This window comes from Dermacentor silvarum, chromosome 7 (assembly GCF_013339745.2).
Source record: "Dermacentor silvarum isolate Dsil-2018 chromosome 7, BIME_Dsil_1.4, whole genome shotgun sequence".
NCBI classification, from domain to species: domain Eukaryota; kingdom Metazoa; phylum Arthropoda; class Arachnida; order Ixodida; family Ixodidae; genus Dermacentor; species Dermacentor silvarum.
In genome coordinates, this window is record NC_051160.1 from 158443906 (window position 1) to 158515994 (window position 72089).

The following is a 72089-nucleotide window of genomic DNA, read 5'->3' on the forward strand; positions in this document are numbered from 1 at the left end:
TGCTGGGAATGCAAACATGCGTAAATTAGAACCAGTGACTATAGAGAGGGTAGGTGCAGGCCACCGAATCTAGATTAGCGCGCTTCCGGGAGAAACCGATTAGGGCAGGGATAGCGAAAGACAATTGAAACATATGGGACACAGTGAAGGAGAGGCACCTTGTGGTGATTATGGGCGGAATGATTGAAATACTACAAGAATGGGGGGACAGGGATAGTGAAGCAAATACCGAAAGGGTTTACCAGTCTACGGAATGTTTCAAAGGAAGTGAAAATCGCAGTGTGCACGGTGCCATGGGTTGAAAGGCAGGGGAATGCAATTTAAAGACAGCGCTTCACGTAAACAGAGAAACTTGGACGGTAGCTAAGGCAATGCATTTTACGGTCATTGACATCAACCGAGCAGTGCACCGAGGAGGCCGCGAAGGCGCTTTTGTGCGTGACGGGATACATTTTAGCGATACAGTAACAACACCGGTTGGACGTTGATTCGCGGCACGGGCAGTAGCTTTTTTAGGCGGGCCCTGGGCAATCAGTAACGAAGATGAAGTATTGAATACTTCAACACAGGAGTAAATGGAAGAATTAGACTACAAGGAGTTGGGAAAAGACGCACAAAGGATAAGAATAGAAAAGGTAAAGTTTGTTACATAAACATGCAGGCTGCTCACAAGCAGGAAAAATGGCTGCAAATTCAAACACTTCAATAATGAAGTGTAGGCATTGAACGAAACACATCTACGAAATTTGCAGAAGCCGCCTGCGGTTAACAATTCTGTACGAAAGGCGTGCAACAGAATGACTAGGTGAAGGAAAGGTGGAGATGTAGGCCAGCTAATTAGGCGAAGCATGGAGTGGCAAGGCGCATTTATGGATTAGCGGCACATCGGAAGGCAAAAATACATGGCTTGGTGCAGCTTACCAATGAACAGGTAGTGATAGGAGTGATAAAAATAAAGAACTTATTGGTTGCATTAGAAGCGTTGTTAATAAGTAGAATCAATTGGCCCAGATGGTATTAGTAGAAGATGTGAATGCACACATGCGATTTAGACGAACACACTGATTACAACGAATCTCTAGTGATGGATCTGTGTGAGTAGCAGAACCTTATAGAAGATAACAGGGAGAATAAGTGTCACGGACTGGTAACGTGGCAATGTGGAAATAGGCAGTCATGTATTGACTACGCCTTAGTCTCAGAAAGGGTCTACGAACGACTAGACAAAATGATGATAGACCAACATGGAAAAAAAAGGCCGGGTAGGGATTATAAACGTTTAACCTTAAAATTTGGAAGAGATACTACCGGGAAACACGAACCAATGGCGCCAAAATTTCCCAAAATGAATGAAAAGCAAATAACGGAGATCGCAAAATACATTGTGAAGAAAATGGAGGGGTTTCCTACAATAGTCTGGAGAATATAGAGAACTGGTAGGAGTAATGCAGTAGGAGATAAGAGAGACATGGCAAAAAATGTTGGATTGGAAAGGGGAACCAGGTAAGTGGTAGAACAAGGAAATAAAACAAGCTATAGAAGATCGTAAGCAGGCGTCAAGGGATCATCGAGAAGCCCAAAAGTTGGGATCACACGAAGAAGAGGTGCTCCTTAGATGGAACAAATACCGACAAAGGAAAAGGGTGCCAATAGCTCGTGCAAGAGAAAATTAAATGCAAAAGTGATAGTTGGGTGCATAACATTCCCAAAAGAGATAAAGACACACCAAAAAAATACTGGAACCATGTAAGAGCACTCGGAGCTCCAGCTAAAAATTCGCAAAAAGCTATAAGGGATAAAGACGGTAACATCTTCGAAGGAAACGATGCGCTGCATGTGGTACATCAGAGACGTTATTAAGGATAACTTCGGTACGAAATAAAGCGTCCTTCAGAGTCAAACAGATCCAGCAACAGAGAACCCTGACATATCAAAATTTAGCATAGAAAACGTTCACTGGAAAAAAAGCAGATGTCCCCAATAACACAGCCGCAGGGCCCATTGAAATCTCAATGCAGCTGATCAAAAACCTCGGTCTAATAAGCAAGGGATTAAAACGAAGTAAATTCCGGTTGCATGGCTTGACAGCAAGATGAACCTCATCTACAAAGGCAAAGGTGATAAAGACAAGACGAGCTCGTACACGGCAGTTACAATAACGTTGGTAATATATAGAATGGCAATGCAAGCTATAAGATTAGAACTGTTCAAGTGGGTGGAGAAAACTTAAGTACTGGGTGAACCGCGGAAGAGGTTGAGACCAGGCAGACACTTAGAGGATATATGTTTGTACTAACTCAGTGCATATATATTTTAGTTTCTCAAAACACACCTTAATTGATAACATTTCTAGGTATTAGAGTTGCCTACAACAGCGTAGACAGGGAATTGTTATGAATATTCTGAAGCATGAAGGCATGGATGACGATTTCGTGGAGCTGCTGAGGAAAGTTGTCTTAAGATGAATAGTGTCAGCCCAGGATCCTTCATTTCTGGCACGGCCGTCAGGCCTTTTGTACGGCCAAGATAGACTATATCACACAGACGCGATAATTTGCAGACTCGACAAGCAGCTGAGCAATGATAATGGTAATAGTCCAGAATGTATGGAATTTCTAACGCGCCTAAGCACACATCGACCGTCCTACACGCCAGTGTGTCGTCTTTGCCGTGGCAGTGGTTGTCGTGAGCTTTCCGTTCGGCAGCTGGACGTCGAGCACCTCTCCAGGTCGTTTTACCGGACAGCCACTCGGTAGCATTAGAAGCGTACCGCCGGCCGGCAGAACACCAGACCGCTACAGTACAGGTCAATGGCTAGCCAACCACTGTCGCCGCGAGCACATCGGATCGCCTAGTCTGCAGGCCGCAAGCACCGCTGGCCACCAGGCCCTCAAATGAAATATGGTGCCAGGCCGCTACTACAGCAGGCCGGCGGTCGCTGGGTGAGCAGCAAGCGCGGAGCATGACATCGGCCTCACCAGGTCCGCATGGCCGTGGGACACCCGGTCGACTCGAACCGACGGCGCAGCAATCAATTCCCTCGAGCCGCACGCAAATATCGCCCTCGTGGCCACGCGTTTTTTCTTCGCCTAGTCGCGGCCACGCAATCTACATCACAGATATATAGAGAGACAACCCAGTACAACTTGTATCGGAATGCCGAAAATGTAATGAAGTGGTGGAAATTCACCAAGGACTGAAGCAAGGATGCACTGTGTCTCCATTGTTGTTCAGGATTTATTTTAAGGGCATAGAAACACGACTGGAAAACAGCGAATTAGGGCTTCATTTGTCCTACATTCGTGATGGACAAATGGTGCAACAGAAGGTCCTTGGACTGATGTACTCGGGGGACATAGTTCTACCAGCAGACAATACAAGAAATTTACCGACACTTGCGAATATCTGTGGAAACGTAGCGACAAATTTAGGCTTTAAGTTTAGCAAAGAAAATCGGAAATTATGATCATAGAGGCGAGTAATTAGATGTTCGTACCCATAGTGAAGCAATATAAGTACCTCTGCGTAAACGTAAATGAAGGAAAGGCTTACTCAAGCACCCACCAAGATAATCTGAAAATACAGGGAAGCAGAATTAAGCAATAGTGAAGCATCGAGCACTTTGGGGCCGCAATAAAGATGACGTGGTGCGTGGAATCTGGAAAGGGGTAATGGTACCAGCGCTAACGTTCACAAATGTCATTCTGTGCTTAAAATTAGATATCGTATCGGGGTTGGAAGTAAACCAAAGATTGGTAGGCCGGTTGGCTTTGGGAGCCCGCAGTAAAACCACAATTAAATGAGGCTGTGCAGAAAGACAGCGTCATTTGACAGCATGATAGCCGTTCCCTTGTTGTGCGGGAAAGTGTACATCGGCCAAACCGAACGGTGCATTAACGATCGGCTCAGGGAGCATGCGCTAAAAGCTAAGAAAGAAAGATGACAAGTATGCACATTTGGTTGCCCATATCACCACGTGTGGTTTCGAGGCGCGATGTTATGATACCACTATCTGAGGCAGATTTGCAAACTACACGGCTCGAGTAGACCTAGAAGCATTTTTATCCACAAGAATTCAGCTGTTTGTATAAGCTAAGCGTCTATTTATTTACACAATGCCGAACTAAACTGCTTGAACTCTGTTGTCTGAGGCAGATAGTAGTATTGTTCACTTTTTTAGATTTGTTTGTATCACCTCGCATGGGGAAGGGTTCTTGACACTTCTGCACGTGGTTTACCTTATAAATCAGAGGGTGTGTCGATTGTAATAAACAGTTGGTAATAGCGCTCGTCCGCGTCTGTCGTGCCTTCTTCGCGTGTATGTGCACTTATTTGTGCTATATCGGAAAGTAACTATTTTATACCAACTAGTCCAACAGGCGGTCCTTCTGCAGGATGACAGTGTTTGGGCATATTTTGATGTCAGAAAAGTTAGAATTCGGAAGTCAGAATTAGTTTCAAACAAATACTCCGGAACATGGATCAAAATCGGCTAAAGCGTGGCTAAAGTGCAAAAAAGGGCGGCTGAAGTGCACAAGTATCTTTCCAAGAAAGCGTGGCCACAAAATGGAGGATGAGCTCAATAAAGTTGGCAACCAAGTACAAGTAAAATTCAATTCTGGGGTTTTACGAGCCAAAATCACGATTTGATTATGAGGCACGCCGTAGTGAGGGACTCGGGATTAATTTTCACCATGAGGGGATCTTTAACGCACCCCCAATGCACGGGACAGGGGCGTTTTTGCAATTCGCCCCCATCGAAATGCAGCCACCGCAGCCGGAATTTCATCCCGTGACGTCGTGATTAGCAGCCCAATACCATGGCTGCTAAGCCACCACAGCGGTTGGCAACCAAGTACAGGGTAATTGAAAGTGTAAATAGACAACCAGGAGTCATCAAAAAGATGGATATTCTTCAGATATATCTTGTTTCTTTTTTTTTCTAAACAATAAAATCGTATTGTGTACATTAGGTTCGATTTTATTTCCTGACGTAATAGTTCAGCGGAAACCCGCTAGGTGGAGAGAAGTAACTAAAGGTAAAATGAGACATCAACCCAAATGTAGCAATTGCTACAAAGGAAACCCAATCGCGTTCCTCGAAAGAAAGCCTCGCAGCTGAAGAAAAATTCGTCCTGGTCCGGGACTCGAACCCGGGACCACCGCCTTTCCCGGGCAGCCGCTCTACTATCTGAGCTAACCAGGCGGCTAGCAGATGGCAGGGCGAAGTCGAATTTGTCAACAACTCGAAGCAAAGGCAAGTGTTTGACGTAATAGTTCAGCGGAAACCTGCTAGGTGGAGAGAATTAACTAAAGGTAAAATCAGACATCCACCCAAATGTAGCAATTGCTACAAAGGAAACCCAATCGGGTTCCTCGAAAGAAAGCCTCGCAGCTCATGAAAAAATTGTCCTGGTCCGGGACTCGAACCCGGGACCACCGCCTTTCCGGGGCCGCCGCTCTACCAACTGAGCTAACCAGGCGGCTAGCAGATGGCAGGGCGAAGTCGAATTTGTCAACAACTCGAAGCAAAGGCAAGTGTTTGACGTAATAGTTCAGCGGAAACCCGCTAGGTGGAGAGAATTAACTAAAGGTAAAATGAGACATCCACCCAAATGTAGCAATTGCTACAAAGGAAACCTAATCGGGTTCCTCGAAAGAAATCCTCGCAGCTGAAGAAAAAAAGTTGCAGTGGCTTAGCTCGGCTATGCCAGGATATACGTAGCGTTAGCAAAGGTTCAGCTGATTATTCTTAGCTTTCCTGGTTGTCTCCTACGCTCAACCGCTAATTGCCAGGCAACTACTTCGGGATCCGATGAGTCAAGCTTCTCCGTTCTTCTGCGCTGTTGAGCAGAATTTGCGCTCTCCTTCTCCATGGCTATACCACACTGGCAAACGCCAGTCAGAAGCGCAGCGGCTCCAGCGCAGTGTCAGACGGCGACTGCACAGCGAGCGCGCGCCGGCGCCAGTGCGTCTACCACGGCTACGACGTCACTCCTCTGGAATGCGCAGACCGGCGGCGGTGAGTCGCGCGCGGCGGCGGCGGAGTGCGCGAGAGGTGCCTGCTCCGGTGGCTCCGGTGCGCAAGCCGTGTGACATCACTGATCCTTGCGCATGCGCAGCACGGCTCTTGATGTGCCGTGCGAAACGGGCTTGGCTAGGCCAGTGTAGCTAACGCTACAAAATCGTCCTGGTCCGGGACTTGAACCCGGGACCACCGCCTTTCCGGGGCAGCCGCTCTACCATCTGAGCTGACCAGGCGGCTAGCAGATGGCAGGGCGAAGTCGAAGTTGTCAACAACTCGAAGCAAAGGCAAGTGTTTGACGTAATAGTTCAGCGGAAACCCGCTAGGTGGAGAGGAATAACTAAAGGTAAAATGAGACATCCACACAAATGTAGCAATTGCTACAAAGGAAACCCAATCGGGTTCCTCGAAAGAAATCCTCGCAGCTGAAAAAAAAATCGTGCTGGTCCAGGACTTGAACCCGGGACCACCGCCTTTCCGGGGCAGCCGCTCTACCATCTGAGCTAACCAGGCGGCTAGCAGATGGCAGGGCGAGGTCGAAATTGTCAACAACTCGAAGCAAAGGCAAGTGTTTGACGTAATAGTTCAGCGGAAACCCGCTAGGTGGAGAGAAATAACTAAAGGTAAAATGAGACATCAACCCAAATGTAGCCATTGCTACAAAGGAAACCCAATCAGGTTCCTCAAAAGAAATCCTCGCAGCTGAAGAAAAAATCGTCCTGGTCCGGGACTCGAACCCGGGACCACCGCCTTTTCGGGGCAGCCGCTCTACCATCTGAGCTAACCAGGCGGCTAGCAGATGGCAGGGCGAAGTCGAATTTGTCAACAACTCGAAGCAAAGGCGAGTGTTTGACGTAATATTTCAGCGGAAACCCGCTAGGTGGAGAGAAGTAACTGAAGGTAAAATGAGACATCCACCCAAATGTAGCAATTGCTACAAGGGAAACCCAATCGGGTTCATCGAAAGAAAGCCTCGCAGCTGAAGAAAAAATCGTCCTGGTCCGGGACTCGAACCCGGGACCACCGCCTTTCCGGGGCAGCCGCTCTACCATCTGAGCTAACCAGGTGGCTAGCAGACGGCAGGGCGAAGTCGAATTCGTCAACAACTCGAAGCAAAGGCAAGTATTTGACGTTAGTTCAGCGGAAACCCGCTAGGTGGAGAGAATTAACTAAAGGTAAAATGAGACATCAACCCAAATGTAGCAATTGCTACAAAGGAAACCCAATCGCGTTCCTCGAAAGAAAGCCTCGCAGCTGAAGAAAAATTCGTCCTGGTCCGGGACTCGAACCCGGGACCACCGCCTTTCCGGGAGAGCCGCTCTACCATCTGAGCTAACCAGGCGGCTAGCAGCAGATGGCAGGGCGAAGTCGAATTTGTCAACTCGAAGCAAAGGCAAGTTTTTGACGTAATAGTTCAGCGGAAATCCGCTAGGTGGAGAGAAGTAACTAAAGGTAAAATGAGACATCCACCCAAATGTAGCAATTGCTGCAAGGGAAACCCAATCGGGTTCCTCGAAAGAAAGCCTAAGTTAATTATTTCATCGTTCACGCGAATTAACAACCTTTCTGTTGATTTTCCCTTCTGAAAACCGTACTCTCGGGTTGATATTGCGTTTATTTTCTCAAGGAAAGAAACTAAACGTGTTTTATAGCTTTTTCCGCGACCTTGGAGAAAACAGACAAAAGAGAGATGGGACAATAATTCGTAAATAAACTGCGATCACTCCGCGGTCCTCCCTCCATGAAAACGGGGGGTGACTACTTCAGGACCTAAATAAAATATACTACCTACCTACCTACTTACTTCTTTTGTGCACAACAGATACTGGTGCTGTCTTCAGCTTATCAAGAAAAAGTTCCTAAGTTCCATTTGGTATCAAATATGTGAAAGCAGCGGCGCCACTATATCGCAAACGTATTTGAGTGTGTGTGATTTAACACCGTCTATTCCCGCCGCGCAGTTATTGCGTAATTTCAAAGTTAATTGCGCTATTTAAATAAGTGATGTAGGTGAAAAAAATAATGTTCTTACTGACTTTTCTCGAAGAAACTGTGATACGCACACCTCATCTACGCTTGTGTCACCGTCACCAATAGTGAGAAAGTGTTCGTTAAATTTATTTGATAAGGAAAGACCCGAGTATGTCATATCTCCAACTTTTATTCCATGCGCAGTTTTTTGTTTGTTTTGGACTTAAGGTTATTGAGCGCTTGCCATACTGTGTCTGGGGTCAGTCTGTTAGCATATATTTTGACGAAGTAGTCCTCTTTCTCTTTTTAAGTTTTTTTATATCACATGATAGTTTATTACGGACTGGTCGAAAAAGGTTTAGATTCTTTACGTCTTTAAACATTATGAACTTCATCAATACTTCTTTTTGGGCGAGTTGGTACATCTTGAAACTTTCGGTAACAGCGCAAACAGACGACCACAAGAAGGGAGACACGTACACACAAGCGCCCACTAACAGCTGGTTTTATTGGCAAGGAGAGCAAACCTTATATATGCCCGAGTGAAGCAAGGGAAAGGGGAAAAACATAACAAGGGTAAACTCGTGTCAACAACGCAAGCGCAATGCAGCCAACCAAGCGCAACAAGACGAAAACAATTATGTTTATTTCCAATCTGAACCCCCGATAGCCGCATCCAGAAGATAAAATTCAGCATCAAAGAGAGCAAGGGAAGGGGTGCTGAAGCACTTGCTACCGAACTTCCTGATGTGGTAGGCTTCCAGACTGATGAGCGCGGTCTTGTCACTACTCTTTCCTAAAATCGTCGTCTCCTTTAACCGGGCCTCACAGTCAGTACACTTGCTAACGTGCGACACGATATGCGCGTATTTGCCATCTCGTTTTTTTTTTCAGTTTTAGAGCGTGTTCCTCTAAACGGTCATTGACACAGCGACCAGTTTCGCCGACGTAAAACATCCCACATGACATGGGAATGCAATACACCACTCCAGTGGAACATTTAACGAACTGCGGTTGATGGTTCTTGCATCCACGTTTACCGGTGTTGCAGGTACGTGGGCACAACTTTCCCACCTAATTTGGGGCAGAAAAACAAAATGGCACGCCGTGCCTACTTGCAACCTTCATAAGATTGTGGGAGAGTTTATGGATGTAAAGGACCACCTCAGGTCAGTTTGCCTTCCGGTGAGTTTGCCTTCCGGTCAGTTTGCCTTCCAGCCGTTGTACTTCCCGATCCACGCTTGTATTTTTGAAGGAAGGTTTCAGAAACGGCAGTGAAGACCGAGACGGGGAACCCTGCAGCCAAAAGACGGCTTACCTGATTATTAAAACTGGGCTTCATCCAATGTGGGCACGATTTCTGGCGAGCCCATTCCATACACATCACCGCTTTTCCTCTCTTAATTGCCTTGGAATGTGCCGAATCATGGGGCAGCAGCTCCTTCTTAGCCCGTGCGTAGTATCCCCAGCAAACGTGTCCATCACCAAACGTGATTTTAAGGTTTAAAAACTGTAAAATTGAAGAGTCCGGAAGTTCATGGGGAAAACGCAACCAACGTCCATGTTTGCTAAAGAAATATAAATCTTCGCCTACAATAGGGGAGTAGGTGGAGGCGGACTGCTTTTTTAAAAGCACTAAAAAATTGTCAACGTACCTAAAGGTTTTTAAAACCGGCCCCCCATTAAACACCTGTTCTATAGTGTGTCTTCCATTTTGGCCAGAAAAATATCACAAAGAATAGGGGCTACGCAAGACCCTATGCAGATGCCATCGCGCTGCAAAAACGGCTGATCGTCAAATACAATAAAAGTAGAGTTCAAGTAAAACTGCAATAAAGACAGAAAATTATCAACGGACACAGCGGCGGTGTTCTGGAAGGATACGTCACCGTCATTTTAAATGCACTCTTTGACGCACACTAACAGTTGCGAAACAAGTTGCGAAATAAAGTTGCTTTGATTGATTTATTGATTGATATTGGTTGATTGGTAGAACGAAGTAAAGTAGATGTGGATGTTCGCACTTCTTGCCATTCACAAGTATTTAGAAATAAAGAAAGTCAAATGAACGGCAAGCAATTCTTCTCTCTGTTCAGATATTTTTTTTTTCATTTCTGCTTTTGTGAATTGTAAATTGAGCGAAGCACAGGAAGGGGGGAGGGGGGGGGGGTTGACTTCGTGTGCCTGTCGAACTTGCCTCCGCTCACCCTTGCCACTCTCTCAGCGGTATCACAAGTCGGATCGCGTTCGGTAATCTGATTCGGTTGTAGTGCCAAGTATGAAGACATGAAAGATAAGACAGAGAAGCTTGATCAGGCCTGCAAGGAATGGAAGACGCAGAAAACCAGGTCAACCAAGCATTCAATGAAGATGGCTGAATCGGGGTATCACATATCTTTTGCGGCTCTGTAGTGATCTAACACCGGGATTTCCAGTTCTGCGAAGTTTTTCAGGTTTCCTAATGACAACAAGGAAATTCACAGAAGAATAAAATTGGGTTGGAATGCATACGGCAGGCATTGCCAAATCCTGACTGGGAGCTTACCACTGTCGTTGAAAAGAAAAGCGTACAGTCATTGCATTCTACGGGTGCTAACATATGGGGCAGAAACTTGGAGGTTAACAAAGAAGCTCGAGTACAAGTTAAGGACCCTACAAAGAGCGATGGAACGAAAAATCTTGGGAGTAACGTTAAGAGACAGGAAGAGAGCGATGTGGATCAGACAACAAACGGGGATAGCCGATATTCTAGTTCAAATTAAGATGAAAAAAAGGAGCTGGGCAGGCCATGTAATGCGCAGGATGGATAACCGGTGGACCATTAGAGTTACAGAGTGGGTAACAAGAGATGCGTAGCGCAGTCGAGGACGGCAGAAAACTAGGTGGGCTGATGAAGTTAGGAAATTTACAGGCACCCGTAGGAATCAGCTAGCGCAAGACAGGGGTAATTGGAGGTCGCAGGGAGAGGCCTTCGTGCTGCAGTGGACATAAAATATAGGCTGACGATGATGATGAATGACAACAGGTGAGCGCAATTATTTCACTCTATTTTCTGAGCAGGTATTCATTTTCCAATAGTAAACTAGTTCTGTACAAGCCTGAATGGACTGTCATAAGAGCAATGTCGCTCGACTCATTCGCCATGACGGCAGCCCATCTGCTGCCGCTGAAATACTTGTAATGAAGAGCTTGAGTGCGCGTTGATGGGCTATAGATTTTTTTTTCACTCTTTACTTTGTCGACATGTACAGCCAAGGCGAAAGTAAGAAACAGAAACAGCAGTGATGTTTTATCAAATTTTGATGGCAACGACAGCAAAACTGCACGCACATAATTCCTTGTGGCGTTTTGATGTACCACTGCTTTACTTGCAATACTGTCAGTGAAATACATGTATGTACTCAACCTTCTATGAGACACAAAATAAGTGTGCCGTCATAACATACGTGATAAAGTCAAGTTCCGTGTGGCCGGCACGTGGTGGTTCATAATTTTCGCATTGGTTTGGGCCTTCTGAAATCTATGTTCGCTTATTATGTACAAATTTCAGTTGTGAATGAAAATTGCTTTTGCAGATTGACTATTCGCTAGTACGAAATGTGTGAATAAAAAAAAAAACGTTGAACTTTTACTTGCGTTGAGTTTTGGCTGACTGAGAAATCGGCCAGCTTTAGTTGACCTATCTATTTATTTAAAAAGCAGAAAATACTAACTGGACATCATTATACGCGGCGCCTACAATCTAGCCTTAGGACTGCCAAACAACACCAGCACTGAATTTCTACTCCAATTAGTACTCCATACCACCGTCGACGAATTAATCGAAGCACAGCGTCGGTCTCATCTGGAGCGTCTCACCCTCACAGAAATGGGCCGGAACATTCTAACTAAACTCGGCATCACGTACCACCGTCAGCATGGAGACAAATACCCTATTCCGCGCGGCGTACAGACTTGGTACATGCCGACCCTATCCCGAAAAACATGCACCCGGCCTACAACAAAGAACGTCGGAAGGGACCCGCCGTGGTTGCTCAGTGGCTATGGTGTTGGGCGGCTGAGCACGAGGTCGCGGGATCGAATCCCGGCCACGGCGGCCGCATTTCGATGGGGGCGAAATGCGAAAACACCCGTGTACTTAGATTTAGGTGCACGTTAAAGAACCCCAGGTGGTCCAAATTTCCGGAGTCCCCCACTACGGCGTGCCTCATAATCAGATCGTGGTTTTGGCACGTAAAACCCCATAATTCAATTTAAGAACGTCGGAAGGCAAGGGCTGCCTCCCTCATTAAAGCCTATGGCGACACCACGGGTGTCACCTTCGTCGACGCAGCTGAATATCAAGACGGGCACCGCTTCGCGGTGGCTACCACAGTAGGCGTCTCGCTCAAAGATGCCGCAAGCATCGTAACCCAAAACGCCGAGACAGCCGAGGAAGTGGCCACCGTCCTGGCCACCCTCGATCCGGACCACGGTGTAAGAAGATAGGTGCTCCGACGGCGCGTCCACGCTGGGGCGAGAGAGCGGCCACTTCGTGTGACCGGAAGTGAGCGCCGCCGCTAGGGGCAGCACGTACGTGTTCAGGAGGCCTTGGAGCAGCGGCACAAGAGTGGATAATTTACGACCTCCGTCAGCATTTAAACACCCATACCTAAAGATATGCAACTTTACGTTATTCAGGCGCCAAATCCTGGGCAGGTAGAAGGTTTCATGCCACTTACTGTCAAAATACCGTCATTTCCAACACGAGAGAGACGCGTCGTCTGCTCGAGCAGACGGCGCGCTGCGCTTACCGCTACTCGCCGCGTCGGAGTCAATCGGAATCTCGGCAGAAATATAAAGGGACGTTCCTCCAATCAACTAGTCGTTTTAAGCAGGCGAACGACATATATGCATCGAAATAAAGCACCTCTGCCACGCGTGCCCATAGAAGCGCCAGCAAAGCTAGTGAAAAAGTGACCCCTATAACAGGTGCTACCCCTTGCGGCAGCAGCGTGCGTAAAGTCACACTAAGTCACCGCTCCTCGCGCCGCCGTCGGATCACCTACCTTCTTACACCGTGATCCGGACTGCCACACCATCGTGAGCGATTCCCGCACGGCAATCAGCAATTACATCAAAGGTCGTGTTTAAAAAGAAGCACTACGCATCCTACACCAAGCCCCTCACTCACCTGAAAACCAAATCACTCTTATCTCGTTCCCAGCGCACGCCGGCGACGTACATCCGCACCTCACCAACCTCAACGAGGTCGCTCACTCCGTAGACGAGGCCTTGTCAACCGTGCCAGAGACAGCGCAGGTGCACCCGCGGAACGCGATTGCTTCACCAGCTACAACGACCTTACGAAATCATTCTATCTCAACAGAAGAACCTTCCCCTTCCCTAATCGCAAGCTAAACAGAGCACAGGCAAGCACCCTTCGCCTGTTACAAACACGTACCCCTCACTAACACGTTACCACAAGATGTACCCAGACACCTACCCTTGTAACACTTGCAAGATCTGTAAGACTCAGGCAGCATCGCTTCCCCGCATACTATGGGAATGTAAAGACCAATATCCGACAATTAATACTGCGACCCTCTCGTCGAAATGGCATGCCGCCCTGCGCAGCTCCCACCTCGACGACCAACTGTGGGCTACCAAGCGAGCCTGCGAGGCGGTCAAGACGCAAGACCTCGACGTCTCCCCGTGGGAGGCCTAGGCCCAGCCAACTAAACTGCTGGTTTAAATAAAAGTTTGTTCCTCCTCCTCCATATTTATAAATACTGCGGACAAGAAGTCCAAGCAGGGTGAGCAGAATACACAATATTATTTGCACTAAAAAACAGTACGAAACAAGTGTGTAACACGCTTTTCATACAATTTCTTTGTACTTAAGATGGGCGATTAGGAAAATTTAAACAACTTGGTTATAATACAACTCTAACTAATGCTAGAAATAACAATATGTTTTACACAAATTGCAAAAAGGTCACGGGCGCTGGGGATCACGGGCGCTGACTAGTTTATTCCAGTCAGCTATTGTTTGGGGAAAGAAAAGTGTCACCGAAAAGTGTCAGTCCTTCCGAATTGTCAGTTCATTCGGCTACATCACGAATATGTTTTCGCCAGCTCACTGGCGAAAACACTATCAGGATGTAGCCGGTGCTCATCATCCTCGACAGCTTTGCACCGAGTCAAAACGAAACAAGTATTTGTCGCAACCGCTGGGGAGAAAACCGCGGCCGCCATAGACGCGATTTTCAATGGCGACATTGCGGTGCTGAAGGCATGCGGCCGACGGACGCACCGAGTCAGAACGAAACTACTGTACGCTGCAACAACTGCGGACGAAACCGCGGTCGCTAACTACGCGATCATCGATGGCGACTACGCAGTCTCACTCGAGAAAACATGATAAGGATATATGCGCGATAGTGCAAAGCGTGTCGCAAAGAAGGCGCGCGCCGCGTCCGTGCTGCGAAGGAAGTCGCGAGGCCTCGATAGTCACTGCGACTCATTGAGATGACGAGAATTTCAGCTCTCGCTTTGCTTTTGTGCAAAGTAGCAACAGGAGTTGCTACTAAACAAAAGCGCGTTAATGTAGTAAGCATTTCCTTATTGTTTTCTGGATGCCCTCGATAATTCAACATTCGGTTAATTCGGACATTTTTTTCGGTGCCGTGAAATCAGTATTAACGACGTTTTACTGTAGTAAGAACAGCAACCAACTGGCCCGAGCAATAACCAAAGCCTACAGAATAACAAAACTGAAGGATAAATGTTTAAGTATAGCGCCTGTTTTGTTAATTGATAAGAAAATGACACCACCATCATCATAAGCCTATATTTATGTCCACTGCAGGACGAAGGTCGCTCCCTGCGATCTCCAATTACCCCTATCTTGCGCTAGAGCCCTGCACGGGCCGATTTTTTCAGCCCGGGCCCGTTTTTACGTTGGCGTGCCCGCCCGAGCCCGACCAAAAGTCTTATGGCGAGACCGGGCCCGGCCCGGGCCCAGAAATAATCTACGTTACCTGCCCGGCCCCGCCCGCCACCCCTTCACCTTAGGCCCGAGCCCGGCCGGCCCGGCTCGAAACCGGCCCGAACCCGGCCAGAGACCGAAAAAGACCACCGAGTGGCATTAAAAACTAGAATAAAGAAGAGAATGAAAGGAATTTATTCTTAAGGCATAAGTACATGTCATTATTGTCATATGCAATTATGAAAACTATTTGAGCGGTCTCAACGCAAATGCTAGCGCGCAAAGTATAGTACGAATGACCCTGCCGAGCAATATTAGCAGTTCAAATGGCGCGACCTTGATGTGGCCCAATCAACTTCTATGGCAGCGCCGCCACAGTATTATTGCAAGGTAAATACACCTGGGCCGCGATTTTGTAGCGATGCCTTATGACTTATTGTACACTGGTCTTATCATCCACCGCTCACGGCCGGCTGATCCCGTTGATAACGCGAGCGGACCGTCGCTCTGACCACTGACAAAGCGCGATAAGCGCGAAAAGGCATTAGTAGAGTGTTTTAGCTGAGCGCTTGCTGTCCGCTCCGCTCAGACCGGCATATGCTAGTAAATAGAGTGTTTTAGCTGAGCGCTTGCTGTCCGCCCCGCTCAGACCGGCATATGCTAGCAAATGCCACACAACCGCTTAACGGGAAGGCTATTGCGTTTGCGCACAACGTTTATACCGGCAGCGGAACGAAGACCGCATCCCTCGCTCCGCTGCAAAGCCGACTGAGCGGAGCGTGACAGTGTGTCTACTTGGCCACTACGTCGTTTTGCAGCCGAGTTGACAGCGCGTCCGTCGCGTCTCGGCAAGTCGCGCTTATCAAATGCGAAATCTACGCAGTTCCCTGCAGCATCTCCAGTGTGAAATCTGAGCAGACCGGAGCGTAAGAGAGAGAGAATAAACTTTATTAAAATATCGTGATCAGTTGTGGCTCGAAGGTGGAGCCCTTAGCGTAAGCGGCGCTCTGCTAAAACTGTCTAATGCCACACAACCGCTTAGCGGGAACGCTAGTGCGCTTGCGCACAACGCTCATACCGTCAGCAGAACGACGATCGCATCCCTCGCTCCGCTACAAAGCCGACTGAGCGGAGCGTGACAGCGTGTCTGCTTGGCCTCTTCATCGTTTTGCAGCCGAGTTGATAGCGCGTCGCTCGCGCCTCGGCAAGACGCGCTTATCAAATCCGAAATTTACGCATTTCCCTGCAGTATCTCAGGGCGTCAAATCTGAGCGGAGCGGAGCGTAAGCGGCGCTCTGCTAAAACTGTCTATTACCGGAAAGGCATCGCTACAAAATACCGGCCCTGGTAGCGAAGGTTTCATAGAAGCCCATACGTTTAAAACATGGCGGTTCATGGGCGGTTTATGGGGCTTCGCGCCATCTGTGTGAGGAGGGAACACATCCGGCGGAAGAAAAAATAATGTGACGTCATATCCGTTAAGCAGAAGTGACGTCATTTTGTTCTCAAAGGCGCTAAATTTGTTTTTCGGAGGCCTGCCATTGGGGCTGTATATTCAAATGCCCCGCCATACGACCTGATGGGCATTTCGAGCTTTCAGCGCGGAAACCGCTGCAGGAAAAGTTCAGCCGTATGTACGGGTGTCGAATTCGCATTCCTGAACAGAACATACTTTCTGTGGAGGCCGACGAACGCTTAGGGCGTAGAGTGCTCGTCCTTTCGTCGGACGCCAAGCCCGTCGGCCAGCACTGTCCCACGAAAACAACTAACGTAAACAATTATCTGGCGGTCGCCACTTACTACTTTTGACTGAACAGGTTAAGAAACAATGAAACTACCCGCCTCACCAAATTCAGGCAAACGTCGACAAGCAAAGCAGCATAACATGCGAGGGGGCGTATAGCAGGGGAACTTTACGAGCGCGCCTTTCTGCACACTTCAAGAGCGGCATTGCATTGCAAGTGATAGCGGCGTCCAGGCCCGCCGCTATCGGTGGGCGCCTTAGGGTGGGCACTGAAAAAAAAAACGTATTTATATTGATAATGATCTAGTAAAATAGAGTTCTCCTTTCGCCATGCGTATATAAATTGATTACGAATTTTATTTTCGTCGAGTGAACCTAACTGTGTCTCGCTTTATTTCAAAAACGCTTTTTTCTTTCCCAATGTTTGTTCCCTCCAAACATAGTCGCGCTTCAATCGCTGCTCCCATAACTACCCTTGCTGATGTCGGTGACAATTCGTTCTGAACTGCTTTTCGCACGAAGCTTCACGACCTATGGGATCGACCTTGATTTTTCCACGTCGGGCGCCTCAGTGCAAAGCATGCGCCGCCCCAGCCACTCGTCCCACTCAACCGTATTCTAGTACACTCTAGCCGAAGCGCAGCCACGACCGGTCGTGAGCGCCGCGCATGGATGGAGTAAATGGAGAAAGAGAGCTCGTTCCTCCATCGTGCAGCGTAATGCGCTGCTGCTAGGCGGCCGGTTGAGAACATGCGTGCAATCATGGATGGACGCAGTGCCATATTTTAGCCGCGTGACGAATTATCTTATCTTACCAGTCATCGTTTTACAAATTCGCCTTGGAAAAATCAACAAGTCGCAAACGCGCTTACACCGCGCGGAAAGCATTAATTACATTGATTCAGGTAAGGAATACAATGACATCCTTTTTGTTCAGACGACTTCGGTGTTTCTGCAATTTTACATTCTGTTCAAACAGCGCAAACTACGACGGAAGGAGAAAATGGAAGTACACAGGAGTTGCACTGCTAGCTTCCAGCTGCGCTGGGGCCACAGGTTCGTCAGAGTCGAGACGCGTGAGGATAACTCGCTGCACGCTACATGCACACCACCAGAAAATCTGAGCCCGGCCCGGGACCGGGTCAAATAGCACATGCCGGGCCCGAGCCTGGCCCGAGCCCGTGAAAAAACTGCCGTACCCGGCCCGACCCGGCCCACGGGCCGGGCCGGGCCTGGGCTTTCGGGCAAGTCCGAGCCCGTGCAGGGCTCTATTTTGCGCTAGCTGATTCCAACATGCGCCTTAACACTTGATCGGCAACTGTCAGTGGTGCTGCCAGTGGGGAGGGTGCCCATTGCGAAATACTTGGCGCTCGCGCTAACGCGCTTTCTAATGACACTTTTAGCGTAAAACGAAGAAAGCCTTGTGTTTTGCACACCCGCAAGCTAGGCATGCTATGGAGAAATGCCAACCGGATGCGCGAGTGCAATGCCTTAGACAACACAATGACAACAGAACGCGAAAAATTATTGACGCTTACACGATTCATAGAAGGGGGCCCTCTAGCGTCAGCGTGCCATCACTCAGTTTATCTGATAAAGAGCTCCATTATCTGGACAATTTGATCAACTGATCGAGTGACTTGGCTGTGCAATCCGAGTGTTTTGTTGGCTATTTGGCATCGTACGGAACATATATGTAACTGTTTCTCCCTTAGTAATTATGTTCTTTCAAATAAAACTTGTCAGTCTATGCCCATGTGTTTTATTTCTTTCCCCGCTGTTTAGCGCTGTTCCAAAAGTTTAATATGCATGAACAGGCTCAGTTTTCAACCTTTCTGAATACGAAGGAACGTCAGGTGAAGTTTTGTATGCCTAGGATGCGAAGTCCTCCGCGCGAGCATATATACTAGAGAGCGATGCTCAATCATCTCGACAGCAGAGCTGCCGCAAGGAAATCCGCGCAGAAAGTGTACGAATTGTTCATGGGCTTCATGTCTGTGGTTTAGGCGTATACCAATGAAAACGAGGCTTCGGAAATTCTATAAATAAGTGCAATTAAATGACTAACTAATCGCGCCTAAAAAGTATGAGTGACCAGGTAGCACGTGGCTCTCTTTTGTACGAAATGTACGATTAAATTTTCAAGTTACCTGAAGCACTCGGTATATGTCCTTCCCGGATTATGAGAAGGCGCTCGTTCGTGCAAGGAAGCGGCAGTTGGTGTCTATACAGCTTGTCTGTTGGCAAGTCCGCGAGCTTGCGCAAGTTTGGTTCATAATATAAGAGCGAAATAAAATAATCATCATCATCAGCAGCAGCAGCAGCAGCCTATATTTTTATGTCCACGGCAGGACGAAGGCCTCTCCCTGCGATCTCCAATTACCCCTGTCTTGCGCTAGCGTATTCCAACTTGCGCCTGCAAATTTCCTAACTTCATCATCCCATCTGGTTTTCTGCCGACCTCGACTGCGCTTCCCTTCTCTTGGTATTCATTCTGTAACCCTAATGGTCCACCGGTTATCCATCCTACGTATTACATGGCCTGCTCAGCTCCATTTCTTCCGCTTAATGTCAACTAGAATATCGGCTATCCCTGTTTGTTCTCTGCCACTCTCCACACCGCTCTCTTCCTGTTTCTTAACGTTAGTCCTAAGATTTTTAGTTCCATCGCTCTTTGTGTGGTCCTTAACTTGTTCTCGAGCTTCTTTGTTAACCTCCAAGTTTCTGCCCCATATGTTAGCACCGATAGAATGCAATGCTTGTACACTTTTCTTTTCAACGACAGTGGTAAGCTCCCAGTCAGGATTTGGTAATGCCTGCCGTATGCACTCCAACCCAATTTTATTCTTCTGTAAATTTCTTTCTCGTGATCAGGGTCCCCTGTGAGTAATTGACCTAGATAAACGTACTCCTTTACAGACTCTAGAGGCTGACTGGCGATCCTAATTCTTGTTCCCTTGCCAGGCTATTGAACATTATCTTTGTCTTCTGCATATTCATCTTCAACCCAATTCTTACACTTTCTCGATTAAGGTCCTCAATCATTTGTTGTAATTCGTCTCCATTGTTGCTGAATAGGACAATGACATAAATCATAGTGTCAATGTCAATAAAATCATAGTGACCGTAAAATCCCACACAGCGCTTGTGTCGCGTACTGTCTGCTCAAACTTTCCCGCCAAGTTGTGCTAGCCAACTCGCCCACCTAACGAAACCGAAAGTGTTAGTGCATGGGCATGACCTTTGAAAAATAGCACCGCAGCGGATGCGACAGCCAAATGTATAAGAATGGTTACCTAGATTGAGTAGACAACCAAATCAATTTACCCTCATACCGACGTTTATTAACGCACTACAATGAATACACAAGTAGACATGACTGGAGATGACTTCATGGTGAGTGGCCGGACTCGATGATCGTAGTTTTAATCGTCCACGTCGGAAGGGCTAGAAAGCCTCACGGTGTCGAGATCTGGGCCTTCACATACATCGTCGTCATCCGATAATGAAGAGGAGGCAGTGGACAGTGGAGAGGACGGAGGGGCTCTCGGGAAATTCCCGCGTCCACTCTGGCAGCCGGCCGCGTTTGCCGATGGCCCGTCAGAAAGCCTGGACGGGTGTGGAAGACTAGCATGGAGATTGCCTGGATACGGTGGTTGGCAATCCATCGGAGATGCTTCTGCGAGCGAAGCGATGGACCACTGCGTGGACAACCACCTAACGTGCGAGTACGGAAAGACAGGAGGCCAGGGCACCCACGGCGTGGATGGCGGTACCCAGTTCGGCCAGATAACTGTCTCCATCATCGAGCTGCTCGGCGGGGAAATGGTGGTGGTGCTGGGGGTGTAAGTGGAGACTTGGAATGTGGCGGAACGTTCGTCGTACCTACGATACGAGAGCAATGAAAGCAATAATTAGTGAAAAGGTGTTGCGGTTACGCTAGCAGACATATTTTATTGAGTAAAGGAAAGTTTTATTTGTCTATTCCCCCCGCTGATGCTCCTCGCCCATTACACAACAACGTCGGTCACTGTACATATATGTGTAAATGGCATGCGCCACTGGGTGGGTGGCCAAATAGACAGGCGGAACCGAAAAGTGAAGTCGGCATCAAGAGTAGCCGAGTGTGGAGAAATAAGTGAAGGGACCGGAAATTGATCTAAGCGCGCATTAAACGAGCAGCGTTAAATCACAGCGAACTAAAGAAGGGGCGACATTTTATTAAACATTGAAGAAAGCTTCGCTTATACAAACAATGTGACATTGTTTAAAAATTGCTCGCCTGCGCCGTAAGAAAATGTCGGCCTTGCTCGGGAGAAATTGCAATAAAACTGGTACCTTCATTATATTAGGCAATGTAGTAATTTATCACGCATTGTAGTTATGCTAAGAACGCTTCACCCCAACAGCGCGCTACCTTTAACTTGACGCATGCCGAATCGGTAGAATATAGTAACTCTAAGCTGAAGTGCTCTATAGTTGTAGCATTGGTTGGACAGCTGTGCTAGTTTTGATACTGGCAATGAGGGTCGCCAAATTCCTGGTAGCCAGAGAAAACTTAAACTGCTTATGCATATGGTTTATCTTTTCAAACTACAAAATATTGAACTAAAATCATGCAATGGCCCGTAGAAATAACATGTTGATGCGCTAACAGGCAGTACTCTAGCTGTTATCAGTAGGGCTGCCATAATGTTCGTCTCCTGCCGCTCTCTGCACACATGCACGCCTTTGCCGTCTACTGCCCGCTGCAGAATTTTGTTTCAGTACCGGCCAGTGCTGCGGCAGCGTGAGGAACACAGAAGGCCACAAGGCGCAGCTGTATGGTGCGCCAACGCGGGGAAGGGAGAGCAGAGCCGCTTTCTTCCGTTTCGCAGAAAACGAGAGAGAACCTAACCTGGATTGAAAGAGCTATGGGACCAAAGAAATGGTACATTTGTTCGTAGTGTCGCTCCTGAATCCAGAGAATGCCAGCTGACCAGCTGACGAATATTGTCGGCCGTTAGATCTTGTCGACTGCTCTTCATTTTCTTGAGGAACCGACAGCGAATAGCTTATCTTTGCTGAATAAGTTGGAATGCGTACGGCACGGGCGAGGCGGTTTGGTTGGAGAGAACTGTGCCGGCCTCTTGTTCTCATCTAGACATTGCAACCAGTTTGGCGCTTCTCGAGTGCGGAAACCGATTGAGAGCATTGCGCATGCGCGAAAAGCACGGCGAGCGCTGTCTTCTCCGCGTTGTCTGCCATGGCGCCATGTGACGCTACGAAGCAAACATTTTTCTGCGCACCAAGAAACGGCCTGCATCTCTTATCTATGAGATGTTCATCTGCAATTTTGGTGTTTGTTAACTAAGTGACCGAGCAGATTTCGTGGAGTACGAGCAAGTTCACCATCACAGCATGTCGCGCGACCGGGCTCTCCACGCTGTGCTTGGGAAGATGCTGATCTCGGCGCTAGCATCTCACGCTTAGTAAGCCTTGCGCTCCGAAGTTACCGCTAAGTTACCGCTAAGTTTGATTTACCCTATACAACCCGAATTCTAAAGCAAGAAATGCTGATGCACAGTTGTACAGCGTATTCAAAGCTAGTTATTATGAATCAGGCGTTCTGTAGAATTTGGAAGAAAGGAAGTAAATAAAAGGTTGAAAAAACTCATCCATCAGTGCCACATAGTAGGAAAGTGAATGAGAAATTAGTGGATACATAAGTTAGCAATAAGATAATGATCACAACTATTTTTATTCAGCTGTTTAGAGGAGTTGTATTACCGAACCTGCTACTTCAATATAGTACCAGAGTACAAGTTTTCTTGTTGAAGTGTTGTGCCATATCGTTAGCATTAATCACGCACGAAAAAATAATCAGATTTGAATTCCATAGAATTAAAGCCCTGATTTGCGAAACAGTGATGAAGTCTCTCGAGAAATTGGGTTGTGTGCGAGCATATCACTTATTAGCTCAATTTTTCCAGGCTACCGCCCCTACAGCCTTAGCGCAGATGACTCTGACACCCCTGAATCTTTTTCTCGTCGGTCAGCTTATAATAAATGCGCTGTGTTCATACTTTCCACCTGCCTTGCTCATTTATAATCTATTTTCATAAGTACTCACAAATACATGTGACAAGAAAGGTTTTGCGTTAGTAGAATTCTCCAACGCAAAGCAAAAGAACGCAACTTTCGCTATTGAGAAATTGCAAGAAAGTTTGTTATGTACTTATACGCCTATAGAATGTGCGATTGTTAATATGCGGAAGATACTCAGCTCAGGATTCTGGTTTTGTGTGTTCATTCCCTTCTGCAAAAGCTGATTATAAAAAATACAAAGCAATGCACATTTATCTGCCTCTTGTCTTGCCATGGCATAGGCAACAGGGGGAAATTCGCGCTCGTGACGCAATTATCATTTACGTATGGGGTATAGCATTACATGAATACCTTCTTCAGGAAGTGTCGCAGCAAGAAGTGGACCTGGAAAAGCACTAATGGAAAAACAATAAATGAAATAGATTTCATGCTCTCTCTGATTCCAGCATAGAGCAGGATGTAGAAGTGCTCGGTGGGCAAAGTGTAGTGACCATAGGCTAGTGAGGTCTCAATTCTCTCAATTTGAGGAGAAAGAGTAAGGTTAGTCAAGACGAAACAGGCCGACCTAGAGACGGTATCAGTAGAAGCAGACCAATTCAGGCTGATGGTCGCAAACAAATATGCAGCTTTAGAACACGAAGATGAAGATAGCATAGAGGTAATGAATGAAACCGTAACTACGCTGATCTCAGAAGCAGCAATTGAAGTGGGAGGTAAGGCACCAAGGCAACCAGTAGGTAAGCTCTCCCATGTAACAAAGGACCTAATAAAGAAACGACAAAGCATTAAAGTGTCAAACTCAAGAGAGAAGATAGAATATTCTGAACTGTCAAAACTGATCAACAAGAAGAAAGGGATATTCTAAGTTGTAACGTGGAAAAGATTGAGGAAGCCGCAAAATGTGGACGCAGAATGAAACCAGTCAAAAGAAAACTTGGCATAGCACAAGGCAAAGTGTGTGCACTGAAAGATAAGCAGGGTAATATCAGCAATTTCGATGACATAGTAAAAGCAGCGGAGGAATTCTATCGTGACCTGTACACTACGCACAGCAGCCAACCTACCTTCATTCGAAGTAGTGATGAACAGGATACAGAGGCTCCTTCTATAACTAGCGATGAAGTTAGAAGGGCCACGTGGGCAGCGGAAAAGCTGTTGGAAAAGATGGAATAAGAGTCAATTTAATCAATGATGGAGGAGATATCCTGCTTGAAAAGCTTTGTAGCCCTTTATACGCAGTGCCTCGCGACTTCAAGTGTACCAGTGAGCTGGAGGAACGCCAACATTATACTAATCCATAAGAAGGGAGACGTTAAAGAATCCAAGAATTATAGATCCATTCTATTGTTTTCAATAAAATATTCCCCTGGATAATTTCCAATAGAATCAGGGCAACACTTCACTTTAGTCAACCAAGAGAACAGGCTGGCTTCAGGAAGGGATATTCTGCGATGGATCATATCCACCGCATAAATCAGGTAATCGAAAAATCTGCGGAGTACAATCAACCTCTCTATATGGCTTTCATATATTATGAAAAGGCATTTGATTCAGTAGGTGTACCAGCAGTCATAGAGGCATTGCTTAATCAAGGGTACAGGAGGCATACGTGAATATCTTAGCAAACATCTACAAGGATTCCACAGCTACCTTGGTTCTCCACAAGAAAAGTAGAAAGTTACCAATCAAGAAAGGGGTCAGGCAAGGAGGCACAATCTCTCCAATGTTATTCACTGCATGCTTAGAAGAAGTATTGAAGCTCTTAGACGGGGAGGCTTGGGAGTGAGGATCAATGGCGGATATCTCAGCAACCTTCGATTTGCAGATGACATTGTCCTATTCAGCAACAATGGAGATGAAATATAACAAATGATTGAGTACCTTTACAGGGAAAGTCAAAGAGAGGCGGGTTGATTAATATGTAGAAGGCGAAGATATATATTCAATTGCCTGACAAGGAAACAAGAAGTAAGGATCACCAGTCAGCCTCTAGAGTCTGCAAAGGAGTACGTTTATCTAGGTGAATTATTCACAAGGGACCTTGATCATGAGAAGAAAATTTACAGAAAAATATAAATGGGTTGGTACGCATACGGCAGGCACTGCCAAATGTTGACTAGGAGCTTACCAGTGCTGTTAAAAAGAAACGTGTACAATAATTACATTCTACCGGTGCTAACATAGGCGCAGAAACGTGGATGTTAACAAAGAAGCTCGAGAACAACTTAAGGACCGCACAAAGAGCGATAGACCGAAAAATGTTAGGCCTGGCGTTAAGCGACAGGAAGAGAGCGGTGTGGATCAGATAGCAAACGGGGATAGCTGATATTTCTAATTGACATTAAGATAAAAAATGGAGCTGGGAAAGCCATGTAATGCGTAGGATGGATAACTGGAGGGCCATTAGAGTTACAGAATGGATACCAAGAGAAGGGAAGCGCAGTCGAGGACGGCAGAAAACTAGGTGGGGTGATGAAGTTGGGAAATTTGCAGGCGCAACTTGGAATCAGCTAGCGCAAACAGCGGTAATTGGAGATCGCATGGAGAGGCCTTCGTCCTGCAGTGGGCATAAATATAGGCTGATGATGATGATGATAACAGCATTACAGGTAACTTCACCGTTACCAACTACCCTTGGCCAATTCTATTGTGCGTCCACACGCACTGTCGAAGATATTCCAAAGCTAAGCAGTATGTTGAATGCTTCGCATGATTTCAAATTATATCCCCACCAGCACTCCGCATCTGAGCATTGTGAGACGCGTTGCATAAAGTCGACGAGAAACGACAGAGGAACATTGACCCGCACCTCATATGGTTACAACGGCTGCACATGCGCAGAGACTTCCGGTATGACTGAGGTCTCTTATCTTGATGCGTGTCAACAAGGCCGTGATCTCAGTGGCTGATACCTTGGCGTCAACGCGAGCTGAGAGTAAGCGAAGGCCGACTTTAGCTGTAAGATTTGCTGCCACGACGGCGAGGAAGCAGCCAGTGCCAGTTAGAATAGAAGTATGTAGCTTGGGCACTGTCATGTTCGTAAGCCGTCCCTGTAAAATGGCTGGCAAATACCTGCAGCCTGGCTAATCCTTGCGCATGCGCAGTCCTGTCAGGGTGTATTGCGTGGAGGGGTGGACAACGAAGCTATGCAAAAGATCACGGCGTCGCGCAATGCTTTTTTAGAGGAAGTTGCGTCACACATTGCCGCTGCCTTCGCGATTCTGCAAATCTTCCGCCTTGCGAACTGGGCCGAGTGTACAATTTACAGGCTCGCCCAGCTTAAGGTGAACACAAGAACGCGTGGCCACGCACCGTGGTGCGCCGGGGCTAAAAGCACGGCTGTGCACCGAAGCAAACTTGCGCAAGCGCATTGACGCCCAGATGAATGATTTCACGTCGTCGCCCGCTATGTATATGTGTATATATATTGTTACGGGGAGTATTTAATTAACCGTGAACGGCTAGCGCTTGCCTAGTCAAGACTGCACAGAGCGCACAGGTTCCAGCAGGTTTTCAGTCCGACAATATATATATATATATATATATATATATATATATATATATATATATATAGCGAACGCGTTCCCGCCATTGCCACGTTGACGCTGCTCTGCCCGGAACTCCGCCTCCTCAGCTCGCCGTTGTCGCATGCGTTCGATATCACGCGTTAGCTCGGCGTCTCGGTTGGCAGCATTCGCCCGCCATTGGCGCTTACGTTCCACTTCGCGATTTCAACGTGTAGGTTTCGTCGCAGCCGAAGCCGAAGTGCCGCTCGAGAAACTCCCGCCGAAAGCGGGCGTTGGCCCCGGCGAACGCGTTCCCGCCATTGTCCCATTGACGCTGTTCGGCCCGCAACGCCGCCTCCTCGGCTCGCCATTGTCGCATGCGTTCGATATCTCGAGTTAGCTCGGCGTCGTGGTTAGCAGCATCCGCCCGTCATTGGCGCTTGCGTTCCACTAAAACACAAACATGTAACCAATAATTGATAAACGCTTCAATACAGCGTCGGGATTAACCATTTGCTAAACACCGCGGCCGTACGTTTCAACTTCGCTGATTAACCATTTGTACGGAGTCCTTGGGCGTTTTTTTGTGCATATATTTATGTGTGTATATGTATGTGTATTCATGTTTTTTGCTTGTCTTATTAGCGGCAATCTCTTAAACTGCCGCTTTATTTCTATGCCACCATGTATTTTCATGCCTTGTATAGCCCCTCCTCCATGGGCCAAAACTGTTGGCCTGCAGTATTCTGAAATTTAAAAAAAATTTGTTGCAGTTTCACCCGAAAGGCGAAGCACCAATTGCGATAGCAAATTAGTAGAGAGCTATACGGAGTAAGGATAGTAGTTTTATCAGCTGTATAAACTTGGACATGCAGCAGCACCAGCAACACGCATAACTGTTGACGCCGTCGGCGTTTTGCCCGCATTCGCACCGAACGCGCGCGGCGTTTTTATATAGCAGGGAAGTAGTTTGGGCGTGTTGGTAGGTCATTGTAATTTTAACAATTGTTGATGTCAACAATTGAGCACGTTGACTCCTTGTTTCTCAAGGAGTCAACGTGCTCCTTCGTGGTGGACATGAGCGCACGGGAGTGCGGATCGGTCGGGTGGCCGCTACACTGCGGGATCGCAGGCTCTGTGTCCTGCCTGCGGACAAGGAGGGGCGATTCGTAGTGCTTACGCAGGCTGATTTCCGTGAAAAGGCCTCTGCGGCGGTACTTGCTGTGTTTAATCCTATTCAACGCGTTTCGCTGAAGAAAGTAAGGTCGCGAGCTAAGCAGATGTGTAAGGACCTTAATTTGGCAAACATTGTTAAGAAAATCAGTGGCACTGACGGAGACTGCCTAGAAATGTTTTTCACCGCCAAGACCCATAAGGATGACTGTCCTTTTCGTGTAATTGTCTCCGAATCTGGGACGTGGCAGAAGTGCGTCGCGGAATTCCTGCAAACGAACATGAGACTCCTCGACCTGGTGGATCCGTTACTTACCAAAGATTCTTCAACCGTAATCGACTTTCTAAATGTAGCTGACAGCGAGTGCTTTACTGCATTCTCTGTCGGCATAAAAGATTTTTACTATTCTTTGCCACAGGAAGGTTTGCTCTCTAGCGTAGAGGCGGCAATAGACGAGCACGGTGCTGTCCTTTTTTCTAACACTTGTGGTGTTAGTGGGGCAAGGTTTTTAGAGCTTTTATCATTTTATTTGAGGTCCACGTTCGTTGAATTTGACAATAACATTTACCTGCAAAAGCAGGGTGTTTGCATAGGCTCATGCATAGCCCCTGTATTAAGTGATTTGTTTTTAGCTCGTTACGCGTTGTGACAAAGCCATTTCCGCGCAGCTGGGGGACTTGGGCGTTGTTAAGGTTTTTAGACATGTGGATGATTTTCTGGTTTTTGTAGATAGATCACGTGTTGGATCCGGCGACCAGCTCTCTTGTAGACTGCTGTTTAGATTGTTCAAACCCTGCTGTTGATAGCATTCCTGCCACGTTCAATGAGTATTTTAGGCCACTCACGTTCACCACTGAATTTCCTGCGCAGGGCAATATCAAGTTTTTAGATTTGCGTTTGCATTTTAAAGCTGCACACGTGTGTTGGGTGTATGAGCCCAGAGCAAAGAAGCCACCCTTAAGGTACGGTTCTGCTCACTCAAAACTCATAAAAAGAAGTATTGTATGTTCTTTCTTGTCATGCGCTCTTTCCAAGTCTTGTACCCAAATGCTGGATGAAGGACTCAGTAAGCAGGTGGCTCGTTTGGAAGCAGCGAACTATCCGAGACACATCATTAACTCGGTTGCTGAAAGCCTGCATCGTCGAAGGAAGGCAACTTCACGCCTGAGTGAAGAGCAGAGAGCGGATGATGAAAGACGGAAGAAAGAACTAAGGGACAAACAAAACGTGGCTGTAATTCCTATTTTCATAGGGTTTCCCACAACCTAAAAAAAGTAGGGCAATGGTCAGGTGTAAACGTTGTCTTTACAGCACCTAACAAACTTTTGAGTTTGAGTGGGCTGAGCTGTCCTACGAGGAAGCGGAAGCCTGTTTGCGCTACTACACACAAGGAACCTTTTGTCACGTGCACTTGGAACGTAGTGTATAAGAGTCCACTTTCGTGTGGGGAGTACTACGTGGGCCAGATGGGCAGATGTTTAAACGTGCGGTTGGCGGAGCATAATAGAGTAAAGAGCACCGCAATAGATGGGCACCTGGCTGCCCACTGTAGAAAATGTGACGCGAAGGAACCATGCTACCCTCTCTTTAAACAAACTGTTGTCTATCGCCACAGGAATAAGATAACGAGGGAAATTGTCGAAGCAGCAGAGATAGCTAAAGGATGTGATGATTGTGTTAGCACGCCGTCTATTCTTTTATCCAACAAACAGCTTGCACTTTTGGCATAGTAGCTACATGGCTGTTTCTTTCCTTTTCTTCTTTCCTTCAGTGCGTCTTTTGCAGTGCCTTTCCCAGTGAGTATATATATGCTTACCAAGTGCAATAAAGAAATTGTTGAAAGTTAGCGCTCGTCCCGTGTACTTCCTCGTACTTGTGTCGTTTTAGCGATATGACTCCCAGTTTTTATGTAAATACGCATTTGGTGCCGCAGCGAAACGTCGCCTTCCCTCCCTCCTTCCCGTCACCCCCAGCCTTTCGCGCGACGGAAAAAGTTGCGTTTGCTCTCTATATATGGAAAGCAGGAAAGAGACGCTTAATTCTGCAGCCCTTCAGGGAGCACGGCGCAGAACGTGCATTTGCTCTCCGACGTGCGTTCGCTCCCCGTGAAAGCGCGCGTCCCTCTCGCCCTTTCACTCGCACATACAGCGTCCGGAGCGCGGCGACGATTTAATCGCCGTTGACGTCATAAGGAACCTCACGGCGACGGCAGAAATCTGCTTTGGAGTGTCCATATAATTGCTATCGCAATAAAAGAATTAATGAGATGTATGCAAAAATGCCAGAATGAAAAGCATATACAGGTGCCCCAGAGAGTAAACGGAGCGCACGAGCGGCGGCTGAACCAGGCGGTGGATAGTCGGGCTAGTTGCGGTATTGGCAATAAAGCGTCGCCATGACACTGGTAGCCAAAGGAAAATTCAGTAACCTTTGCATATGTGGCTCTATTTTTCAACCTACATAGCAGTAAAGTCATGCAATTATATGCAGAAATGAAATGTGTTGTTGGCTATTTTGTTTTTTTATTGCGATAGCAATTATATGGACACTCCAAAGCAGATTTCTGCCGTCGTCGTCGCCGTCGCCGTGAGGTTCCGTATGACGTCAATGGAGATGAAATCGTCTCCGCGCGCCGAACGCTGTATGTGCGCGTGAAAGGGCGCGAGGGACGCGCACTTTCACGGGGAGTGAACCCACGGCGGAGAACAAACACGCGTTCTGCGCCGTGCTCTCTTAAGGACTGCAGAAGTAGGCGTCTCTTTCCTCCTTTACAATCACCATATATGTAGAGCAAACGCGCCTTCTTCCGACGCGCGAAAGGCCGGTGGGGGGGGGGGGGGAGGGGGGTGAGGGAAGGGAGGCGACGCTTAGCTGCGGCACCAAGTGCCTACTTATATCAGAGGCTCCGGCAACAGTCACCAACGCCGCAGGCATTTTGTGCGAACGCTGGCAAAACGCCGACGGCGTCGACAACAGTTATGCGCGTTGCTGGTGCTGCTGCATGTCCAAATTTATACAGCTGATAAAACTACTAATCTTACCACAGAACACCCATACAAACTTAGAGAAGGGAAACTGTACCTTCCACAGTGCAACGAAAATAAGCGTAGCGGTGGCGTTGTGAACTAAAGTATGCGACCGAGAGATGGCGCTGGCAGAATCGAAACTAATATCAGCATCATTAGGTTGTGAGCAATATGGCCGCTACGGTAGCGGTTCGTAGGGCTGGTCGCGCTGCACGCTCGCTGGTTTGGGGCGTTTTGTTACCGCTTTCGGGGAGGTATTCGTGTGTACTGTACTCTAACATGACTACAGATATCTTCATTATGTCGCCAGGTGACCGAGAGGCCTCAACTGGCAATAAAACACTTCAAACAAGTAAGCTCACATTGTTTATTGTCAATGGTGAATGAGGCAGTACATGATCACAATTTTCGTACAGCTCAGGTGGACTTAATGTTGTCCGTCACTGAGTTTACAACATACAGAAACACAGATAACCATCTATTTATTGGGACCCAAAGCTGAAATCGAGCGAAGTTTTCTCATCGTGTTCGGCGTGCCGTAAAGCAGGGAGAACGAAGGTTCAGACAGTGATATTTATGCCGAGCTGCCCTCGTACTTGTAGTGCGTACAGTGCTGCTTGACGTTTTATATTCTCTGCGTTCGACGATTTCCGATAGATTAAAGAAAGGAACACAAAAAATTACTCGGCAAAAATGAACTGTCAGCAAAATAAGCTCGAGCTGCAATGTCTCATTGCTCTCATAACACATTGGCGAGAGGCACGAAGTGTAGGAGGGGGGCGTTATGCTAAATTTTACATCACATTTTCTGCTCTTGATATTTTTCTGCTGCACATTTAGTGTTCAGGTGCGGCAGCAAAGGCTTTGACACAAGTGGAGTACTCGTAGGGAAACCAAGGAACGTTATGGAGACAGCAGTGCTTACAAGGACTTCTGGAAATATTGTGTGAATAAACAAGGACACTAAATCAACATATAAGCAAGCCCAATTAATGCTCACAGATCGTTGGAAAATGGAATTTGTGGTTTCATGTTGAAAAAGAATCTCGGTATAGGTATTCAAACACAGCAAAGCGGTTGCAAGGAGATGAACACTTCAGTTGAGTAACAGAGGTGACCAAGGGAAGCCTCAGCTTGAAGCCAACGTTTCACCAAGCAAACATATTTGTGAGGGCCGAGACGAAGACAAGTTCCCACGCTGAGGTTTCCCTTGCTCGTTCACTGTTTATTAGCTGAATGTTAAGCTGAACTTATTCTGCGAGTACATTTCAAAGTATTTTTGGGAGCACACTGCGCAGGTTTTGTCATCTGCTGTTTGAAGAGACAGAAAATTTGCTTTTAGTGATTTCTCAAGTTTGTAAGGTGTGAAATAGGCTGGCCGGTTGTGTGAGCTTGCCTTTTCTAGCTATCTCTTATGGTGCAGTACTAGCCTAGTTATTGATTTCATGCAAACTGTATATGAGCCTCTTGTAGTAAACAAATGTTAAATCATGTGCATTTCCAGATCTAATTCTATTCCTAGCACTTGCCATGCCAACGTTCCCTTAGATTTTGTCATGTCATATAAATAACTTAAATTGGACCAATAATATAGAGTACGTCATTAGCAGTGCTAATCACATGCTCGGGTACTTATGGCGCAATTAACCTTTCCAAAGCACCGTCTACTTTAGAACTACAGCTTTACAAGACTAATTCGCTGGAAACTTGAATATGCATCTGCAATATAGGATCCCAGTCGTGTTACTCTTATTACTTCACTTGAACTAGTACAAATAACTATACTGTTATTTCTAATTATAACCGTACCGCGAGTATAACTTCAAGGTAAACTGGCCTAGCACTCATTCCACTAGCTAATCGCCGCAATGTCGGCCATCTTTTGCTATTTCATAAAATTTTCTATCACACCAGACTTCATGACGACTTCATACTGCGGCCTCAGTGCATTTCAAACTGCGTCGATCATCGCAGTAAGGTAGGAATTGATTTATGGAACACGAAGTCTTTCTTTCATGCCCCGTACATCTCAGAAATGGAACCACGAAGTATCATAGCCATCACAGATAACAAACTTTTTTGCAAAACATTAGCTAACATTGTATAATCAGGAGAATCATTGTTACAAGAACTCACTGCACTTGTTTGTTTTACTCTACTACTTTGTAACCACTCCCCTCTTTAATACCTGTGGCCCTGAGGGTACCTTAAGCAAAAAATAAAATGAGTTTCACTCATCATGAAGTGTCATTTCCTTAAAATTGCATTAAGCACTTTTGATCATTTTAAAATTCTTTGCATTTTCATGTAACAAATTATCGTTGTGAGGGAGCATGTGATACTTCGTGGTACTAATGCCCGTCAAATTGATTTGCAAAGAGCAGATGACAGAGTTTGTGCATTAGCAAGTAGGAGCTTGCTGCATTGCTTCTGTTCTGGTCGTCATGGCCATAATGACTGGAAAAGAAACAAGTTGGGACTCAACATGTTACTTCTCCGATTGCCATAAAATGCCCTTAAAAGCAACTAAGCTTATATGTAAAATTTCTCATTCTCGCTCGGTACGATACAGAACTGTAGACTGCTGTTTTCCTAATAGGGCTCACATCCCTCTATCTGGTAAACTTCCAAACATTTCATGGTGAGGCACGTAGTTCAAGAGGACCTGTTGTCATTATGGTGACAGTTGAGCTTCTTGTGGCTTAGCGTGGGCAACTTGCAGACCAACAATCTATCTTTTGTCCGTCTTCCTGAAAAGAGAAAGGACAAAGCCATGACACACATGCAAGCAGAAATAGGTGAAACAAAAGTTAGTCCCATAAATGAACAAATCACGGTTCTAGTTGAGGTTTTCAGAAACATACCGTGTGAGGATTCTGGCCCTTGATGTTACTTCCAGTGGTGACACGTTCACGATTGACTTGTACGTCCAGACAATAGAGTCCAAAGGGATGAGTCCAAATATGAGCAGCGTCTTGGAGGCTGAAGTCAAAAGAAAAAAGAGCCTCAATTACTATGGTGGAAGTGAGGGTGAGCTTGTGATTCATGTATGACAGAGAACAGTGCACGAAATGCTTCATGACAGAAAAACGCACAAACACACACACACACAACACTGTTTTGAGTGTGCATTTCTTTCAGTGGTGTCCTTGTGTGGGCTGTGCTTAGTCAAGTCTCGATTAGATGACAATTGTGTCTGCCAGATACTAGTAATAAACACAGTCATTTTATTATGTCTCAAATGCAGTTAATCTGACTGTATCACCGGAAGTACACTTGTCACTAATGTGCAGTGAATTTATCGCGGTGTATCATTTATGCATAAACAGCCCAAACTTTATTATTTATGCTGTACTCATGTTAGCAATTTTAGCAACTTGGCAGAGTAGCAAGAGCCTCGTTTGAATTGCTTTGGAAGGGCAATAACATTAGAATTATTACTATTTTCTACTTTTAAGAGATGACAGGAATCTGCTTTATCCGCCTCGCATGCAAAGAAATTCAATGTTGAAATGCGAAGCACTGCTTTTTTACTCACCGGCGCACAAGCCCAGGGGCTGCAAGGTTAATCCGCTTTCGTGGGTAGTCTTCAAGCAGACTGTGCTCGGTTCCAGCGATGAATTTTCGTGCTGGCCAGCACTTTTTTTTTTCGAGCAACCAGACGCAACGCGGCCAGACGCGGCAGATCACAAACGGCGGAAGCCGTGCATGCAGCCGCCAGTGAAACGCCGCAGCTGAGAAAGTTCACCGTCTTTAAACACGTTCGCTTGGTGGCAGCTATCGAATGTTGGACGCATAAACTGGCTGAGGTATTATTGATATCTAATTAAAATGAACCTGCGTGATGCTGCTCAAAGGAAACGACCACCCCGTTCGCAAATATAACCGCCGTACAATTTGAATCGATAAACGGCACGGACTGCAATCGATGCCAGTGGGCTGCCGCTAATCACATGTCAGTGAGGCCTGAAAACCTTTATTCAAGTAACGAAGCACGGACTTTAATAACAGAAGTCCAATAAAAACAATAGACTCCTTATTTTGTAAAAAAATGACACTGTAATTGTGTTTGTCGGTTATTATATGTACATTAATAGCTCAAATATTGAGTCGTGTTGAGCGCCCCTAGCAGAAAAAATACAAACTAAAGTATTCGACCAAATTACAGTAGCTCCACTTGCGCGCTTATGCTGGAACGCGCCGCGGTTGATTTTTCGCCCTCTGTGGCCATTTGGTGAACTCGAGAGTTTCCGGGGCCTGACCTTACTCCGTATAGCTCTCTAGAAATTTGGTATCGCAATTGATGCTTCGCCTTTCAGGTGAAACTGCGACAATTTTTTAGCATGCTATGTATTTATTTAGTCACTTCACATGTTGCGCCAACGGGCGGCGCTCTCGTTCTTATCACTTCGGCTGCCATTTCGTTCGTCTGCTCCTGGCACTCTCTGCTCCTCTGCACACGTGCACGTCTTTGCCTTCTATTATGCGCTGCAACATTTTTTTTTTCTGCATCGGCCGGTGGGCTCCAGCGATGTACGAAATACAGAATAAAGGCCACAAGACGTTTCCGCGCGGCTCTGTGGTTGACGAGCACGGGAAGCGACAGCAGGGCCACTTTTTTCCGCTTCCAAGAGAATGAAAGGTAAGCACGCGTTTTATGCAGTTGCTCTAGCGAATAGCCACTAACTTTATCGAAGTGGGTGTAAGACGAAAATAAGGGTATTCCGTACGCGGTATATTTCTCTGTGGTGTGTAAATACATCGACGTTACCTATCGACAGCAGCTTCTGAGACGAGTGAGTGCTAGTTGAACCGCTGACGGAAATTGCGTTTCGTTATATCTCGGCGACTGCTGTTCGCTTTATGGGATAAAAACTGATACTTATCTTTGGAGAAGATCCTTGAATGCTTGCTGCACGGACGAAGGGGTAAAGTTAGGGACTTGCCTGTTCTTGGTTAGGCATTGCAAGTCACCTAGATCTTCACAAGGTGCGGAGACCAATTGAAGGAGCACTGCGCTAGTGCAGAAAGCACTGCAAGCGCCGTTTCCTTCGCGTTCCTGCTATGGCACCACGGGCATTTTACGTTGCCCCGCGAAATGTGTCGCGAAAAAAAGAAAACGCTTGCTTGTCTGTTCTTATTTATCGAATCATCTGCGATGTGCGATGTTCGCGGTTGTGAACTGAGAACTAAGCAGACGAGCAGTTTTTGTTCAGAACGAACGAATTTACCTTCGGTTCAAGTCGCGCTGGCGCGCAATGCGTACAAAGCTGCTTACGTCGGCGCTCAGTGAGCCACGCGCTCCGTTGTTCCCGCAAGTCCCCCTGTGCAAAACAAATCGGTCTATAATAGAGTACTTTAGCTGAGCGCTTACTGTCCGCTCCGCTCAAACCGGCATATGCTAGCAAATGCCACACAAGCGCTTAGCAGGAACGCTATTGAGCTTGCGCACAACACTAATACCGGCCGCGGAATGAAGACCACATCCCTCGCTCCGCTACAAAGCGGACTGAGCGGAGCGTGATGCGTGTCTACTTGGCCTCTTCGTCGTTTTGCAGCCGAGTTGATAGCGCGTCGCTCGCGCCTCGGCAAGACGCGCTTATCAAATGCGAAATCTACGCAGTTCCAGTAGTATCTCAGAGCGTGAAATCTGCGCGGCGCGGAGCGTACGCGGCGCTCTGCTAAAACTGTCTAATAGCGAATGCTCCTAGACCGTTTACCGGTGGCTCGCAACTTTTGGAAGATCGCCTTCCAGTAATAGGCGTTCTGCAGAACTAGGAAGACAATGAGTATACAAATAGTTTGAACAAACTAATCCGTCAGTGCCTTATTGACAAGTGAATAGGAATTTAGTGATCAATATAACTTAGCTGTGAGAAACTGATCAGTGTTTTTAGACAGCTGTTGAGAAGGCAGCATTACCAAGAGAGAGAAAGAAAAGGAAAGGAAGACAAGGAGGTTAGCCAGTGTAAATACCGGCTTGCTACCCTGTACTGGGGAAAGGCGTAAAGGGAATAAAAGGTGATAAAAGCAACAAACAAAAAAAGTGAGGTTAAAAAATTCGCGCAATAATGCGACCCTATGCGCTACAACGTTCAAAGCCGGTCGCACAATTCACAAGCCCTTTAGAACTTCAGCAGAGCCCGTAAGGCCTTGAGTGCTGATGCCCGTCTAGACCAGTGTCCTAAAGCTTTTTCCTCTGTGAGGGGGCGATTGTCCAGTTTTTCAAGCGCAGTCGCGAGCACTTTTAGCACTTTTCTTGCCACATTGTAGCGGGGACAGTCACAGAACAGGTGCTTGATTGTCTCCTCGCAGCCACAGTTGTCGCAAGCAGGGCTGTCAGCCATTCCCATGCGGAAGGAATAGGCGTTCGTGAATGCCACGCCGAGCCACAGGCGGCACAGAAGTGTTGCTTCCGCTTGTGGTAACCCTGGTGGAAGACGGAGTTGCAGACGTGAATCCAATCTATGGAGGTGTGCGTTGCTGAAATCACTGGTGTTCCACCGAGTCTGCGTAAGCTCACGTGCGAGGGAACGAAGTTTTGTGGCTGCGTCTGTTCTCGACAGCATTACCAAACCTTTTATTGCAATATAGTAGCAGTTAAATAAGAATTTGGATTGTTAAATCTTTGTGCCATATTTTTAGCATAAATCCTACAATAAGAAATAATGAAAGTTGACGTACATGAAAAGAGTGCTGAAATTCGTTCCTGCAATTGCGTTGTGTGTAAGCATAAACTTATATTCCTTCCATTTTTTTCCACACGACAGCTCGGATAACCCCACCTCGTCTATGTTAGGGTATGGGAAATGTGCTGCCGTCAGTCTTTCAACCGGTCTCGCTTAATGATATTTTTCTGAATGAGTAATCACAGTTAACTGCTGTGACAAACGATTTGCGTTGGTAAGATTGCCTCATGCGAAGTAAAAAAACATGACTTTTGCTATTCAGAAATTGCAAGAAGCTTTATGCATATGCGCCTATAGAATTTGCATTTTGTACTGTAGATGCGATATATTCAAGTCTGCAATATTCTTTTGTGTATTGCTGTAAAACTGTATCTCTTGCTGTAAAAATGTTGCTAATAAAAGTGCAAAATAAAGCACATTTCACTGCCTGTTATTCACCTGCCGAAACGCAATAGCCACACGCTATGGCATGCTGGCTCACGTATCATGTCGGAATAGGGTAAAATTTTAGCTAACACAGATGCACGGCTGGCATTGATTCATACACGAACCACACACGCAGAAGGAAATTGTCTATACAAAAAAGAACACGCTGAAAATGACAGCCTTTAGAATAATGCAGACTGTAGCAGCAAACGGAACTCGTGCTAGTTTCCTATTTCGTCTGCCGAGAAAATCGCACACTCGTCGAGCGCATTGCAGATAAGTGGGATGGCTGCCTCCCCCTCGCGCATCAGCAAAACCGTTGCCATAACATCGAGCTTCATTTTTTCCATTTTTTTTTCTCAGAAGCATGACCTACCAAGCACCAGGGGAGAAATTAGCGCTCGTGATGCAAATCCTGTTTGCCTGGGGGGTATACCAGCTGATCTAGCCGCGGCTGAACTGCATCTCAGTGTCCTAGCGGTAGCAGCGCGTACTACGTACAACACATGTGCAATAGCAATATGTGGTGGCTGTGCGATGTGCGTTTCACCATAGAGAAGGAAGAGAAAAATTTAAGAGAGTACACTCAGACAATTCTGGCTTGAGAAAATGCGTCATCATCATGTGAAAGGCTAGTCTTCCAAACAGGCGCTAGCTGGCGCGACCGGTAAAAAAATTGTTTAAAATTAAGCTGACACACAACGTTATACCCCTGTCACACGGCACGTGTAATGGCATTCGCAGCGAATGAGATTACGTGTTAATGCCATTTTTGTTGCTTCTACACGGGCATAGTGAATGACATTCACTGCTAATGGCATTCGCCCGTTGAATGAGTTTCCCGAACTCATTCACGCGCGACTTGTGTAATCTCGACGACAGGGGCTTGGCAAAAAAATTACAAAATAGATAAGTTAAAACGAAATGTAATATATTTTCAGATAACCGTCCAATGTTTACCATTGTATTGTTAACAATATAGTGAAAATATGTAAACAAGAAGCACGATTTATAGGGTTTCGTTATCATAGCAGCCTGCCGATAAACATTGCCATCAATTGCGAATGCCATTTTGTTTACCCGTGTAGACCGGGAACCCAAGACGGCAATGACATTCGGTATGAATGTCATTTACTACAAATGACATTACATGTGCCGTGTGACAGGGGTATTATACTTATACAATTTTGTTTCTAATCAGGATAGACTCTTTTACTTATGTAATAAGTTGAATAGTTATGATGGTACGTTTTTGCGGCTTTTTAATGCACGAAATAAAGCCAAGCGTTGCCCAGCCGCAAGCCATTTGCCTTTCAGTGCGTTTCGGCAGCGTGAAGCCTCGTGCGAACTTCAATCTCTCGTAGCCTCGTGCTAACTTCAGTCTCTCATGGGGAAGAAACGTCTGCTGCTTTCGTATTGGCATCGTTCTTGCGTCTTGGACGAAAGGTGAGAAATTTTTTTACCTTTCCTTGTTTGAAGTTTGATGTGTATTGTGAAAAAATACATGTACAGAAGTGGGTATGATATCGTGTAGAACTTCAAACGCTGCGCACGCTGCGTTGCTTCAATGAAATTAGACAGAGCTGGCTTTGCGTCTTAACAGGTTAGAAAATGCTGAAGCTTGGGCCCATTTTTTTTTCTTAGCCCAACATTATATTAGGGAGGTTGTTACGTTTGCTCAAGACCTAAAGGGTGCCAGCGGTACGTGCCCGTCGTTGCTCGTCATGTTCACGACCGCGAAGGAGGGCGGTGAGGTGTTAATAATGATTCGGGTAATTAAATAATCAAATAATTAATTAAGGCCGTAATTTTTGAGCGAGCGATGCTTGTGATGGCTGAGGTTTTTTTAGAGGGTGGGTTCAGTTGTATTTACAATAGGAAGCGCAATGAGGCCATCTTCTGTTCATTTGCCAGCGTCTGCATCGTTTGCTGGCGAAACGTTTCGCTTCTAGGAGCACTTAAGACATGTAAAAATATATCATGTTAAAAGCATACCATACCTACCAGTTAATTAGGTACATGGGAATCTCCCGGCCTGGGCCTTGGCATTTACTGGGAAGACAGCGGTTTGGGAGGTTAACCCGGCCACTTGGGAAATTGCACCCATGTCAGGGGCCAATTGGAAATGGATTTTTTAAAGGGTCCTCTCTTTAACTATCCGCACAAATGTAATTTCTGTTCAGACAATGAGCACTAATAATTAGCAGTTGTCGAGGGAGAGTAGAGCTCATTGAAGATGATCTTTCAAGCATGCCTATTTATATGGAAGCATTTTTGGCAAATGGGGCGTGAGTGTTTTCCTTGTTTCACGTGTTGACTGAATAAACTGCCTGTGAAAAAAAAATTATTCTGCAAAACTTGTGGTAATAGACCCTACTGATTATCTATATATTTTTTATGTTTGATATTTGTGTATAAATGCAACTGCGCGTACAGTGCTAGGATGCCGAAAGTACAAGTGCCCACAAAATAACTCGGAACGCCAGACCGGTGGCCGCTCGTCGGCAGAGCACACCCGCGGAAAAGTACAGCCTTGGTCTGCGCGTGCCCTAGTGCATCGAGATAGGCATTGCCTTGCGTCAAAAAACTTGCTGTTTGTCCCTCTTAGCGCTGCGACTAGACATCTGGGGGGGATGGGGGCCTGTAGACGACAGCGTGCTCGCGCGCTATGCAGCGTAATCTCTAAACGCACGCGTAATCCCTGTGGCGTATTCTCGTCGAAATCTGCATTAAATCTAAGAGATAGTCATGCTTTCTGGATAGCTTTCGTGGGTGGAATCCATGAGCGTTTATAACTGAGTGGTGACTAGTGAGTTCACCATGCTCTACTTTAGTTATACCTAATGTATTGCATATCTGAGTTAATTATTTAGCCTAAAGAAACTATGAATTTATAGCTTATCCTTCATGTGGGTGAGCGCCACGGCTCGTCTATAATAGCACTGTAGCGCACTTTTCAACCGGATGATCGTGTAGCGCGATGTATTTTAGTCATTGTGGAATTATATTCCGAGCCGCATTTACCACTTGGGAATAAGATCAGAACTTTGACTGTAACACGACGGCCCCTTTAATAACGTTGACTGCGTGCAGTAATAAAAGTTTTCAAAATGGCATCAGACGGCGTATTCCAACACGCCAATTTCATGCACAGGAGTTAATTTATGCATGCGGCACTATAATTCAATGCTTCGCAGTCACAGTGAACATCGCATAGTGCGCTATTTATTTACGAAATCTGGCCGCTTCGCTGCAGTTTTAGTAGGGAGCATACTCTAACATTTGATCGCGTGTCTGCGTTGGTTGGCTCAAACATTCAATTTTTCGTTCAGTGTGGTGATACGTTGGTAATCAAGGGGGTGTTCAGCTGTGCGAGTTAAATGCCTATAGGAAAAAAAAACATTCAGTGGGGTCCCATATCGATTAATAAGACGACTTTGACGGCGAATGCTTTAATTCGTTGAGGTCATTTCATTTGCGATTGCAAATAAATAAATTAATTAAATAACTATTAATTAGTCGTAATTCGGTTTAATTGTTTTCTTACTTGCTGTTACGGAGTCTAATTGATCCCTATTTGTATGTATACTGCTCTTTGGAAATCTTAGTCTTAATTTGGCCTGACCAGTCTTACCACGGAGTCTCAAATTGATGTTAAGTAGTCTCCATTATTGTTCGCAACCCCTAAATTCTTTTAATTAATTGTAATTATTTTAATTACTTAGTTATTCACTTTAGCACGATTTAATAAAGGTGTCGTACGATGTCTGTGCATTGGTCTTGTTAATTACGCTAATTAATCTTATTTAGTCTTTGGTACTCTTGAATTACGCTTAATTATTTTAGCTACTTGGTGATAAATTCACTTTTACATGCTTTATTGAACGGTAGAGCTGTAGTATGCCGCTTTCTGATTTTTACTACTGCAAGTGTTATCCGCGATGGTCACATTCCGCGAATAATGAAACGCTTTAAAAGGCGCCGATGCCCAGTAACGCGCACGCACGAGCGCTTATGCTCCATTCCGGTGCACACACTCGCACACAGCGTTTCAGAGACCGCATCCGCACAGCCTCCCTGTGACAACGCTAAAAGGCACCCAACGCTATTCTTTTGGAGCAAGGCAACACCTATTTAGATGCACTGGGGAGCGAGGCGAGCTTGCTAGGGAGACCGCGCATGCGCAGACTCTGGCCCTACTTTTTCACCGGCGCGCTCCGCCGGCGAAAGGCCACCGGTCCGGCGTTCGGAGTTATTTTGTGGGCACCTGTACACATGCAACTGCAAATTGCTGTTTCTTTTGGATTTCTTTTGTAGCCTTAGCTACACTGGCCTAGCCAAGCCCGTTTCGCGCGGCACATCAAGAGCCGTGCTGCGCATGCGCAAGCATCAGTGATGTCACGCGGCTTGCGCACCACCGGAGCCACCGGAGCCGGCACCTCTCGCGCACTCCGCCGCCGCCGCGCGTGACTCACCGCCGCCGCGCGTGACTCACCGCCGCCGGTCTGCGCATTCCAGAGGAGTGACGTCGTAGCCGTGGTAGACGCACTGGCGCCGGCGCGCGCTCGCTGTGCAGTCGCCGCCTGACACTGCGCTGGAGCCGCTGCGCTTCTGACTGGCGTTTGCCAGTGTGGTATAGCCATGGAGAAGGAGAGCGCAAATGCTGCTCAACAGCGCAGAAGAACGGAGAAGCTTGACTCATCAGATCCCGAAGTAGTTGCCTGGCAATTAGCGGTTGAGCGTAGGAGGAATGAATACATGTGCCACATAATACGTATACCGCGTGTGTGTCATTGGAGCAGCAGTAAGCATGACAATCAAGCTAATCCTTGACAATCTAGACAACCAGGAAAGCTAAGAATAATCATCTGAACCTTTGCTAACGCTACGTATATCCTGGCATAGCCGAGCTAAGCCACTGCAACTTTTTTTTCGTTTACATTCGTTGTGTGGTTGTGGTAGCTTTACTTGTTGAACGTTTTTTAGGCCCGGCAACATGTGCCATTCTTCTGACTATGAAGTGGATCCACTTCAGGAATACTGCGAATGAATGCATTAGCAAAGATGTTCACACTAGAAAAAAAAAACGCGACCGTCAGAATCTTTGGATCTCGCGTGAGATAATACAATTGAAACGCCGTGTCAAGCGCCTATCACGCATGGCCGCTAACCGAGGTGCGAATACACTGCAGCTGCTGCGCGATGAATTGCGCACAAAAATAAAGCTGTCCAAGTTCACCTTCTTTAATGTCAAAATGCACAACTTTCTTATCAACGACCCGAAAAAGTTGTGGTTGCACCTAACGAGGAAAAACGATAGTATTAGCAAATTGAAACTTCACGACGCTATCATGAATGATAGTAGCTGTATAGCGACTGCATTCAATGAGTACTTTTCGTCTGTGTTTCTTAGTGCCACCCACTCAGCCTACATCTTTTCAGAAAACCAGTTTTGCTATCCCAGATCTAGACATAAACGAAAGGGGCATTTTTTCGGTTCTACTTGAATTAGATACCAAGAAAGCTATCGGTCCGGATGGCATACCAAACGTATATCTGCGTGGATATGCTGAATGGTCTGCAAAGTATCTGCATATAATTTTCAAATAAAGTTTAAGGAAAGCGGAACTATACCTTTGCAATGGAAAACAGCGAAAGTGATGCGACTTTATAAGTCGGGTGACAAACCTAAAGTAATCAACTATAGACCGGTTTCACTGCTATGCAGTTGCAGCAAAGTCTTGGAGCACTTCGTTTTCAAGCACTCAGCATGGGTTTCGGCGCAGCTTATCAACTACGACACAACTCATTCACACCACAAATGATCTAATGGTAATACTAGACAAGGGCGGACAAGTTGATATGATTTTTCTTGATTTTGAGAAAGCTTTCGACCGTGTGTCGCACGCCAATTTAATGTTCAAGGTTCGATGCATCCTAGACAACCATCAAATTGTACAGTGGCTCGACACGTACCTTACACAGCGCAAGCAATTTGTTCATATAGGCAACTCGAACTGACAATTTGTATCCGGTACCCTAGGGATCGGTGCCCGGGCCACTACTCTTCTTAATTTATATCAACAATTTACAATTTAACTCTACAGTGCGTTGCCGTTTATTTGCCGACGATTGTGCTGTATATATGCACATTGAGTCAGATGAAGACCAACAAATGCTAAACAACTTCTTAACAGCAATTAACAGCTGGTGCTTAATCTGGCAAATGCGACTAAACGTTTCCAAATGTGTTCACATGAGAGTTACACGCAAAAAGAGGCCGCTCGTCCGAACCTATAGCATCAGCAATGTTCCACTAATTGCGGTAGACCAATTTAAATATTTGGGATTATACATAAACTCTACGCTAGCCTGGAAGAGTCATGTGAAATACGTAGTTTCATTGGCTTTGAAGAAACTTTACATGCTAAGAAATCGTCTAACACATTACACTTCCAGAACTAAGCTTGTGGCATACACGACATTAGTTACACCGTTATTGGAATACGCAGACGTTGTTTGGGATCCGCACATCAAAGTTGATGTAAATTGCATTGAACGTGTCCAGAAAAAAACGCTAAGATTAATCTTCAACGCTTCTGGCAGGCATGTGTCGGTTACTAACCTTAGGCAATGAAGCGGTCTTCCTACTTTAGAAGCACGTAGGAAACTATATACCGACTGCAAATGCTCTTTAATATTGTAAACGGTAGAACAAATATGGAATTCATCAGTTACATGCAGTATAACAGCGCAAGGCCAACGAGATGGAAACACAGCAAAACGATTCTAATGCCACGAGTGAAAAACGCGTATCGTTTTTCCTTTTTTCCTCGAACCATAGCCGAATGGAACGCACTTCCATGTGATGTAGTTGGTTTATCTTCAGCCGATGCCTTCATATCTGTGAAACAACCTTACTTGTGATAGTTATTGACAGTGATCATTATTGTACTCTTTCCTCTTTTTTTCCTTGCATATAGCCTGCATCGTAAGCGTGTCACTATTGCCTACTCCCTAGACACTTCTGTTACCTATCCAGTTTGCTTGCGTTGGCGGAAAAGGTTTCGTGAATCTAACCCTGTACCAATCTATCAGTTTCTGAATAGCCATTGCTTGTTTACCTTTCCCTTATGTTTCCTTTAGATGATTTCAATTAACCTCGGGAGCCTTGTTTGTTATCTTCATTCTGAAATAGCTCTTCCGCATCATGGCTTATGCCTACAAACAGATAAATGTTTTCACGCTTTTTTTTCAGCGAATAAAAGTGCTGATTGGCCAGCACGTGGTGGTAGTCCAGCATGCTTAGAAAGCCACGGTATTTTCTCTGAAAAAAAAAAACTACCACTTCGCGAGTACGAGTTTTGTGCAGTACTAATGATTGTGTACTTTTTTTTCTTGGGCTAGCGTCCAGTTGTCATTCAGCCATAGCTGCTTTCTCAGTATTTTTAAGCAATACTATGGTTATCAATTTTGTTGACTTGAATGATTGCAATGTATATTTATTCTTTATGAAATCCATGCACCCACTCCTGCCATGGATTCCAAAAGGCAGCCGGCAGTATCTTACAAATAAATAAATATTCTGTATTGTATTGCTTCCCTGTTGTGTTATATTTGTCAGTGCTCATTAATATGCTTGTAACCTGCAAGTGACGGTGTCAATTTGAAGTTGTTGTTACATTTAGTGCCGTGGCTATCAATATTTCTTGAGGTGTCTAATGTGGCTCCACAAAAAGTTGGACAACAGAACCGCTACTATTACCTTGCTTGTAACGGTACTGGTGAGGGCAATGCAACATTTTAAGGAATTACATTTTTGCCCCAATAAAAGCTTGCCGTCAACTAGCTGAGAATGATATATTAAAATAGATGCTCTAACGAATGTGTAAAAGCATCGAAATACCATGCGGATGCCCGTCGCCGCGAGCAATGCTTTCCAGCATTCAAACTACCCGCTCATATCGGTACCCAGGAAACCGAATCCGGAAGTGAGTGGTTAGTCTTGCGTCTAGCGGCTTGGTGTGCTACAGTCAATTGGGCCGCGGGGTTCTATGGGAGTGCCCTCTCTTTATAAATGCTCTCTTTATGGATTCACCATTGCCTCATCGGCTCAGCCGAAGGCGAGCTTATTGCAACGGGCGCCGCTAGGGGAGCTTTTTGTGCTTGCAGTAACCATTTATCGGCGGCAAGCAGCTCTTGGCAGAAGCGTTTGCTCCCTGCTCTTGTGCTGAGCGTCTCTGGCCGAGCTTTGTTTCCTTAGGAAGAAATAATTACATTGTCATTTTTTAATCTGTTTTTGTACTCAATGAATAAAAGTGCTAATTGGCCGCACGCAGTGGTAGTCCAGCATGCTTAGAAATCGCGCAAGTGCCGCACGACAACGAAGTTTGCTCCTCGCGACGGGGTGACAATGGCGATCGTCGCATGCCGCTAGCGTCCGGAGACCCTGCTATGCAGATTTGTCCAATATCTCGGACACCAAGTAATCAGACAGTACTCCTATGCCAAGGCATTCATCCTCATTAACACTCGCTGTCTAATGTAGTGCACACCTGCTGGCACCATCTATGCCGCATTGATGAAAACTTACATCATTCAAGTTGCCGCAAAACAGTTCCCAAATGGCGGCATTCAGTGACGCGGCGTTGTATGGCACTTACTCTCAGGGCATATCTTTGTTTCTTTATTAAAGTGGATACTACAGCGAACGCGCAGAATACGAACTTGAAACTGTTCACGCGCTTACTTTTATCTACGCTTCCTTTAATTTCACGTGTCCATTATGTTGGACGCTGGGACTCAACCCTGTTATTAAGGCGAAAGCCGTACATGTCTTATCCATCAGCCGAACTTCAACGTCCTTGGGCGAAAACCGTGTCGTCGAAGAGAAATCGTACACGATTCACATACTACAGCGACCCGGCATCGTGTATTACCTATGTAAAAACGCTCACGGCACAATTCTGTCGGTGGGCGGGTCAATGTCGTCATCGTCTTCTACGAGTAAGCAAGCAACGCTCACGCAACAATTTTCATGGTGCGCGGGTAACCTTTGCTGTCGTGTTAATTAGGAGAGAGTTAATTCATGCACTCGAATCCACGACCTTCGGTGGGAGTCGAACCCTCCAGCTTATGTGCGAGTCGAACTAACCACTTTTGGCGTTAAGGCGAATTAAGGCTCAGTTAATTAATATAGAGTTAATTAAGGCACTCGAACCCACCACCTTTGGTGTTAATTAGAGATGAATTAAGGCATAGTAATTAAGGTAGACTTGATTAAGGCACTCGAGCGCGCAACGTTTGGTTGAAAGAAACAATAAGAAGTGACAACGCATTCGAATGAGAATGTCAAGTAATTTGATGAATGTCGCTTGAGCGCGCAGGCTTTCGCATTCACCCTCTTTAGCGCATTAGAGTGACTCAATTTTTTGAACTTGCTTTTGCGATGACCTTGTTATGAACAGCAGACGAGTACTATTGGTATTTAGTGCCTGGTGGACGAAATTGCGTTTCTTTCTGTTTGAGATCGGCCTCGTGTGTCTGATGAGACGGCTGACACGATTTTGAGAAGGGAACACGTCGAACATTGAGCTTTCTTTGTCCGACGCCTGTTTCAAGTATTGTGGTGGCGTCGTCTGCTACTCTGGGCGGCACCTATAGACGCCAACGAGAAAGGCGTTCGCAGGAGCGCGAGTGCCGTGCGGAATGCGGTGCTTTGGCAAAAGAGAAAGAGAAAAAAAAAGCTAGCGTAGCTTTCACTGGAGGCGCAATGCTAAAGAGACAGCGGAGATGATGGGCGCCCAGCTAGTCCTGGCTTTTGGGCTAGGCTAAGCACTACCAAGTCATCCCCAGCATTCCAAGAATTTATTGATTATTTGTCGATTATCGATTAGCTATTGACTGGCTATCGATTGCGTATCGATGACTAACTAAGCTTAAGTAGTCCCAACCATGCTTAGCTAGACTTAGGCAGCTCAGCTTCGCTAGTTCACAGGGGTATGTGCCATTGCTCTTGGACCCTTTCTGCACTGCCACATTTTTGGATTCAACAGACACATTACGCCCGGCTTGAACAGCTCCGCTGTTGAAAGGAAATTTCAAGGCTAGCTGACGCGTTGTGTCTCTGTGGCTTATCCGTCGTCGAAGCCTGCTCTTCTTTACAGTGCAAACTTTGGCAGAAAAGTGACCTTCTTAGGATACTTCACGCACGTTCTGGTCCTTACGCGGCAATCAGCCGACACACGCCTACGCTCGAGCGCAATCACACCGGGAGCTGCGAGAGGGCCACGCCGAGCAGTTCCATCCCGTGCACATACCATTAACTTACACGCACATCCTACAACACTATCGCCTTTCACGAAGAACACTACCGCCGCCTCAGAATGCTCTGACGCGAGAGGAAGCTGTAATATGGCTAAAACTCCAAACAAACACGTATCCACATTTGAGTCTTTACCCCGCCGTAGACCATGCACTGTATTCCTATAAATGCCCACACGGCGATGAATGCACAACGCTTTACCGCATGGTATGGGCTTGCGCAAACACACCACAGCTCACATAACACACCCCACCACACGGCAATGGGAGGCAACGCTGCCCAGCTCCGACTCGACGGACCAGCTCAACCTGGTCAACCGAGCGAGCACAGCTAAGACCGCTGGGCTCCCGGACTGAGGGGACCAGCTACTGCAAAGCGGAGGAGCTACCGACGCTCGAGTGCTCTTTTATTGCGATAGCAATTATATGGACACTCCAAGCGGATTTCTGCCGTCGGCGTCGCCGTGAGCTTCCGTATAAAGTTCAACGGCAATAAAATCGTCGCCGCGAGCTATATGCTGTATGTGTGAGTGAAAACGCGCGAGGGACGCGCGCTTTCACGGGGAGAGAACACATGGCGGAGAGCAAAAGCGACTTCTTCCGTCGCGCGAAAGGGAGGGGAGACGACGTTTAGCTGCGGCACCAAATGAGTATCTTGCAACCAGGCGCAAGGGGAACTGGCGACTCAATCACCCACGCGAAAGGAGGAAAGCGGGAAGGCAGCGCGGGAAGGAGGGTTTGCAGCTTCTGCTCTGCAAGCAACTGCGCACTTGTACTTTGCGCGGCGCCGGGATGTCGCGCGCATCGAATCTTGAAAGCGATCTGCAACACGGCTCCTACCTTTGTATGCGCTGTGCTTTCGACGGTCAGTTTCCGTTGAAGCGATAGACCGCACGATGCTTCGCACGCTGCGGCGGCTGCGCTTGCTGCCAGCGTTTTGACAGTCGTCTGCGTTCATTCAGTGTGATCTATTCATGTTTGCTTGTGCGCGATGACACCACGCTTGTCAATTCAGTTAGAAAGCGAATGTGTCCAAGTTTATGCAGCCGATAAAACTACTATCCTTACTCCGAATATCTCTCTGCTAATTTGCTATCGCAATTGATGCTTCGCCTTTCGGGCGAAACTGCGACATTTTTTATGGCTACGTCACTGCAATAAAGCATATCTGTTTAAATCAAGCCGGCTAGGGGACTATTTGCAACCACCCAGTTTCAAAGGGAATGCCAATAAATCATCAAATCATCATCGTGTTGTACGAGCCCACAACCTACACGAACCACGGGTTAAACACGTAAATCGCATGCCAAGTGCTGTAATTTCAGAGGCCCGCATCGAACAAGCCTTTCCCGCCATTCCCTGCGAGTTTCACTAGTCTACACAGTACGTTAAAAGAAAGGCCGAAAGCTCAGAACTGAGGTTCGGCGGTCGACTTACCAGACCAACGGCTCACTTCCTCGTGACATGCGAACCGTTGTCAAGTGGCCGCAGCTAGTCGACGGACGCTCCGCAGAGGTGCGTTGGTCCGTCGGCTCGGACATTCTGGCAACCGCGCCGCTGTCAGTGGGCGTTGCGCAATGATGCTGTGCTGCTACCGATGGTGGTGGGAAAACGAGCGTGCTCGGACTGGTACTAGCAGGGAGAAAATACACAGTGACGCAGTAGCGGCGATCGCATGTCGCAGATTGATGCCACGAACTTGACCACTGATAAACGCGGTCTGTGACGTAGAGGCCTAAGTGAGCAGCTGAAGCTTGTGCGTTGCTTCAATGCGTCATCCTTCCAGCGGCAACCGTGACTGGCCTGAAATTCTGGCCACACGCAGTTTTCTTATTTCAAGACACGCCAACGGGGGGCGTGCCGTGGAGGAAATGTTCCGCAAAGGCGCATCGAAGCCAAGAGTGTACTTCCGGAAGGGAACAAGTGAACAAAGGCTGATGAAAAAGACTGTATGGACGGCACACCTTTCTGCGCACTATAAATCCTGCTCTTGTCAACAGGGATTCCATGATGTGAATACCCTGGGCAATAACAATGACAAAACGGCGCATAAAGTTTTGGAAGGGCTTCACTTAAAAGAAGAAAAGGTAATGCGAGTGTAACTCAGACTTCTCTTGTATTGTATGACGCAGAGAATAGACTTTTTTAATCCTTCAAGTGATATTACCAACTTTAATAAATACCCCGTAGTCTGTCTGCTGTGTCTGATGCGATTGTGCATAGGAAACGCATACATGTATAGCATATGTTACTGTCTTTTGAATAAAGTTGCCATGAGTGCCTCCTAATTTGTATTTGTTTCTTTGTGTTTGTGCCCTAGAGAAAGCTTATGTAATTAACCCCACAAAGCTCAACGACCACTCCACATCAAAGAACATTAAAACAACTTGTTTCCATTTATTTCACCCCAACGACACAAGGAGCATATTTGTACGAAGAAAACGTGGAATGATACTTGAACAAAAGTAATTTAATTCGGTAAAAACGTAATGAATAATTAATTTGCTGAACTAAGCTCAGTTGAACACTACGTCCAGCATATTCAAAATCGCTAGTTTGGGCTTTACATTAGGTTTGCAGTGCTTAAATCACACTTTTTAGGCATCAAATTCCGATACGTTGGGTTTTGTGGGGTTGAGAGCCAAGTAGCTCGAAAACATGTCCTTCCGCGGTGCATGGAAAGGGTGGTACATGCGAGGAAGAGGCTAGTGCTTGTTCGTCCTTTTCTAAGACCACGTCGTTATGTGATTATCTCAATGATGTGCACCAGTGTCGAACACTCTTGCCCCAATCAAAGCCAAATGCCCCTTTTAACTTAACTTCTCTGTTGTAAAAGCCGAAAGGGAATGGAAAGAAAAGGGCATATTGTAGAAAGTGACTGTCAGTGGGCACAAAAGACGCATTTACTTGCCGCATTCCCACTGTGTTCGTTCCAGGATTTCTCTCCTTTTCGCCGGATGTGAGTTTCAACTTTCTAAAAAAAGCACAGCCAGTAGACTTGGTCGAGTTCTTTTGTTTGCATAGTGTATAAATTTGTGGACGCTCTCTCACAGCTGCGAAGAGGAGATTTCTTGAAGGGCCTATTTTTTTTCACGCATAATTCAATCACTCCTACCCATTGATACGCGATTTCGCGCTGGGACAATACACATTGTAACGCCGCTACAGCTTATTTTTTTTAAAAGCTAACATAGTCTGAATTCCCATAGATAAACACTGCTTGTCGGGCACACAATCCCGTCTAATTAGGAATTGCAATGGAATTGGAAGTTTGGAGATTTGCGAATGATTCACTGTTAAACAGCAGCGCTCGAAAAAGTCGAATGACAGGCAGGGCTATCTAATTTACAAACCGTAGTCGCCGCAGTTATGATTTCAAGCACTGAATAATTTTTCTGCAAATTTTTAGCAGAGAATCTTCACCCATGAAGTAGTGTGATGAGTGCATGACTGTTCTTCGTAATCAAACGATAATTCAGTTGTTAATATATTTTACATAGATTGGGCTCTCTATAAGGTATCCCTAAAGCACACTGACTTGATAATAAAAGACGGCATTACATTCACTTGACTTCGCATAGATGAGCAACACCTTGCCAAACAACCCGCTAAGCTCAGGAAGGTCACAAATAAAATTCGAGGACAAGATAAAATGAAATTAGGCAGAACACATCTCATGTGTTAGCATTGAATCAATACAGCGACACAACGTATTGTCTTCGTCGAGGCGAGCTATCTATGAGGCAGTAGCGCACCCAGGATCTCTGCCAGGGGGGGGGGGGGGGGGGTTGACAGTTTGCCAATACCATCTAAAGAGCGCTAATTTCACTTTCTTCGGGGGAAATTGTCAAAAAATGCGCTTTTTGCGAGTGTGCAGACGATTGCGCGTCTTACATCTTAGTTGCAGTACTGAAATGCGTAAGGAAAGAAAAGGGGTTAAACAAAAGAGGGGGTTAAGTCGGCCTCAGGGGGGGGGGGTTACAACCCCCTAATCACCCCCCGTCGGTGCGCCACTGCTATGAGGCGTGTACTGCAGCGGGACTCCTATTTCGTGCTTCCCTAAGAAAACTCTGTACCATCTAGCGCCGAAGCCACGAAGCATGCGGGTGGCCTCCGAAATGCGTGGCACGTCGTTTCGTGCGAGCGTTGAGGAACGCGTCACGCGGCGACCGAGCTCTTTTCTCGCGCTTTTTTCTGGGCACGCTGCGCCATCCAGTGGCACTTTCGAGAAGTCGGCGCGTGGCCTCAGAGACCAGAAGCGTGTGCTGAGATGCTTGAGAATTGTTTCCTCGCTTGTCGTACACTGAGTGGCAAAGACTACGTGACTCACGTTGGTGAGAGGTTTTTGAAGAGCGGTACCTACCCGCTGGGTAGGTCATCATCATCATAAATATAGGCTGATGATGATGACAACCTACCCAGTGCATTTGTGGCGCAGCCTGTTATTGCGTCGGGTTGGTGTCCTTCAGGAGCACATGTCACGCGGGTTTGATTCCCTCCAGCATCGGAAAAACCTCAGGGATCTTTTCCGTGACCTAAGTTAGCATCAAACAGGCTATTTAAGACCAGCACAGATCAGCCAGTTCCCCAAGTCGGACCTAACCATTCCCTCATCTTACAGTCACCCATGTCGTCGTGAAAGAGGTTCGTTAAAAAACAGCACTTATGTACACATTGCCGCATACTCAGTGACCCAACTTGGTATGATGGTTGGTTTCGAACCCTGTCACCTCAGCACAGATGCCCGATGTGCTACCTGTTCGACCATGAACTACCCGGTCACTCAGCTGGCGGGAAAACGGTTAAATACATACATACATACATACATACATACATACATACATACATACATACATACATACATACATACATACATACATACATACATACATACATACATACATACATACATACATACATACATACATACTATCGCGATGGAAAGAAACGCAAACAGCGGAGCGCGTGGCCGAAGAATAACTGAAGCTAACAGGGCGCGCCGTCCAGTCATAACCATTTACAGGCGCGCACGTCCGGTTTGATCGCGCTGTGCGATGGTGCGCCCCCTATCCTGTGATATCTTTAACACGATAGCGTTAAGGGCCCCGTGACGCAGAAAATCTGGCGTCGGCGGCGGCGGCGGCGTGGATGCCGGCGTCCGTGGCAGAGAAAATCATCCCCATCCACCCCGACCACACAGGCCGACCGCGCAGGACCTCCACATGAAGCAAGGTTTTGAAGCAAGGATTGGATTTCTCACAGTGAAATCCGTCAGAAAAAAATGGTAAAGTAGGACTTAACCACAACCTACCGACACGGTGACGTCGGATTCTAATTTCAATGTATGAGAAAACATAATTCTGTTACGAGGAAACAAACACAAACTCCTTTTTAAGCATTTCTACCATACCAACACGACGTGCGCGGGTAATTTACTTGTGAGAATGCTATCCAGATGGCGCTCGCATCCTCGGCAGGTGAAATTGGGACTTCGCCTGCCTAAGGCGTTTTGGGCACGAGCGCGCGTCGGGGCAATAGCAAACAATTAATAAAATAATAAAAAAGGTGCTAGCGCCTTCACATTTTAATATAAGACGAATTATATTGCACCTGCAAAAACGTCCTCCCAGCAATGCATTTCTGTTTAAAAGTGAAGCTGACTTTAAGGGGATCGGTGTAAGCTTGGTCTTTGTAAGCTGGCTTTATCACGTTCTGTGTTGCGGTGAAGCCCACTGAAACAAAAATGCGATGCGAACGGGGCCCAATAACGCTATCGCGTTCCGCTCTTAAAGGCGAAGCTTAAGGCCCGGATTCTAAAACACTCCTTTCCTTACTAAGGACGTCTTACACGCTGTAAGGCGACCTGGCGTCAATTCTGGAACGTCCCTTACTAAGGGGCACTAAGTTAGGGCCTCCTTGGTGCTTCCTCACGCTTAGGGAGCCGGCATGCTACCTTCATGCTTCCTAACCGCGCTCCTCTACCTGAACGTATGCTTCTCCGCAGGACATTGCACGCGGTACGCTCGGCTTGGATAGGTGCCGTGCGCAGCCAACGCCGCGGCAGCCAGCCGCCGTGTATTGACGTCCAGTTTGGTTCCGCAGACTGCGCTTTGTGCCATTTCTTTTCTGATTCTGTGAAAAGCGAGCGGCGAGAATGACGACCTTGCGATATTTATCCGAAGACGATAGCTTCGAAAGCTATGCAAGGTTTCTTCGACGGGCAAATGAACTTCTTTACGGGACTGCGTACAAGCCTCCGCCGTTGACTCCAATGCGGCATCTGATTGACAGGCAGAATCCACTGGAATACTACAACGAAGGGGAGTTTCTGGCCCGGTATCGTTTTTCTAAGCGAGCTGTTACAGCCATACTGCAGAGCTGCAACTGCATTGCAACACTGACAACAGAGGAGCGCCGCTACCTGCTCTGTTGAAGGCCCTTATCGCACTGCGTTTTTACGGAACGGGTGCCATGCAAACTGTTGTAGGTGACCTTGTGCGTGTTTCCCAGCCCTCTGTATGCCGATGCATTTGGGAGGTGACGCAGCTGATATGCCTACGTCTGTATCCAAAGTACGTTCGGCTGCCAAACGCCAGTGAAGCGAGGTCAGTCATGACTAGGTTCTATGCCATTGGAGGATTCCCCGGGGTTACTGGATGCATAGATTGTACTCATATACCCATTAAAAGCCCCGATGGAGACGACGCAGAAGTCTTCTGAAAGAAAAAAGAGGTCTTCTCCATAAATGTGCAGGTGAGTGGCCCTTTTTTCCCGAAACGTGCTAGAAATGACTGCAGCACAATTCGCGTTTATCTTCGTTTCCGTACATGCACCACGCAGATGCTGACACTGTACCTTGTGCACAGAAGTACACACGCACACGGACGGACGGACAGACAGACAGACAGACAGACAGACAGACAGACAGACAGACAGACAGACAGACAGACAGACAGACAGACAGACAGACAGACAGACAGACAGACAGACGGACGGACGGACGGACGGACGGACGGACGGACGGACGGACGGACGGACGGACGGACGGACGGACGGACGGACGGACGGACGGACAGACAGACAGACAGACAGACAGACAGACAGACAGACAGACAGACAGACAGACAGACAGACAGACAGACAGACAGACAGACAGACAGACAGACAGACAGACAGACAGACAGACAGACAGACAGACAGACAGACAGAGGGCAAACGAAAGGTTGTAAAGTGAAAGCGCAGTTAAGTTGTCGCATTTCAAATTTATATATGTCGACGACATATTTATCTAGAGGGCGTGCACATTCGTGGCCATGGCTGTGTAACCGTGCCTCAAAAGTATTTGTCCAGCCCAGCAGGCAGCGGTAAATGGCATAAATTCAGAGGAAGTTCAGCCATTTCGAGCGGTGTTGACAAGTATGTGGACAACTGTACATGGCATCTGTACACATGCACTACGTCAGCGCATGTGCCACTGTCTGAGATCATTGTTTTGCTTTTACAGGTGGTCTCGGGGCCAGAGCTTCAGTTTTTTGACGTCGTGGCAAGCTGGCCTGGCTCTGTCCACGACAGTCGAATTTTTGCTAACAGCAGAGTAAGTGTCATGTATGAGCAGAAGGCAGTAACTGGCATCCTCCTTTGTGATCAAGGTTACGCATGCTCGCCCTGTTCGATGACTCCACTGAGGAACCCTCGAAAAACTGCAGAGAAAAGGTTAGGAAGAAAGAATTCTGCTTAAGCAATGTAAAATAAGCACGAATAAGCACGAAGTGATTATTTTGCTATGTTCCTGGCAGGTACAACAGGAGTCACATTAGAACGAGTTTTTCCATTGAGCGGGCTTTTGGACTGTGGAAGAGACGTTTTGCATGCCTCAGGACAAAGCTGGAAACGCTGACAGAGCGGTCGGTTGCAATTATCACCGCATGTGCAGCACTGCACAACATTGCTTGCACTTTGCGGGATCCCATCCCTATTGGCGATGAACCAGAGCCTGAAGATGCAGGTGTGGAATTGCATGAACCTGACTCACCTCTGGGCACCCTACATCGAAGGCACCTTATCCAGCGTTGCTTCACAAGTGCCCAAAGGGAAGATGGCAGCGATATGGACATTGTGTAGAGGTAAAACTGCATTTAATGATGCTGCGCAATTAAAAGTGGAGCAGTGTTTGTATATCATACAGGGACGATTCCTTAGGATAAATGAAATTGACTTTATTCATTTATGTGGCATGTGGCCAGGTTTAATATTGCCGCCTCCTCTGAGGAAAATTGCTTTATTTAATAATCTTGCGGTACGAGGTCACGTTCAATAATGCCTCCTGGCCTGAGGAGTTCAGGCTGCTTTGTTATAATTGCTTGCTTGAGGTTATGGACCCTCTTTTTAGGTTTTAAAACACGCACCTTCATTCTGTGCAGTATATTCCGTTTGCGCCGTTCATCGGCATATTGCTGCTTTTTCAAAGCATGTTCGCCTTCTATCATTTTCATTCTTGCCCCGTGCTCAGTACGTTTTTGATTTCTCTCGTCGTTTACAGCACGAAGGCGAGCCTCCAGCTCCATCGACAATGCTGTGTCGACAGCAGCAAGACGGCCACCTTGGCGACGGCGGACAACTGGCTGAGCTCCTGAACCTTGGTCCACGAAAGCTTCTTCTCTGTTTTGGCCGCACGATGAGGTTGCCGTTTCTGCAGGCAGCCCACCACTGCTTAGAGGAGGTGCTGGCGAGCTCTGCTGTGTTGTAGCCTCAGCAAACTCATTTTCTGCCTGGCTTAGGTCACGGTTCATCACGAACTCTGGAAGTAACAGTGTTGATAGAAGTTTCGCAGCGTTTTCTAAAAAAAATGGTTCACAACAAAAACAAACTTCTTCATGCATCTTTACTCTATGTCCAGGACAGAGAACGGCAGCAACTGGAGTGCACAGTACACTCTACCGATTTTATGTGCTAGGTCACACAGCCCATAATGCATGATGTACACCCTGTACATGCTCTACAGCTAGTTGCTTGAACACAAGCTCCTGCAGCTGCGTTGCAATGGTAGCTTGAATACCTGCATTCACAACAGGCATAAGGTTTTTGCATAACCACCTAGTGGCACCAGTAGTTCTGCGTAATAAGAGAGATTGGTTGCCTGTGCTCCTGGAAGCAGAGCAATGCGGCATCGGGAGAGTTGGGGGAAGTAGCCACATATCTGAGCAATGTGCACAGGAACAGGCTATTTTTTTACATTATCCGGTCATGTGTGGATTACGTAAAACTTGCTCCTAGAGCGAAAAATATGCGTCACAATAATAGCCGCTACAGCAAATTATACTGGCATTGATTAATTCCTTATAGTACACATTGCATGTGGTCCAATCGCTAATTTTGTAGTGGTTTATGATGGTGACGTCGGGCAGCGAGGCCAGCAAGTGTTTGGGCTATTATCGCAATGAAATGGCCTGTGAGCAGCACCCGAGCGATTACTTCACATCTTGAGCGGTGAGGCGCGCCACGGTGGCCGCAAAACCACAGAAACTATTGTAGTAGTCGTAGAAACTATATTCCACTTACCATCGTCGCTGTCGTGGCACCGTGCATCGGTCTCCTGTATCATGCCGTCAATAATGTCTGCGACGGACTCACTGGCTAGCGTCTGCGACTGCCTGTCGCTGTCAAATGGGTTTGGCACCCGCACCGCCACGTGCGGCACGAGCGCCTCGACTCGAGCGAGCCTGTCGTCTAGCGGTTCGGGCGGTGGTCCGCCGCCTGAAATACGTTACGATCAAATGTGCAAACTTTCAGGGAAAAAAAAAACATTTTTTAGGAGAAACAAAGACGAAAACTTACCTGTGGTCATGACGTCTCTTATCTGCTGTGCCTTTGCTTTTTTTCAGTTTGTGTTTCAGGTTATCCCACAGTTTTTTTAGTTGTTTCATTTCCCGTCGGCGCACGTGCGGCATGCTATTATATTCTGTGCAGAGCCGCTCCCACGCTTTCGCCTTCGCGTTCAGCGACACAGCGTCTGTTCTCTTGCTTTCAATGACATTGCTGTAGCTGTGTATAACTTCCGTGAACAAGTCTTTTTCTTCCTCCGTGAAATATGTTTTTCCCGGCATGGCAAATACACACACACACGCACGAAACAAAACACAGGCCAAAAAAGAAAGAAAACTGTCAGATGCTGCCAGAGTTGCTAGAATGAGTTTGCTTTCCTGCCATGTGCATCATTTTCGAATTATTTTTACGTCATTAACCAAAGAAATGGAATTTATGCCCTGGTATAGAAGTATAAATGCAATTCTAACAGCGCCGGCCGTTTACTTTGGCAGTTCATTAGAAATATTTTAGGTTTTTTGTAAGTAATCTCGAAACCAGAAGCCTGTAACGTTCCACTTCCTTTGGTGAGGCGTAAAGTCCCTATATTTTAAGCAAAAAAATATCTAGGGACTTTAGTGAGGCGCTCCTTCCGCAGGGAAGGTAAAAGGAAGCTTTTAGAATTCGCGATGGCCTTCTGAGGGCGCCTAACGTTTAGGTAGCATGAAGGACTCCTTGCGTAAGGTAGGGAAACGGTCTAAGGTTAGGAGCATTTCTGAATCCGGGCCTAAGCCTCCTGCATTTTTTTTTTTGTTGCTGTTGTGCTCCACCTTTATTTGAAAACGAGGAAAGGTTACGGCACAGCAATGATGACAGCGCCAACTGTACCATCGCGATGAAAAGAAACGTGAACAGCGGAAAGCGTGGTTTTTGGCACAGTCAGCGCTAGTGCGAGGATACGTATCCAACTCCCATATGCTTTGGCTGTGGCTAGGCGAATCTCTGCTTTCAGTCGGCGCCACCGAAGCGCTAGAATCTTGTTCCGGCTAAATTCCCTATACCTTGGGAAAGTACCGCCATCATTTCAACAACGCCTGTTCTCTCTCTCCTGTATCTTAGATTGGACGATGATAACGCGCGCTTTCACTTTTTTGTATTTTTTTTTTGCGCCTCAGAGCCATGTTGAAAGTCACTCCAAGGTCGATCCACATAGGTCGCGAAGCTTCGGGCGAAAAGCGGTTCAGAACCAATTGTCACCGAGATCAGCAAGAGTGGTTATGGGAGCAGCGATTGAAGCGCGACTATGTTTGGAGGGAATAAACACTGGGAAAGAAAAAACCGTTTTTAAATTAAAGCGAGACGCAGTTAGATTCATTCAACTAAAGTAAAATTCCTAATTCATTTTATATACGCATGGCGAGAAAAGAAGATACCACTCTGTTTTACTTGATCATTATCAATAAATACCTTGTTTCAGCGCCCACTGTGAGAGCGCCCATCGATAGCGGCGGGCGTTGACGCCACTATCAGTGGCAATGCAATGGAGCTCTTGGAGTGCGTGGAAAGGCGCGCTCGTAAAGTTCACCTGTTACAATACGCCCGCCTCACATGTTGCGTTGTTTTGCATGTCGACGTTTGTCTGAATTAGGTGACGTGGGTAGTTTTATTGTTTCATAACCTCTGCAGTCAAAAGTAGTGAGTTTGCAACCGTCAGATACGTGTTCCAAGGTAGATACCTGGTAGCGAAGCTTCCATAGAAGCCCATACGTTCAAAACATGGTTGCTTACCGGCGGTTCATGGGGCTTAGCGCCATCTGTGTGAGGAGGGAACACTTCCGGCGGAAGAAAAAATAATTTGACGTCATATCCGTCACAAACAGAAGTGACGTCATTTTGTTCTCATAGGCACGAAATTTGTTTTCGGAGGCCTGCCATTATAGCTGTATATTCAAATGCCCCGCCATTCGACTTCATGGGCGTTCCGAGTTTTCAGCGCGAAAAGCGATGCCGGAAAAGATCAGCCGTACGGGTGTCGAAATCGCATCGCTGCACAGAACATACTTTCTTAGGAGGCCGACGAACAGTTAGGGCGTAGATTGCGTTGAGTGCTCGTCCTTTCGTCGGACGCCAAGCCCGTCGGCCAGCGCTGTTGCGCGAAAACAACTAAGTAAACAAGTATCTGACGGTCGCTACTATTACTTTTGACTGCACAGGTTAAGAAACAATAAAACTACCCGCGTCACCTAATTCAGGCAAACGTCGACATGCAACACAACACATGTGAGGGGGGCGTATTGTAACAGGTGAACTTTACGAGCGCGCCTTTCCACGCACTCCAAGAGTTGCATGGCATTGCAAGCGATAGCGGCGTCAACGCCCACCGCTATCGATGGGCGCTCTCACGGTGGGCCCTGAAAAAAGGTATATATTGATAATTATCTAGTAAAATACAGTTGTATCTTTTCTCGCCATGCATATATGAAATGAATTAGGAATTTTATTTTCGTTGAATGAATCTAACTGCGTCTCGCTTTAATTTAAAAACGCTTTTTTTCTTTCCCAGTGTTTATTCCCCCCAAACATAGTCGCGCTTCAATCGCTGCTCCCATAACCACCCTTGCTGATGTCGGTGACAATTGGTTCTGAACCGCTTTTCGCCCAAAGCTTCGCGACCTATGTGAATCGACCTTGCGTGTTCACTTTAATTGTTTTCGTGCGAAAGCGCTGGCCGACGGGCTTGGCGTCCGACGAAAGGACGAGCAGTCTACGCAATCTACGCCCAAATCGTTCGTCGGCTTCCAAAGAAAGTATGTTCTATGCAGTGATGCGATTTCGACACCCGTACGGCTGATCTTTTCCGGCATCGCTTTTCGCGCTGAAAACTCGGAACGCCCATGAAGTTGAATGGCGGGGCATTTGAATACACAGCTCAATGGCAGGCCTCCGAAAACAAATTTCGCGCCTATGAGAACAAACTGACGTCACTTCTGGTTTTGACAGATGTGACGTCAAATTATTTTTTCTTCCGCCTGAAGTGCTCCCTCCTCACACAGATGGCGCTAAGCCCCATGAACCGCCGGTAAGCAACCATGTTTTGAGCGTATGGGCTTCTATGGAAGCTTCGCTACCAGATGTATTTACCTTGGTCACTCTGCGAAGCCGCGTCACCACCGGCGGCGGCGGCGCGTGACCGGCCTGAAAGCTTCAACGGGAGCTTTTCAGGGGCGCCACCATCGACTTGCTTTCGCACGCAAAAAGTAAAGAAAAAAAGTTGCAGTGGCTTAGCTCGGCTATGCCAGGATATACGTAGCGTTAGCAAAGGTTCAGCTGATTATTTTTAGCTTTCCTGGTTGTCTCCTACGCTCAACTCTAATTGCCAGGCAACTACTTCGGGATCCGATGAGTGAAGCTTCTCCGTTCTTCTGCGCTGTTGAGCAGCATTTGCGCTCTCCTTCTGGCAAACGCCAGTCAGAAGCGCAGCGGCTCCAGCGCAGTGTCAGACTGCGACTGCACAGCGAGCGAGCGCCGGCGCCAGTGCGTCTACCACGGCTACGACGTCACTCCTCTGGAATGCGCAGACCGGCGGCGGTGAGTCGCGCGCGGCGGCGGCGGAGTGCGCGAGAGGTGCCGGCGCCGGTGGCTCCGGTGCGCAAGCCGTGTGACATCACTGATCCTTGCGCATGCGCAGCACGGCTCTTGATGTGCCGCGCGAAACGGGCTTGGCTAGGCCAGTGTAGCTAACGCTACAAAAAACAAGCGTTTTAGGAGAGGAGACGGCGGAGGGTAAAGTAGATGGCGGTACTTTTACTATATAGGAACTTTAGTTCCGTCTGGCGCTATCGCAGTGGGTGTGTGCAGGCCTCGGAAACTCCGCTAGTTTTCTGACCGCGCGAATCGCAGCGCAATCCATGAAATGGATGCGAAACCAAAATCGCTTTTCTTTTTTTTCTTATCAACCCTCTCTCAACTTTGTTGTTTCTCTCTCGCCTTCAACTATCAGTGGGGCAGCCCGCGCTCGCCGTCGGCCGTGCTGATAACAGCCAGAACGGCAGCAATTATTTTTCTGGCATTATGCGGTCAGTTTTGCGGTTTTCGCCTTCCTCGCAAGCAGTGTGGTCCATGTGGTACCCTACCGTTGCACGTTTGTGGGCTTTATTCCGCAATGTCTCGCAGCTTTCACTGTTCGTGTATAGCTCGATGATGTACGAACACATCAAGACGAAGTGAGCCCTGCGACGTGAAATTCTACCGCATCCTTGAAGACAACAGGTGAGCACTTTGCAGTTTACTTCCCGGTTTTTATTTGTGATAGTGATTGTGCGCAGTTGTACAGTCTGTTTCACACTTAGGGGAAATCTCGGAGCACATTGCATCGCGATGCGGCGAGCGCTATAGTCGGACGCCGGAAGCAGCTCGCGCAGGCGCAGACGGTCGATGCGCGTTATCTTGAACCGCGTCGACTGCTACGGTGGCGCGCGCTGGCCCCATCGTGGGGAAGCGTGCTGCTGTCAAGGGCAGTTCATCGTTACTGCGGGCATTGAGCCGATAATGTTAACTAAACGTTGTGCGCACATTTTGTTTTCATACGCTGTGACTTGACGTATGTTCATCATCCAGTGCCACTTGACAATGAAAACCAGTACATGTGTTTGACTGTGAAGAAGAGCAAGGTCACCTTCACAATTCTGGGAGCCTACCTATCACCATCAAGTCGTCTAAACTGCGAGCGCTTACGGGAAATTTTGACGACTCCACAGCCATGGGTTATCACTGGGGATTTCAATGCCAACCATTACCTCTGGGGGAGCTCCAAGATTAACTCGAGGGGCAGAAGATTGGTGTCGATTGCTTCTGCACAAGAACTTTGCTTGTTAAATGACGGAAGCCCTACCTATCTGCGAGGAACGGCGTATAGTAGCTGTCTTGACCTCAGCTTTGTTTCGCGCTCCTTTAACAGAAGAGTTAAATGGTTCTCGGACTTGGAAACGCGGGGAAGTGACCACATCCCAACTTATCTCACGATTGAGGGACTGACTAGCTCCAAGTGCTCCGGTGCCGTCCAATCCATCAACTGGCCGAAATTTAAATCAATCCTGGAAGACCGCTGTCGAGACGAGATGCCATCCAGCCTAGGGGACGCAATAAAAGGTGCCTTACAGGTTGTCACACATTCGACTTTGAAAAGCTCCAAACGCACCGAATTCGAGATTGAGCTAGAGAAACTTCGCGCACTTCGACGCCGTGCGGAACGAAGATATAGGCGCACAAAGTCCATTCATGATTTGAGATTGGCCAGACGCACACAGAATAAAATACAGCGTCAAATGAATAAGCTGGCTTCGCAACGATGGGCGTCTTTCTGCGAGTCTCTGGATCCCCGAAAGCCTTTGTCTCTTATAGGGAGAACTGTTCGGGGCCTCCGTGCAATCCCTGGACAGCGCCACCCATTTAATTCCCTCGCCCTTTACCTACAATGCAGCGAGATTGAAGTCGCAGAATCCTTCTGGTAGGAGGATTGCCGGTGTAGCAAGTTCCACTGAAACGCAGACTCCTGACCACTCACCATCCTCACGTGATCCCCGTATGGAGTGCCCTTTTTCTCTGGACGAACTTGAAGCTGCGCTCGCTTTATGCAGGCGTTCCTCAGCCCCAGGACCAGATGGCATTACATACCGCGCTTTGTGTAACCTCGGTGAACGAGCTCGAATGGAACTCTTGCTCCTGTACAACGACTCGTGGCAGACAGGCACCGTTCCCCAGGAATGGAAATCAAGTCGCCTGATTCCGCTCCTCAAAGCTGGCAAGTCGCCTTTAGACATTTCGTCATGCCGTCCGATCGCGCTTGCAAGTTGTGTAGGCAAAGTAATGGAACGGATGGTTCTAACGCGACTGGAGTGGTACCTAGAGCACTATGAAATTTACCCAGACACGTTAACAGGATTCAGGCGCGGCCGTTCGTCTATAAACAACGTTGTCGATTTGGTAACGTATGTCGAATTCCAGAAGGCCTGTAAACGCTTGTCTGCTGCCTTGTTTCTAGACGTTAAAGGAGCTTACGACAACGTCACCCATGAAGCCATCCTTAAAGCGCTAGAAGTAATAGGACTTGGTGGCAAGACATACCTCTGGGTTCGCAGCTACCTACAGATGCGATCATTCTACGTGCTCACCGGGGATGGCCCGACACCCCAGTATTACAGTAGCCGCGGAGTCCCTGAAGGCGGAGTACTAAGCCCGACACTTTTTAATCTGACCCTTATTGGACTAATCGAGAACCTGCCAAGCACCGTTCGACTCTCTATCTACGCCGACGACATCTGTATCTGGACGTCGGGGTGACACGGCTTCAGCTTCGCGCTCGGCTTCAGAAGGCGGCCTCATCGACATCATGCTACCTTCGTAAACAAGGACTGGAGGTGACGTGGGAAAAGTGCGCAGTGGTGTCATTTACGAGGAAGCCAATGTCTGCATACGGCATATCAATCAACCGACAAGTGATATCGTTCAGCAAGAGTCACAGGTTCTTGGGAGTTGTGATTGACAGAGATCTGTCCTGGACTCCTCACGTCAACCACGTGAAAAAGCGCCTGATGGCTATTTGTCATCTCTTCAAGTTCCTTGCAGGAAAGAACTGGGGGGTATCCACACAACCCATGTTACAGCTATACAGGGTGTTGTTTGTTGGGTTCCTCCGGTACAGCCTACCTGTTATATCCAATACCTGCAAAACTAATTTGCGTACAATTCAAAGCATTCAGGCGCAAGCTCTTAGGATATGCCTTGGAGTACCACGCAGTGCGTCAACGGCTGAAACTATCGCCATTGCTCAAGATTATTCAATCACAACGCACATCGCCATCGAGACAATGCGTGAACATGTCAGGCACATTGCCCGGACTCCTTGCCACCACCTCGCCATACTCACCGTGGAAAGACCCCGCACGTCATATAGCACAACTGTCAGTGCATATCGTGCCTCGATTACGTCGGGGTACGCACCTCCGGCCAGGCTGGTGTCTCCTCCATGGTGTTTGTGCCGCCCTGAAGTCCGACTTAGAATTCCAGGACTTCAGAAAAAGTCAGATTTATCACCTTCTGCACTAAAGCAATTGAGCTTACTTCTGTTGTACGAGAGATACAGCAGTCACGTGCACGTCTATACGGACGGCTCGACTACATCGACCAGTTCTGGCGGTGCTGTGTTTATACCGACGAGAGGATTAACAATGCGATTCAAGACCTCACATGTCACGACGTCCAAGGCTGCAGAGCTCACCGCTCTGCGCAGTGCACTTCAATTTATAGACGCAGAGAGTCCTGGTACATGGGCCGTGTTTTCCGACTCGAGACCGGCTTTACAAAGTATGCAGACAGTTCTCCGACGTGGAGCTCACGGACAACTAACGTATGAAATTGTCAAACTTCACCACGACGTCAAACAGAAAGGCCACGAAATTATTTTCCAATGACTACCTGGCCATTGCGGGATCAGTGGAAACGATCTCGCTGACAAAGCTGCCCGACAGTCACATCAAGAACAACACAGCGTTCCCATTCCTCTTTCCAGGACAGACGCTGGAAGGCAGCTTCGTCACCTGGCACGCAAGCTCTCTTTATCAGAGTGGAACACCCCAAACATAAGGCGCACGAGGCTACACGAATTGAACCCTTCGCTCCAACTCCGACCTCCACCCGGGATTCACCGACGTGAGGCATCGCTTCTATACCGGCTGTGGTTGGGAGTGGCTTTCACGAAGGCGTACTGTGCTTTGATTGGAATGACCGAAAGTGCCACGTGCGACGACTGCGGCAGCGAAGAGAACATAGAACATGTATTGTGTCACTGCGTTCGATTTCAGTCGGAAAGACAAACTTTAGCGAACGCATTGCGACGACTTGACGATCGACCGTTGTCCGTGCAGGTGCTCCTTGAAGACCGTCCCCATCGATCGTCAGCCCACAAAGCTGTGAAGGCACTGTTGTCTTGCTTGAGGACGACTGGCCTATGTTAACGCCTTTGAATTGCTCAGGCCCTCCGCGTGCGTGCGCGAACTCACCGTGTCCAACCCTCCAGCGCTCCTCTCTCTATCTCATCTTTCTATTCCCTCTTTCCCGTCCCCCAGAGTAGGGTAGCCAACCAGACGCATTTCTGGTTAACATCCCTGCCTTCTCTTTCTCTCCTCCTCCTCCTCCTGTGCGCACATTTTTGTGTCTCCTTCTTGTCGCTGCGTATTACGGTAGCATACGCAGTGAAGAAATATGCGTGCACGCACTCAGTACCTCGGCCTCTCGAAAGAACAAACGAAGCGTGCTGTCAAAAGAAGTTTGCAGAACCCCATTTTTGCCAATGAAGGCTCAGAGGTTGGCGTCGCACAACGTTTAGTTAGTATTATCGGCTCAGTGCCCGCAGTAACGATGAACTGTCCTTGACAGTAGCACGCTTCCCGACGATGCGGCCAGCGCGCGCCGCCGTAGCAGTCGACGCGGTTCAAGATAACGCGCCTCGACCGTCTACGCCTGCGCGAGCTGCTTCCGGCGTCCGACTCCAGCGCTCGCCGCATCGCGATGCAATGCTCTCCGAGATTTCCCCTAAGTGTGAAACAGACTGTACATGGCTGTCCGGTGGTGAGGCAGGAGCTAGCTGATTTGAAAACACAACGATGCAGTAAATCGTTATGCCACAAGCAGCGAACATAAAGCTCCTGATAAATAAGTACCACCTGTGCGTATCGCAAGGAACGCTTGTGTAGGTGTGCGCTTTGCACTTATTTCTAGCTAATTGGCCGCCATCGTTTAAAAATTCGATTCTGAGAATTAAGGTTGATATATCACAACTAGTACTCTGCCGCGACGACAAACGAGCTCAGTTTTGTATGTTCCAACTGCGATGTTATAATTTATGATCTTCACTGTTCTTCAGGATGGAAGCGTTTTTAAACTACGCTGGAAGGCCGGACCTAATGGGTTTGCCCAGAGATAAGGTTAACAACCTCAGAATATGCTCGGCGCACTTCACGGAGGTGGATTTCATGGACCGAGCGACAAGCAGGCCGGGAGAAGCTATTCTGCGCATTGGCCATTAGAGCAATAATAATAAAGTTTTTCATCATCATCATCATCAGCCTATAGTTTAGGTCCACTGTAGGACGAAGGCCTCTCCCTGCGATCTCCATTTACCCCTGTCTTGCGCTAGCGTATTCCAACTTGCGCCTGGAAATTTCCTAACTTCATCATCCCATCTGGTTTTCTGCCGACCTCGACTGCGCTTCCCTTCTCTTGGTATGCATTCTGTAACCCTAATGCTCCGCCGGTTATCCATCCTACGCATTACATGGTCTGCCCAGCTCCATTTCTTCCGCTTAATGTCAACTAGAATATCGGCTATCCCCGTTTGTTCTCTGATCTTCACCGCTCTCTTCCTGTCTCTTAACGTTAGTCCTAAGATTTTTCGTTCCATCGCTCTTTGTGTGGTCCTTAACTTGTTCTCGAGCTTCTTTGTTAACCTCCAAGTTTCTGCCCCATATGTTAGCACCGGTAGAATGCAATGATTGTACACTTTTCTTTTCAACGACAGTGGTAAGCTCCCAGTCAGGATTTGGTAATGCCTGCCGTATGCATTCCAACCCAATTTTATTCTTCTGTAAATTTCTTTCTCGTGATCAGGGTCCCCTGTGAGTAATTGACCTAGATAAATGTACTCCTTTACTGACTCTAGAGGCTGACAGGCGATCCTGAATTCTTGTTCCCTTGCCAGGCTATTGAACATTATCTTTGTCTTCTGCATATTCATCTTCAACCCAATTCTTAGACTTTCTCGATTAAGGTCCTCAATCACTTGTTGTAATTCGTCTCCATTGTTGCTGAATAGGACAATGTCATCTGACCGCCTTGACTGCTAGGGGCGCTGGCTGCGACCAGACGACAGCACTTCAGGTATACCAATCGTCTGTCCTCTCTGGCGTGATGTATGCCTTGCCAGTCTTGAACGTGCCGCCAAATGTGATGTCTGAGTTGGAACGGAACCATCGTGTTGCCCTCCGAGTCATGCTTGGCTTACCTCGTGAGGCGCAATCGGTTCCACTACTCACGGAAGCGCACCAGTTGCCCCTGAGCTTGCAAGCAGACCAGAGAGCGCAACACCATATCGAGCGTTTGCACCGAGCATCAGACGGCCAAGCACTGATTAATCGGCTGCTTCAGCGCCCATTCTCTCGGATGGCGAAAATGGCGGCATTGTTTGTGGACATTACTCGCAGTTCGGGAGACACTACTTCTTTCACAACTCCGAATAAGCGCAACAAATGCTCCTTCCACATTTATCTGACAATTCCTGAAATACACAAAAAATCTAGTCCGCCTGTTCTGGCACTATTTCAATTGGCCCAGTCCCACCTATTTGAAAAATTTGAAGGTTATATTGAAGTATTCACGGACGCATCTGTACACAGCGACGCGCAAGGCGCTTCTGCAGCTTTCTTCTGCTCTTCGACTGGCATCAGACGGGTATTTAGAATACTACATCCAACCTCATCAACAACTGCAGAACTAGCAGCGATTGATGTTGCTCTGAAATACGTACACGAAGAATTAAACGCCTTGAAGGTCGTCATTCTTACTGACTCCCGTGCTGCCCTCAGCAGACTTAGACAAGATGCCGATAGCCCATTGTTGTGCAGTATCCAAGAAACTTCCGGAAAAATTACTTCCTGTGGAGCGTCCCTCATTGCCCAGTGGGCGCCCTCGCACGTGGGCATCGCTGGAAATGAGGCTGATCGTCTCGCTTCAAGCTGTGCCCACCATGAATGTGACTGCCCTGACATTTCGCGCACGTTTGAAAATGCCCGTCTCCTGATACGCCGACACCTCCTAATGCAGCACCCAGACCGGCGTGTTGCAGACGGATCGTTCCCTCCCGCGTTCGTGGTCGAGGCTTGCCCCGTCGAGCTAGAGAACTGTTATACAAGTTAAGGGTTGGGTCTGTGTTGGTGCGCGAACGCCTATACCGACAAGGACGTGTGGACAGCCCGTCGTGTACGTTTGTGGCTCCTGTGAGACACTTGAACATCTAGTTTTAGAGTGTCGCGCATTCGTTGCGCAGCGCGCATTACTAATTAAGGAGTATAGACTTATGGGGCTGCAATGTGCGACCCTTGACGATTGCCTTTTTCCAAAGGGGAGCGCTGCAAGACGTGACCAGGCCCATCGAGCCCTGCTAAGTTTTCTGAAGGACACTGACTTGGCCTCCCGTTTATAGACATTATTTGTATTTTTGTTTTGTTTTTGTTTTGTTTTGTTCTGTCTGTGTCTCCGTCATTTCTATATTTCCTCTTTTCTTTTCTCGTATTTTCATTTCCTCCATTCCCTCCTCCTATAAGAGTAGGCAGGCGTTGTGTCCCTCTCGGTGGCAGTTGTCAGCTTGCTCCCTCCTTAATCCCTTTATGTCCTTGTGTTTATATGTGTACAAATCAAATAATAATAATAATAATAATAATAATCTGCAAACCGAAGGTTGCTGAGATATTCGCCGTTGATCCTCACTCCTAAGCCTTCCCAGTCTAAGAGGTTGAATACTTCTAAGCATGCAGTGAATAGCATTGGAGAGATTGTGTCTCCTTGCCTGACCCCTTTCTTGATAGGTAACTTTCTACATTTCTTGTGGAGCACCAATGTAGCTGTGGAATCCTTGTAGATGTTTGCTAAGATATTCACGTATGCCTCCTGTACTCCTTGATTACGCAATGCCTCTATGACTGCTGGTACCTCTACTGAATCAAATGCCTTTTCATAATCTACGAAAACCATGTAGAGAGGTTGATTGTACTCCGCAGATTTCTCGATTACCTGATTTATGACATGGATATGATCCATCGTAGAATATCCCTTCCTGAAGCCAGCCTGTTCTCTTCGTTGGCTGAAGTCAAGTGTTGCCCTGATTCTATTGGAAATTATCTTGGTGAATATTTTATACAATACTGAAAGCAAGCTAATGGGTCTATAATTCTTCAGTTTTTTAACGTCTCCCTTCTTATGGATTAGTATAATGTTGGCGTTCTTCCAGCTCTCTGGTACACATGAAGTTGTGAGGCATTGCGTATAAAGGGCCGCAAGCTTTTCAAGCATGATATCTCCTCCATCTTTGATTAAATCTACTGTTATTCCATCTTCTCCAGCAGCTTTTATTACCTGGAAAAGCCCTAATGGAGAAACGAGGAATGAAATAGATTTCATACTCTCTGCCGATCCAAGCATAGTGCAGGATGTAGAAGTGTTAGGTAAGGTTAAGTGCAGTGACCATAGGTTAGTAAGGTCTAGGATTTCTCTCAATTTGATGAGAGACAGAGAGTGAAATTAGTCAAGAGGAAACAGGCCAACCTAGAGGCAGTAAGGGTAAAAGCAGACGAATTCAGGCTGGTGCTTGCAAACAAATATGCTGCTTTAGAAAAGGAAGATAAAGACGACATAGAGGTAATGAATGAAACCGTAACTAGGTTGATCTCAGAAGCAGCAATTGAAGTGGGAGGTAGGGCACCAAGGCAACCAGTAGGTAAGCTCTCCCAAGAAACAAAGGACCTAATAAAGAAACGACACAACATGAAAATGTCCAACTCAAGAGATCAGATAGAATTCGCTGAACTGTCAAAACTAATTGTAGTGGACAGTGCGCTTGGCGTCCGTAGAACAAGAAGAAGAAGAAGAAGAAGCTCGACATCATGGCCGCAACATGTTTTGAGGCAACAACAACAACAACAACATCAGCCTAGTTGCCCCGACGAATAAATGGTTACGTGTTCCGAGTCTTCTGTTCCCACAAGTTGGTGACCTCGGACGTGATCCCGCATCGCAACTATTCGTCCGCCGCTTCTCTTCGACGCCATGGAATCGAACTCCCAAGACAATGCCACACCTGCCATCGCTACAATCAAGCTTCCCGAGTTCTGGCCCGCAGATAGTGAGCTCTGGTTTCTCCATATCGAAGCGCAGTTCCGCCGTCACCGCATCGCATCGCAGACGGCCAAGTACGACTATGTCGTGAGTGCGCTCAGCCCGACCACCACAGCTTTGATCCGCGACGTTTTGCTCACTCCCCCACCCGACAACCCCTACGACATCCTCAAACGGGAGGTACTTCGACGCACGACCGACTCCGAGTCACGACGAATTCAACAGCTTCTATCATCGGAGGAACTTGGCGACCGAGAGCCGACCGAACTGCTTCGTCACATGACCCTGCTACTCGTAGGCAATTCATCTTCAACGGACTCAAAAATTGTCCTCGAGCTCTTCCTTCAGCGTCTACCGAATCAGGTACGGATGATTTTATGTGCCTCCCCTGCGGCAACCTCCATTGAAGACTTAGAAACAACGGCAGACCGGATCATGGATACTTCCCATCCTTTCGTATCTGCCATCGACCGTTGTCAGGCGCCCGTCTCGAGTCCGTTACAATGAGAGCAGCGCTTTGACGAACTCAGCACCTCAAACGCACAGCTTGCCTCGCAAGTGGATCAACTACTGAGCTAGCTACTTTGCGTTTCTCTGTGGGTAGAGACCGGTCACGTCATCGCACGCCCAACCAAAGCAACTCCCGCTACTCCACTGCCGCTATTTGTTGGTACCACGCCCGATACGGCACACGTGCACGTCAGTGCCGTCCACCGTGTAACTTTTAGGGAAACGGTCGGGCCAGTCACTGATGACGGCAAGTGCTACCGGCCCTACGTCAAGCCGTCTTTTCTATGTCACCGACCGCGTAACCAAAGTTCGCTACCTTGTAGACACTGGCGCAGAAATTTGTGTGCTTCCGCCTACCTTTGACGACCGAAGACGACATCGCCACGACACGTCCTTTCTCACTGCGGTCAACGGTTCTAATATTAGAACGTATGGCCAGAATTCAGTGACTCTTCATCTCGGACTGCAGCGTCCCTTTCGATGGCTATACACCGTCGCCGACGTCCGTGGCCCCATCAGCGGTGCCGATTTTTTGTGGAAGTTCAACTTGGTTGTCGATCTACGGCTATGCCGCGTGCTGGACTTCACGACAAACCTGTCGGTACAAGGCATCACCACAACTGCACCGCCCTTCTTGCGTCTCCTACAAGCACACACCCAGGTATCGACACCCTGGTCCACCATCCTACAAGAATTTCCACAGTTATTTCAACCCCCCTCGCCTGATCGCCCAATCCTGCACAAGGTCACGCACCACATTGTCACGAAAGGACCACCAGTATATGCCCGACCACGCCGCTTAGCACCTGACCGCCTAAAAATTGCAAAACAGGAATTCGATCACATGCTCGAGTTGGGTTTCGTTCGGCCTTCTGCTAGCCCTTGGGCGTCCGCT

At 47.2% G+C, this 72089-nt stretch overlaps 2 protein-coding genes and 2 non-coding genes across 4 annotated transcripts; all 4 read right to left on the reverse strand.

Annotated features, from left to right (window-relative positions):
• Positions 1–5408: 5408 nt before the first annotated feature.
• On the reverse strand, positions 5409–5483 carry Trnas-gga (transfer RNA serine (anticodon GGA)). Its single transcript has one exon. It is a non-coding gene; the product is annotated as a tRNA-Ser (tRNA).
• Positions 5484–6740: 1257 nt separating this feature from the next.
• Trnaf-gaa (transfer RNA phenylalanine (anticodon GAA)) lies at positions 6741–6815 on the reverse strand. The gene has a single exon. It is a non-coding gene; the product is annotated as a tRNA-Phe (tRNA).
• Positions 6816–20044: 13229 nt separating this feature from the next.
• LOC119457397 (uncharacterized) lies at positions 20045–49899 on the reverse strand. Its single transcript, XM_037718976.2, has 2 exons — positions 49379–49899; positions 20045–20595 (listed from the first exon to the last, which is right to left on the reverse strand). Exons 1-2 carry the CDS (start codon positions 49480–49482, stop codon positions 20136–20138), a joined length of 564 nt encoding a protein of 187 aa, XP_037574904.1. The 5' UTR covers positions 49483–49899; the 3' UTR covers positions 20045–20135.
• A 6324-nt stretch (positions 49900–56223) lies between these two features.
• LOC119459303 (uncharacterized) lies at positions 56224–57706 on the reverse strand. Its single transcript, XM_037721115.2, has 2 exons — positions 57500–57706; positions 56224–56738 (listed from the first exon to the last, which is right to left on the reverse strand). The coding sequence occupies exons 1-2, from the start codon at positions 57540–57542 to the stop codon at positions 56224–56226; spliced, it is 558 nt and encodes a 185-aa protein (XP_037577043.2). The 5' UTR covers positions 57543–57706.
• Positions 57707–72089: the final 14383 nt, after the last annotated feature.

Excerpts from the sequence above, each read along its gene's own strand:
- LOC119457397 (XM_037718976.2), bottom strand. The coding sequence starts at position 49,482 with ATGTCCGAGCCGACGGACCAACGCACCTCTGCGGAGCGTCCGTCGACT. Across the intron at positions 20,596-49,378 it reads GGAAGTGAGCCGTTGGTCTG|GTACGACGAACGTTCCGCCA; the intron begins GTAAGTCGACCG and ends CTCGTATCGTAG.
- LOC119459303 (XM_037721115.2), bottom strand. The coding sequence starts at position 57,542 with ATGATACAGGAGACCGATGCACGGTGCCACGACAGCGACGATG. Across the intron at positions 56,739-57,499 it reads GTGCCACGACAGCGACGATG|AGTTCGTGATGAACCGTGAC; the intron begins GTAAGTGGAATA and ends TGTTACTTCCAG.